The sequence below is a fragment of the Sparus aurata genome, chromosome 11 (assembly GCF_900880675.1).
Source record: "Sparus aurata chromosome 11, fSpaAur1.1, whole genome shotgun sequence".
Lineage (NCBI taxonomy): Eukaryota > Metazoa > Chordata > Actinopteri > Spariformes > Sparidae > Sparus > Sparus aurata.
In genome coordinates, this window is record NC_044197.1 from 20,964,482 (window position 1) to 21,036,570 (window position 72,089).

The 72,089-nt window shown below is 41.4% G+C and overlaps 1 protein-coding gene and 1 long non-coding RNA gene across 2 annotated transcripts; one reads left to right on the forward strand and one right to left on the reverse strand.

Annotated features, from left to right (window-relative positions):
- Positions 1-26,939: 26,939 nt before the first annotated feature.
- LOC115591006 (uncharacterized) lies at positions 26,940-28,745 on the forward strand. Its single transcript, XR_003985878.1, has 3 exons — positions 26,940-27,287; positions 28,391-28,520; positions 28,686-28,745. It is a non-coding gene; the product is annotated as an uncharacterized LOC115591006 (long non-coding RNA).
- A 57-nt stretch (positions 28,746-28,802) lies between these two features.
- LOC115591005 (P2X purinoceptor 7-like) lies at positions 28,803-30,152 on the reverse strand. The gene is made up of 2 exons (XM_030432566.1): positions 29,907-30,152; positions 28,803-29,276 (listed from the first exon to the last, which is right to left on the reverse strand). Exons 1-2 carry the CDS (start codon positions 29,922-29,924, stop codon positions 28,965-28,967), a joined length of 330 nt encoding a protein of 109 aa, XP_030288426.1. The 5' UTR covers positions 29,925-30,152; the 3' UTR covers positions 28,803-28,964.
- Between the last annotated feature and the right edge of the window lie 41,937 nt (positions 30,153-72,089).

Below are 72,089 nucleotides of genomic sequence, written 5' to 3' on the forward strand. Positions count from 1 at the left end.
CCCTTTGTGTTTTAATGGAGTGAGACATCTGATCCAAATGTGGAATTAACTGGGCTTTTAACATAGTTATCCTATTTCATGAGCTTCTAATGCATTGATAGTGAGCTTTCAATACATTTCTCTGTCAGTGACAGAGTTTACCACCAGCAAGCGGCTGTTTAATGTTTGGCCCATGGCGACGATGGAACAGGATCTTTGATGGGCACAACCACTGCTGTTGAGATAAAACCTGCAATTTACACAGCAAATAACCTGTGATGTCCACTATGTCTGATCCTTTGTCCAAATCAAGTGGACCATATTGTGAGTTCAGAAATGTTAAATTGTTAATATCCATGGACAGCACCCTGATTACAAGCTCTTCAGTGTATTGAGGTCAGCCCACCCCCCGGGGTGACTGTCTTGGTGGGTTCTGTTAAATATTCCACCCTCAGGGAAGACATAACACAAGCCCCGCATTTGACCAATATTAGCTTTGTGCATTACCAAGTGTGCTAATGTAATCCATCATTATTTCATGGCACCATCAGTATGTATTTGCATCAGTCGAAGCATAAAGTCAAGGGGTGCTCACTTCAGCCTCAAGTTATTATGGAGAGAAGAAAAACAACCTCTTTTTTCAAAGATGTATTTGCCCCTTCGTGACTGACAGTTTAAAGTCAAGAGTGACAGTTATCATGTGGAGAGAGAGAAAAGGGTCAACACGCGACATACGATCCCTGGGCAGATACAAACTGGTAATGGCAACACAGCATATATCTCATGCTGCTGTGCTACCATGATGCCCTATAGGTTCATAGATTTGATCCTTACTAAAACCCTCAATACATTTCCGAAATAAAAACCTAATGCAATAACATTATATGTCCCAGACATATAATTATTTCAATACACTAAAATGACAGATTTCATAAAGGGGCCACACAGCAGACAGCTTTTCAAGTTTTTTTTCTTTCTTTTTTATTTTATCTTAGTAACCCAATCGATCCCTTTGGGGTCTCAGAGTCTCAGAGAATGTCAATTTGGTTTTCTTATATTGCTAAGTTTACCAGTTTAAAATCACTCAAAACATAAGCATTGTCACAAATTATGTATCTTCGTTGTCTTTGAATTACTTTTATGGCAAACAAAAATGTAAACATATTTGTTCATCCCTCCATCCATGTTTTTATGCAGTGTGATTACAATAGCTTATGGTCATTACTAGATTTTGTTGCCTTTGGCAAATGTGCCATTTGACAAAAAGAAGGGTTACTGCGCAAATGCTTAAAAAATAATATCTTTATAGTTTATAGAACATCTTAAATAACTATTTATTATTATGCATACATGCAGCAGTCAGGTATTCCTAAACAAAATAAAATCAAAACCATAGCCAACAATAGTGCTGTTCCATCTTTCTAGTATTGCAATCACGTCACAACACTGCTGTTGTTTGTTGTTCATCTGCCCCCTCTAGTGGTTGCCAGTTTGTCGAACTAGCTTACACTGCTATCGCTAGCTGGCAAATGTTAATGTCACTAACACTAGCTGACCTTAATGTTGCCAAATATAGCTAGCAATAGGGCTTTACAGTATGCTAGGCGCATAGCCTACTGTAGAACTCTTTGTTTTCTTTCCAAAAACTGGCAACTACCATGACTCTTGATGCTGATGAAACACGGATACCAGGTGATTCCAACCGCTTTACACTATAGGCTCAGAAACCTTGATAGCAGCAAGATCCAGCTGTCAGAATTCTTTAACAGAGATAAACAAAACAATTATTTTGGAGCCGACATTAACTCACAATCATAATAATGGTTTGCAGGAATAGAGATACTTTAATTTTTCACCTTTCCTCTTTACCTATATTTTATTTGTCTCTATAAAAATGCTATCAATAAGACCTGTAAAATACCAATGTGACCCACTACTGGGACCACATGAAGCATATTTTGCTGTATGCTCTGTTTTATTTAAAACATAAACCGATTTAGACGGATGTTATTAAATTTGTCTTTTCATCTGGCAGCGGCATGATTTGGCAACCGTCATTTAACAGGACAGGTTATACTTGCTCTTGTCTAATGGTTTTCACTGTAATGCATGGGGAACGAAACAGTGGGTGTCGAGCTACTAATGCAGGATGGAAGGATTTTTACAATGGCTACTGTTGTAAAACAAATAGGGAGCATGGGCAAAATAGCCCCCCTTCCAGCTTTGATAGATTGAAAGGCATTACACAGTGCTAAGCTCTGCATATATGCCTGTGGAGACATAAAAAGAAAAAACAAATCCAGTAGCCTGTTCAATAACTCAGCCAGCCAGCACAGGGCAAAACCTGGACTGAGACGGCACCTGTGGGGACAACCTCATACTCACAATCCACAAGGCAGCCACAGAGGCCCCAGGATCACACGACTCCAAACAATATAGCAACCCCTTTGTTGTTGACTGATTACTGTTGAAATTTGCCTTCCTATTCTGGTTCAGCTGGCAGTGTGGCTGATGGAGGGAATACATGAGGACAAGCTGGAAGACTCACTGACAGCCTCCTCGGACCTGAAAGAAAAAAAAAAACAAACACTTTGTCCCTTTGCTTTCACACTCGCCAGCAGTGATGGAGGTATCAGCCCAGCTCGTGCTTCACTTCAGAGACCTTTGGGTTCAGATAACACTTGTAATTTAGTCCCAGCTCTGTGGCATTTGCATTGCGAGTGGGGACAACAGTGATGTTGCAATGCAGAGGGTGGAGACAGAAAAATACAAGCGTCCTTAGCCGGAAGGAACACAGTGACACCCAGTCTTCAATAATGCATTGCGGTGTGGGGGGTGGGCTGCATGTGTGTATGTGCATGTGCGAATGACAGAGTGCGGAACATCATTTACCGACTGCTTATGTATAGGCACGCCCTGGCAGCACTGGGTTAAATTGTATGGAAAATATTGATGAAGTGTACCCAGAGGGGCAGTAGTCCTGTCATGTCCCAATCAATAATTTAACCATCTTTTATTATTCTCTTTTCTACCTCACCCAGCTCTGTGTTTAGGAATGTAGGCTCCTATGGACGTTTAATCGTTTAAAAGTCCGCACCGCCATCAAAACAATAAATTAGAGTCGAGCAAACATAACATCTTCTGCGATTTCTAGGAAGGATTGAATTCCAATCCAATAAACACAAAGATTGCTTTTGAAAGGAAAGGAAAAAGAAAAACATAAAAAAAGGATGGGCCAAATGATTGTTTATTGCACTTTCTTGGCAATGTTTGGGTGATTTTGTATTTTTTTTATTTCACACACTTTGGGTTTCCAGACATCTCCCAGCTGACAACAACATAGCCATTATGGTTTTAATCTTCTGACGTGGAAAATGAGGGGAAAATAAAATTTCCATTACATGCTGAGATGAGAGACACAAGGCAGTGGTTAAACAAAACACAGAACCATACAGCTCAAATATATGGGGAACAAATTGCTATTTCGAAGGTTCAACTCAAGCACATCCCCTTCTGCAAAGTCCTCCTGCTTTATTCTCTCAGCTGGAATTGACTCCTAATTGCTAGTTGATCCTGCGAGTGCCGGATAATAGAAGCAAATTAACCCTTTGCTGTAAAATCGATTTGAAGTCTTCAGTCTTCAAAAAAAAAAAAATCACTTCATCCTTACGAATCACATCATTCTAATCCCTCGTTTTATCAATGGTATATTTGATCAGATATGCGCAGGAAACAGTCTTGATAACATTCTTTGTCTGATATTTGGAAGATCACTATTAAGGATTTAGTGGGAGCTTTATTTTCATCTAAACTTCCTGTTTTTAAGATGTTAAAACCACACTAATAAATGTTCTTTCTGTATACTAATGATGATATGACTGGTATGTGTACTGTCAGAGTAAATATTTACTTTTTTGCTCAACCTCCAGTCTTTATTTCCCCATGTACCTTCCACGGTTCCATGTTGTGTGCTACATAATCTTTCCATGGCAAAAATATTTGATTGTTTATCCTTCTCATGTTTTATCAAGCCTGTCTCACTGTCCCTAGTGGAGCAGAAAACAACAATGACAGGGTTAGAGTTAACAAACTGGCCTGTTACCTTGTAACTCAAGTTATCATATACACATCATATAACTAATAACGTAGTCATGGTTATGCATGTTATAATGTTCACCACTGAAGGCAAATCGTGCCAAAATCGTAATTACAATTATATTATTATGGTGTCATAAAATCCTATTCTCAAGTGGCCTTGCTTGCAATTATGAATATTGATGTAAGAGCACAACAGCCTAAATTGTGAGTCTGTGCTGCTTCATTGACTGATCCTGACCCACAATGGAGGTGTAGCTTATGTGATGAAAATAAAAATGATTCATTAAAATTGAAATATCCCCTTAAGTTGACGTCGGTCACACCTTCATGTGAAGATGATCAAAGAATATCACCATGTAGCAAATCAACTGTCAACTGCGTGTCTTTAAATTGCAGCAGTTAATGACATCCCATCCACCTCTTTCTGTCACTGAGTGCAGATCTCAAAGACCTCTTAATGATCAGAGTGATACGAGCATGTGGATATGAATGACATCCTGGGTCACAGCACCTTATTCCAAGCTTTTTCCCTATAAGATCAGATACGAGTAAGCACACGCATGTCAAAACAACCTCAGATCTGCAACCAGAGATTATGTCAGAGCTGAATGAACCCACGAGACTTCTTGAAGTCACCCACGCAATTATGACAAAAAATCAGAAGAGAAAGGAAAAGTGAAACAAAGAGATAAATAAGATGATGATGTGAGAAGGGAATTCGAGATGGCAGGCGCGAGGAGGTGGTGGTGGTGGGGGTTAGTGCAAGCATCCTCCTCATTAACCTCATGTAGAACTGGATTCCAGACAGACTAAAGTAAGGTTTAAATCTATTGCTTCCTTCTAATCTCCTCGAAATTGCATTGTTTGATTATGCAGTCGTGTCTGACATTGACATCAGTGGGGAGATTCACTGTCAATGTGCATCAAATAACCTCACACCGCTTATTTGAATGACTGTCTCTTTTATTCTAGGAAAGGGAGTGACGTCAGCCCGTTCAAGGAGAATGCTGAAGCTGTGTGTGTGTGTAAATGTTAGGATTTTGATCGCTGCAGGCGAAGAGGGACCCCTGCTACAACATGGCAGCCCATCACGACTGTTAAGGGATGCCTCTCAAATTCTCCCCTCCAGCCTTTCCACACAGTATGCCAAGCTTGATGACCTTGAGGCCGGTGAGGGACCAGGGTGCCAGGTGACGAGGCTGGTTTGCCAGGTTTTAAACATGCCCCCTTCACAGCAGTGCCTGGCAGACGGGTGGCACTCAGCCCTCACCAGTGCCACACACACACACACACACACACACACACACACACACACTCTGATAGTCATTACCTGAATTTAAACCAAACTGGAGGGTGTGCGATGGTCTCAGCCCCCTACAAAAATGCCAACTAATTAGTCCCCTTACGATTTTGGAGCATGCTGAGCATGTGCCAGAACCCTGTCATCATCATAAATAAATAAAAAGATGAATAGATAAAAGAGTCATTATGCCATACTGACAGGAAACCTTGCACTGTGGCTGACATGATGACAGACCCAGAAAGGATAAGAAAAAGTCACAGCGCTGGAACATAACAGGTCCTTGGAAGGTCATTCTAAAGGGAAAAGGGGTCGTTTCATTATAAACAAAAAACTGCACATCTTTTAATTCATTTTGGAATCAGCAGGTGAGGGACAGCATTCAACATATCTATAATTCACCTTGTAAAAGCACTCTTATTATATATGAAATGTCAGTCCAATCAATCCAGAAGCACCTAATAAATTACCATTAACATTAAGTTAAACCACTTATTCACACACTTAAATGTCATTACATAGAAAATGTTGAAAATACAAATAGTAAATGAAAAGTGATCTTATCGTGACATAGAAAATATATCAAGCAGATCTTAAGTAACAACAAAAAAACAAAAAACACTCAAACGGAAAAGGGGTGCCTTACATCAAAATTACTTTAAAAAACAAGGTTTTCCTTGTCGAAGAGAAGCTCTTTCCTCATTTAAGTATTTTCTGGCAACCCAGTCACCGGGATATAACGTAAGCAGTTAATGTTTCTGCAAACCACACATAAGTCTGGCATGTACATTTGTAGCAGAGGTTGACATTATATCAGTATCAGGACTATCAGAGGAGAAGGTGGAGGGAAGGGAGGTGGCGATTTTACAAGGTTGACTGTCTTTGGACTGATGTTTACTTGAACCTTACTAAGTGGTCTGGTGCCTAAATCTATTATATTAAATGCTGTGCATGAGAAGTCTAAATGGACCTCCTGGCAAAAAGACATACAGGTGTCACATGACCAACATAGTGGTGGATGTTTCTGTAAGGTTTAAAGCTTTCCAACTGGAACGTACTATGTTATGTTGTTCTCTGTTTTGGAAGTGGTGGCCATTGCTTTGACTGTGACATTAATCCTTGCTGAAATGCTGGGTGATGTGCAAAGCTTGGGGCAATAGGGTTCAGTGGCTTTCCACCCTGAGTAGGTAAGCTGTTAGGGTTGAGAGGCATTGAGGGTAAACAGGTCATGGCACAGAAACACTGATCTGGTTAGAAGTGGTGAGGGGAGAGGATGAGGTTGTGCATGCTGCATTTGTACGGGGAGGACAAAGGCCACAGAAAAATGGAAGCTTGGGGGTTTAAGTGAGCAAACGGGGACGAGAAAATAACAGTGGAGATATCCAAAGGCAGCCTGATGTGGTTTGAAGAGTGTAAGAGAGAGTTTGTACATGTGGCTACTTTCTTCTGGGATTAAAACAACAAAAACTGGTAATTAAACATATTTTATATAAGCAAATTATTACTGCACTTAATGCTGTGAAACTGTAGCAGTTGGGTTAGTTTAGCCACCAAAGCTTTTTGGTTAACTATTTGGCAACCAGGCTTCATTCAGCCTGCCTCTGCTCCACCCATGTCGTCCCCCCCCCCCTGCCCATTTTTGTACTTCACAAAGGCTCATCAGATCCCATGGGTGACTTTACAAAGACTTTTTTCCCTGTTTTATACAGCCTATGATAAAAACACAAGTTTAACAGGTGACTGAAAAGACAAAGCCAATATCAATTTACACCCTGAGAAGTAATATAATGCACGTTTGGGTTCTTCAGTTTTCACTTTAAAGTTTGTAGTTTCTATGTTTTCTTGACTGAGGTGTATTTTCTTTGCCAGTTGCACTACTACTGTTTCGTCATAGTGAGTGTTGGCAGTTCTTCCAATTTGTCCTCAATGGGCAGCCGTAATGATATGCCATCTTGTTAATGGGCCCAACCAGCTATTGTTCATAATATGATGTGATTGGTCTAAATGCTCTCAGATCCAGATTTATTGGCCCGTATGCCTGCCTGTGCCCTTGACTTTAGGCCCAAATTACCCGACTTTCCCTCTGCTTCCATCTGTATTCCTTTTTTTGCTTATTAGACTAAGCAGAAAGTAATTATTTCTCTGTCATTCCATTTGCTTGGCAGTGGGAGGCAGACCACTTCTGCAGACTAATCAGCTCAGAGCAGAGGTGGCTGGTGCGACAAACAACTGCGTGTGACTGTCCGGGATTCAACTTGCCAAAACAGCATGCATCTCAGAAGGCTTTGAGAACCAGTGGGTCATTTCGAAAAGCCATCTTTAGAGCAACCTTTTGTCAAGCACCCCCTTCACTGACTCCTGCTTCTCTTTACTTCACTGTTTCCCCTCTCATTATTTCTTTAGCCTTTCTTCTTGTCGGCCTGATTGTTTCAGCTTCGTGCCTACTTTTTCGGCACTCCCTCGCAATCCTGTGCTAATTTGCTCTCACCCTCTTCTCAATCTTTTTCTCCCCTTTTCAATCATACTCTTTTTTCCACTTTTCCTACCCTCGGTTCTCCCTCTCCCTAACTCATTTCTACTCCTTCCATTCTCCCCAGCCCTCCCTCCCTGTCCTCTGTAATAGCCTTGCGTCTCTACTGGCTCCATCTGTCATGACCATGAAGGGCACGATGCCCGCTGCTCAGCCCAAACCTCAGAGCTGCCACTCTGGCCGCTGGACTGAACACACTGGCATATGTGTTGCTCAGAAGAATGGCGCTACACGACTGTGACGCACACACAAAACACTCATTCACACAGCCAGGTGGTGGTGTCATGCATATGCATACACAAGCATGTGTGTGCATGTGTGCATGTGTCTGTCCATGGAAAGCACACACACACACATGCACACCAACACACACATACACCAGGCTCCAAATCCAGTTCTGGGACAGCAACATATTTTCAGGCACTCCTTATTATCACATCCTGGCACCCTCACAGTTCATGCACCCATCGAGCTTCCCTGCATCACTCCTTAGTAGAATGCCTTCAAGCGAAAGGCAGAATCCACTGTGAGAGGGTCATGCACAACTTCACCCTTCATGCCACAGTCTACCGACACAGGCGGCACTTTCATGTGCCACAGCTCTGACGGGCCATTCAGTACAGTCTGAACACTTGTTTGTTACCCAACCCCACCCCCTGGTGAGGACAGTGAAGCAGTGTGTGTCAGTTGCTCTTCCAAGTACTAAGTCTCTGACACTGATAGAGCTACTGCTGCTACCTGCGCTGAAGAGCGAGCATAATGTTATGTTTATAGGTGTCGGGCATTTGATGTTTTCATACGGCGAAGAAACAGTATATTAATCTCCTAATAAATGATGGCACACGTGGAGAAAAAGTGCAAAAAAAACTGCAACTGCTCTTTATAATTGTGGCACTGAATCTTTGAAAGTCAGCGGCTAACATTCCTACAAACCACTGATGTGTTCACATCTGCACGTGTCATATCACATTCACTTTACATGTTTATGACATGTTTATGACAAGCCAGTGACGACAGTTCGGAACTCTGTTATAACATTTGTAAGTGTGAAACCCCTGGATATTTTCAAGGAGACCTCCAGACAATTTCTAGCTGCATTTGTTGGGACAAAAAAACAATATTTTTGACAAGAAGTCAGGAAATCTAATGCCGTGTTTGTACTGCAAAAAAGGGCGTTTTGAGCAGATCTTCGGACATCTTTAGCCATGTTTGTTACAACCAAAGCAGTTATTTTAAGCCAAAGCATGATCTTTTTGGTTATTGTACCTAAACTAAGCACATGATTAGCATAGGAGTACAAGTAACCTAAAGTTGCAAGATATCCATGGTCTGCAGAACGCACTTTCCCAACATTTACTCTGATTTACGATTTTGTTGATTGTAGCAGCAGGTGACACATATGATTGTCTTCACCCATCTGAAGCCAACCGGAAAAATTGTCGGGGTCCAACAAAGCATTGACACAAATGTTATACAAATATCTAACAATTTTGGGGTAGAAACTAAGACTTTTAATGTTCAGGCATGATACGTTTGGTTACAAAGTAAGTTAATGGTAGGGAAATGCTGATGCTATTTTTTTGCTTTGTGACTATGTCTAAACACAATGTGGTCAGAGCTCAGAATGTGTTTGAAATGATCACTGAGTACTGTAGCAATGGGTTTAAATAGATGGAATTACATAACATGCGCATCCCCTGAAAAAGGTTGTATAATACCAAAATGTACATTTATCTAACAGTATTGGTAAAGTGAAAAAAATCCAATAATGCTTACAATATAAAACTTTGTATTTAGAGCAACATCATTCACAAATTCCTGAGGGCTTGGAGACTGTCTGCAGGTGAGTGTATGTATGTAGCACACACACACACACACACACACACACACACACAACCCCTCCCCTGTGTATGTGTGACGGTTTAGTTTCCTGTCCTAATCGATGATCTGGCATTCTTAATTGAGCACTCTCCCTGCTTTAACCTGAAACCCAATAGGCACAAGTGGGTGTGACCCGAGCTCAGCTACACTGCACCGTTATGTGTGTTCAGATTTGCAACAAGCGGACACATGCATCCTAATAGGTGGACGCGCACGTTGACAGATGTAAGACAATCCTGATCTGTGACAGCGACAGAAGTGCCAGACCGCCAATTGGGTGACCTTGGCCTGTTTGAAACGTGGGGGACATGCTTAACATTGTGCATGGGTGCGTGTGATGGAATAAATTGGGTGTTGGGAAAATTGTACCCAAGAATTAAAGAAAAAAACAGAAAGTGTTTTTCTGTTCTGAAAGCTCGACACAATAATTCTCAAACTGATTAGTATTTGGAAAGATTAGTTCCTTGTGGCTTCTCACTGCAGAGAGAACAGAAACTAAACTTCTGTTTATAGAAAAGAGTGTCCACACACAGTGCCCACTTTTCACAATCTAATTGCACAGCATCAACCGTGCCAAGCAGTATTTATTCAACCAGACAAGGCATTATACTTTACCAAGTTTTTTTTGCATCATCACTTTAAGATAAGGGAGCATAGAGGCTTTATTTCTAGAGTGACACATAGTGAATTCATTATAGTTTAATGCACTGAAAAATAGCTGTCATTGTTATGTCGATGTATACATTTTGCATTTCTGTAATACGCGTGCACGCTGTTAGATGAGGTGGTGCTTTTGGGTTATAAAACAGGATTTAGAGAATAGGATTTCTGTTTCTGCACGTGTTTTTGTGCAGCTGCGTGTGTGACTTTACATTGAGGATAATTTGAGTGTGTTTGTGTGCATGCGCAATAGGATAAGTCCCAATTGGATGCATGCATTTTTCTTTGATGTGTCACTTTTTTTTTGATAGCTCCATCCACCTCGACACCATAGCCACTCACTTCAAAGCGGAGCCTTTTTCTCAGTCGGTTTGCCAGCGGATTCCATATCTCTTCACTTTATACTGTCGCATACATCAGCATAATTTCATTATTTTTGCAACGGCACTCAAATTACAACGTGAAATAAAACTGCTGAATGTATCATATCGGCAAACCATTACCAGCGGTTCAGTTAATCCTGTCCAATAATAAAGTAAACAGAAGATAAGAGAGATCAAGACAGATAGATCAGAGAAGAGATGAAAGATGTGAATCATAGAGTGTGTAGATCTGCAAAAAAAAAAAAAAATAAAAAAACCTTCTATATTGGAATAATACTAGAAAGAGCTGAAGGAAGAAAACACACAAGCCATAGGTTCAAGTGGGTCTGTTAGACTCCTGAGAAGACTCAAGGTGCCCTGAGGGACTGCTGGGATAAATGTTTGGATTTTAGAACCACTTTTATAAAAAGGAAACACAATAGCAGCCAGAGGAAAATCAGATTAATAGGATCACTATGCAAATGCGTACTTGAGCGAGGCGCTCATATCCTTGCCATCTTTTTGTAGAGGAGGCTTGGAGAGTGAGAAGTAACACTTCCTGCAAGGCATCTGTATCGCTCAGCCGACACGCTAATATTAGCACTGGCATCTTAAATACGTGCCGTTTCCCTGGTAAACAGCTCGTGCTGTATATAATGTATGACGTGTGATACCATGGGAGGCGTCACGTCAGTACATGTGTGGGGATGGGGAGTAAATGGCGTCCACTCACAGATGTGAAGCAATCTTTATTTTACACTGAAACGCTTCAGAACACATATACGAGTGCAAAAAAAAGACATGAATGAGACAGAGATATACTGTACTTTTGCATTGGCTCTTCTGTCCATATGCGGGACTTTGATGTGATAACTCTCCTACAACATCACAGAACTCCTACCAGTGCATGTAGGGCTTCTCTTCATAGCCCACGGACGCTGCTGGGCTGAGAAACATGGGCTCAAGGCAAACATGTAAGTGACAGGCTCATTCTGAGCAAGACTTTCATTTCTCCTGCCCCCTGCTGTGTTAACACTCGCTCAGAACAGTGTTCTCACATGGCGACTTCACAGTTTTGTGAGCATGATGAATACAATCATTGACGAGTCTTTGTAGTGTTTAATGGTGACCTGGGTTTTCTTCCACCAGAGACTGTTTGTGTTTAAGGCATTTGTAATTGTAGCCAACTGAGGTAATAATGTCGGCAATTTAGAAAAAGAGGAATCCTGTGGCTTCAGTGATGTTAGGACCTGACGTTATTTGACAGCTAGTAGCCATTTGCTATTAGATGGACTAACTTTTGAAAGAGGGCCGTGAACTTGTGACGGTTTTCTAGTCTTCAGTCCTATTCCCAACTCGTCAAATATCAATGCTTTGGGTTGCAAAGCACAACAGGCTACAACACAAAACATGGCATATAATCACTGCCCATAGTGTGTCAGCAAACAGTGGTTTATTTTAGACACCAAGCAGATTAAGTGTAACATACAGCCCCTTTAGCTCCTGACATATGCATGGCTTTAACGGATGGAGGGCCACTATAGATATGGTGTCATTTTGTGGTAGCACACAGATGGGTTAAAGTGAGCTCCTCCATTTGGGTGCTCAAGACTACTTGCTCCTGTGTTGATCTCTTGAGGTAAGCCTGTTCAATTTGAGTTGTCTCTGTATGACCCACTGCCCCTGAGGTCCCCCGCAAAACCATACGACAAAATTCTTAGTCACCACTTAGAGTGTGTGGCTGATCTGTCAGTAAACTACACACTCCAGGTGTATTTACCTTAAAGTAGTAGGCTACAGCTGTTTAGCTATGGCTAGCATGTCCTTTCTTGCCAGGAAGTCAGCTGTATAACTGTCTTTCAATTAATTATAAAAACTAATTTCATTATAATAAATGTATTGGCATTGCTTGATTGCACTCTGAATTAATTATGTTCGCAAGCTTTAGCTGTCTTGGGGTCTGCTTTTCAAAAATTAGCAAAGGTCAACATACTGCAAACAGTGGATATCAGAAACTGGCTGTTTTAGGAGCAGAGACCCCTTGGTACTATGACATACCAACCGACATCAAACCCAGGTTACAAGAATTTTTTAGTTTTTAGTTTTCTGAGAAAAATTTCAGCATCAGTTTTCCAGCAAAAAAACCCAAACAACATTTTTTTTTACATTTTTTTATTTTTCATGATCAAGTGACAAAGAACTTTGGACTTTGACATGGATGACTGCTGTTCACTTCAGTTTCCTAGCAACATTGGTTTCTTTTAACCATGAATCCTTCTTTTAAATCTGACACAAGGTCTCCTAACAAGGTGTTTGTAGTTTTTGTGTACAATCCAAGCCAATCTTAGAACCCTCAGTTCTGAAAGAGCAGAAAAAGCTTTTATTTTGTATTCCTTTTGGAAGGCACTGGCAAATGGGGTCCTGCTAATAGATTCTATTTTGTTGTTTAAACTGAATAATTTGTTGCATTAAAAGGTTCCGGAAAAAAATCCTTTTTAATGGAACTTTCCGTTGCTGTTGGCCACTGCCTCTCTCTCTCGCATGATTCAACAGCGATCCCTGTTTGTTATTTGAGGTTGTGGGGAGTGACATTGTGACACAATTATATGGTGTGGTACTCATCTACACTTTTCTTCCCATACGCACAATACCACAAACTTAAAATTCTCTTGAGGCCAACTTTATCTTTATAGACACCTCCCTGTAGAACAAATGTAATTACTGCACAAACAGAATGTTATAGGAAATCAAACATGAGATTTTACATGTGGGGAGAAACTTAACTTCAAAACCGCCTGTCAACATGTACGCTAGAATGAACTAACAACAAGTTGTCAATATGTCTTTGCAGCCGGGTCACCGTGACACATTTCTCAGTACATTCATCGCAGTTAATACTCCTGCCTATTTCATATGCGCTCAGTACCCTTACATTTTATACGTGCTTGGCACTTTGATTTCTTACTGTCAGCTGTCAGCGCAACCTCACATGAACCCAGCTGTCTCCATCGATACCTGATAACTCTCTGTTTTACTGTAGGATGGGGCATCTCCATCTACATGCCCCAGTGTCTAATAAGTTGAGAGATAATAGACACAAGTGTGAACAAATGAAACTGCCTCATTATAGGCTATTGTTAATGAGCTTGCGACCCAACAGCCCCACCATCCCACCCCTCTTCTGTTCCTTCATCCATCCTCTGTGTCACCCTCAGGTGCTGACTTTGACATGTGGAATGAAAAGGAATAATGGTGTGCTCATACCCTCCCATACACACACACACAAACACACACACACACACACACACAGGCAAACAAGAACGGTTTTCATGGGCTTACTATGATGCTTCACACATTGTCAGTCTTGAGCACACACACCTCCATTTAAGTTCAGGGGCAGTCAATCTCTATCATTTGCTGCCCTGGGGATATGCTGTTACCACTGACATTAAGGCTTTTTCCTCCCTCTTTTCTCCATATCAGCAACTGCAAAGAGGCAAATTCATTCAAAGGTCCCTGGGCACGTATAAAAAATATATTTGGATTCAATTTATTCTGTTTGTAGGAGTGTTACGGGTACAACATATTCCACAGTAGGGTTTTAAAATCAAAGTGAATAGAAGTTTGCTGGTTACAGGTCCCTGGAGCATTTAAGTTTCATAGCTGATCATTATTGAATTTTTGTAATACCAAAAATATTACTGATGGAGCAAATATTCTCAACCAAAGTCAAATATAGACATTGAAACAGGCAATCTGTAGCATAGATTGAGGAAAAGAGAGGAGCAAAACATTAAAGATCACAATGATATCTGGAGTTTTATTTCAGAAAGACCTCATGTAACCTACAAGTGTTGTGTGTTTAAGGTGCCCGCTATTCTTGGGTAAAGAACGAGATCATGAAGAACAGTGCAGAAAACTCATATTGCAATATATAAGTTGGTAACTATACATTGATATACAGGATACTACGTTTTGCAGGATTTTATACGAATAAAGAAAAAGTTTAAAAGAAAAAAAAAATGTTATATCTGTGTCATATGAAATCATCAAAACACACACTTTTTGCCAAGGACCCACATACCCTATAGTATAACATATAGTGCACAGAGATGCAACAAAGTCTATGTAACAAAAAGCCTGGAAAAGAAAAAAGAAAAGAAAAAAAGAGTGCAAAAACTGAGGACAAAGACTGGAGAGCCATATGGAACAAATAAGGAAAGACAAGGAACACATGAGGACCAGGGTAGAGACACAGGAGACACTGGCAGCAAACATAGGTAAAACAAGATGGGAAGACAGGACAGAGAAGCACAGGTGAACTAATAAAGTGTGAGGGTAAAACACAGGCTTAAATACATGGGATTGAACGGAATGCAGGTGAGCAGGGAAAAAAGGGCAGGAAAGTAGAAAAAGACAGGAAGTGGAAAGTAAAACATTCTACAAAATAAAACAGGAAATTACCAATCGACAACTCGAACCGTGACAACTAAGAGTTAAGCCTGAAAAACTGTCGCCTACAAATCCCATAATGTAGTTCTACGGTGTCCAACACGACACATTCCCTGCCTGTCAAATAAGTTACGATGATGTGATCGAGTCTGATCACTGAGGACTTTTCACATTATCATCTTTACTGTCAATAAAAAAAAAACTTGTTCACTCATATTAAGTTTGAAATAACTTCATATGTCAGACATGTTCGCTGTGATTTTGCCGGGTGACGCACCAAACGCAAGTCTTGTTACACAGAGCAGGACTACTTTTTAATTTTTTAAATATATTTAATTAGAATATATAGAAGTATAATTACATTTTATTGATGCCTTTGAGATGGCTGATGCATAATGTTCTGGGCTGATGTCTGACCTTTCTGCACTCTCGATTTTCAAATGAGGCAGAAATGCTAAAAAGAGCCAAACTAAATCAAATCAGTTTATTTGTGCTGAAACCCAACATAGAGGAAAAACCCCTCCAATTATCCTACCATGGAGAGTTAAAGTCCGTGTAAAGCAGAAATAAATTTGTGTTATGAGTTTTTCACACCACAGAAACATGTGTCATTGACCACTGAGCCAAATTTGAAAGATTAAAAAAATTGCCAAGTATATAAAATTAGGTCTCAAAATCATGGAAAAACAAGCACTTCTCTCTGCTGTGTAACGTGTCAGATAGAGGCGCTGGAACCACGCCCACGCCCGGGAGGGGAGCCTCCTCCGTGTACTGTACAAGGACGTAACCTACAGTAACAATGGAAGCTAGCAGCATCATCGGAGGGACCCAGCCCGACCTGTTTGAGCCATCAGAGCCAGAAACTGACTCTGAGTCAGACACTGATAGTGCTCAGCCTCGTTCCTCACAGTCCATGTTTTACATTACACACAAACGTAAAACCCCAGTCTACATATAATTACTTGTCGTAGCTATATTGGTGCACATAAAATATTACCTGTAGATTATCATTGTGCTGTCAGATGGACTCAGGGAATGAGGCCAAATCATGTCATGATAAATGCAATAACATTTGCTAACATTACATGGGCATGACAGGATGCATGATGTAAAATCACTTTCAGGATTTGCACCTTCAGCAAAATGCATTTAATTGCCCAAATGTGCAATATAAGCACACACTTACACTTAAAGCTGAGATCTGGCCCAAAAAAAATCAAGCCCGACCCAACCCGACCCGAGCCCGTGCAGTGATGCCGGCAACACGTTGCTCTAGTCTGACCACTTATTTCAGTGAGGAGTAACCTAAAGCGGTAATATTTCCAAACCACTAATCAGATTAGAGTTACTTATTTAAATCACTGTGCGTTACTATTATTTTTTTCATTTTCCTTAGTAAAAATATATATTTTTGCTTTCTTCTTGCATCTCGGGGAGTGACGTCACATGCGCGAGAAGTCACGTTTTCAGCACGAGGACACTCACTCACGTGTAAAACCACGCAGCGGCACAAACAACATGGAGGGAGGAGAAAGATGTGCCTTTTGTAGCTGGAAATACAGTCATTATTTTGAATTATTAAAAAAAAAACACACACACACAAATGCTTGATCAAGGTCCGGCCCGACCCGGCCTGAGGATATTGCCGGTCGGGTCAGGGTCGGGCTCGGGCAGAGAATCTAAACTCTACTTACACTCTCTGGCGGGCACATAATGCCGGCGGCGTAGATAAGAGCATGCGCTGTCGGCGGGATGGGAGGATGCAAGCCGGGGACGGAGAGGGTCGGTTCAGCCCCACTGACCAGCGTCAATGGACTCTTCAGATATCCAGACTTTACCTGGTGACAGTTGCTGTAACTATCAGGGGTAAAGTGGACACAGCAGAGACGGGTGATGGTGGTGATTTTAAACTCTCCACAGTAGCTCCTCTTGACAAAATCGATCCACCGTTTCCTCACGTTGTCCTCCTTAGGAAACTTAAATAAGCTAACAGCGCTGTTACCCTGCACACTGTGGCATCCAGGAAAGATGCACGGGCGATGTGGAGGAGACATGACTGTTTAGCTGGTTAGCTAGCTGCAAACTATTCTAAGAGAGGCTATCCAAGACTCGAGAGCGGGCGGAAAAATCCCCGAAGCTAATGCGCTGAATGTATTTATACCGCTTCTGCAGCAGGGCCGGGTTTATGCAAATCATCATCGTAACGCGGCCATGATTTCTGACCTGCCCATTAAATCCTGAACACAGAAATTTTGAAACACAGTTTGTGAGCCTAGCTCCAAAATTAAATTCTAAATGGTTGAATGGCTTTTTACATGTTTTAAGGAAATACATGTATGACCTTTTTAATGTAGTGTTCAGAAGAAAATGGCTGAATTTGCTTTACACAGACTTTAAAAACGCACTTGAACAAGAAGAGACTTGAGGACAAGCAATGTGAGTGGTCATGATGAAGGTGAAAATATCAAGTGAGTATTAAAGAAGTGAATGAGAGAGCACTGATACTCCCTGCGTGAGGCTTCTCACCTGCCCCCTGCCTGTCCCGGTCATCTGCTGCCATACGCTTGACATGACGCTAACAGAGAGATGAAGACATCATATTGGCATCCTGCCTCAGTGTCTCCCAGCAGCACTCCCTTCTGTCTGACTCCATCAGTGTCTCATTTCCTCTCTCTCTCCCTTCCTCACACTCTCTCAACCACACTCCCTTTCTTGTTTCCTCCTTTGTCTCTTTTTTTGTTTGATCGTTCGCTGTTTTGCTGCTAACTGCCCTCATTTTCTGCTTCTGCACACATCTCCCATTTGTTATCTGCCACACCTTCCTCCCTCTTGCCCTAATTTACAAGTTTTTTTATTGGTAGTTGGACCTAAAACTCTCTTCTTGATGTGCTTCCCCTCTCACCTCCTTCCTCCTCCTCCTCCTCTTCTTCTTTATTACATTTCTGACTTTTCCTCTTTTCAAAACCACATTTCATCATGCGCCGTCTCACATGTGCTTTTTCTGAATATTTCTGACTTTTTCCGGTCTCGAGCTTATAATCCATATTTTCAATTTCAAAACTTTGTTCTGACAACTTCTTTTGCAATATGATGGCACAGACATTTGAAATAAATTGGAAAGCTTTATATAATGGTAGAGCTATTCTTGCTTGACAAAATAACACATCTATGGGGGGTTTTTCTAGGTAACCTAAAATCACATAGCTGGGCTAAGGAACAACACATTTCACCTTCATTCATTCGAGCCAAATGCGTTAATTTACCCAAGTAGTGTTCAGAAATGCAATTTTAACCTTGGATATAATCAGTTATCAACTACTGAACAATAGTTAAAGTGAAACTCTCGCCAAAATGGCGACTGTACCTGAGTCAAACCTTCGTGTAGAAGCATAATTACGACGAAAAGCCACTTTTAAGATTTACCGTATTTTCGTTTTCGAGTCAAACTCATTTTCAATGGGAGTGTTACAGGCACTTTTATGCTAGCATCAAAATTGCTATTTTTAAAACACTAAGAAGGTTCGACACAACATGAAACTTGGCTCGTAGTATCACCAGGGTCTCTACACATGAACACGAGCATTGAGAACATTGTTTATCCACAGAGAGTTTACTAAAAAGAATGTTTTTGAACTACTCACATTAGCAGATGTTTCCTCTGCTCGCCGCCGTCCTGCTAGTCAGAAGTATCGATCTCCAAATGCGACTTAACATGGATGAGAGTTGAGGTGGACCACTCCTAAAGCTTAGTTCCATATAAATGCACGGATAATTAGTTGTTTTGTCGTTATCGAAAAACAGTATTGACCATTAAGTTAAAAAAGGAGCCTCATACAAGAAACAATACTAAAATAAAAAGCCAGAAAAGTCACGTGAGATATCGCATAGCGTTGTTCCTGGAAGACAGTGGCGTTCCACACAACTCTCCTCCAAGTTACGTCGCAATCGGGTTGATACTTCTGGCTTGCAGGATGGCGGCTACCGGAACAAGCAACTGCTAATGTGAGTTGTTCAAAAACTTTCTTTTTAGTAAACTCTGCATACACAAACAATGTTCTCAATGCTCATGTTCATGTGTAGAGATCCTGGTGATACTACAAGCAAAGTTTCATGTTGTGTCGAGCCTTCTTAGTGTTTTAAAAATAGCTATTTTGATGCTTTCGATAAAGTGCCCTTAGCACTCCCATTGAAAATGAGTTTGACCCGAAAACGAAATACGGTAAAAAAAAGCGCCTCTTTTGTCGTAATTATGGTTTTATACGAAGGTTTGATGGGGGGATATTCACTTAAAAAAGCCTAGGTTGCATTTTGGCGAGAGTTTCGCTTTATAGACCAGATACAGACCTCTGAGCATCTTCCAGCAGTGTGAGGCCAGATCAGGTGCTTCGCAGTGCGAGGACAGTCCACCTTCAAGGGATAAAAAGTGGCCAGCGACATAGCAATTTTTGCAAGAAAAAGATTAAAAAAAGATTCAGACATTTGGGCATTAAGATTTTCAACCTCTTGCTTTCATACGGAATAAGTAACAGTAACTGTTTACACCAGAAACATATCTTTTTTTTAATTACAGTGCATCAAAGATTACCCACAATAGATGGAAACAGCTAGGTGTCTTTAGTCTCAAGAGTTAGTCAAATCACTCTCATAATTAAGGCTATGGGAATAAATATCCATACAATCTTTGGGCACTTCCACAGTGTTTGTTTTGCACCTGCTGTTTCTGTCTGACTGGGTCACATTGCTTGCCTGAGCGGCACGTGATGGCTGCATTGCTGACAGAAAAACTGTTGTAAAACATTGATATGACAATAATTTGACTATCCAAAGATCGTTTTCTCAGGTCTGTTTCTGCGGAGAGGAAAAATAGACGAGTCCCAGAACCTTTAGATGGCGGATTAGTGCAACTCATGCGCCGCTGCATCCTGCATGAGGCGCGCATGTGCCGCACTAATCCACGGGTTGTGTGGCTTTTCTAACCTGTTAACATGAGTGCCAAAATGAAAAGGGCACAACATGTCGCTCACACAGAGTATGTGGCCTGGGCGTCAGAGCTCTGACTGGACCCTGACTGGTTTGCAGCTCTGATTGCTCTGACTAGTTAGAAATACTTCCACCTTTTTCAATGTCCATGCAAGCACACTGGAAAGGTAGTATCCATGTAGCATGATTACTGTTTGTACCATTTTGGGTCCTTAATGGGTCCTTTTTCAATCATACATCATTAACACCTCTCCACATAAAGGAGGTATTTATCACTTTGTACTTGACTGAAGTAAATATGAACATGACCATGCAACACCAATGGAGGTGTTTTCAGTTTTGTTCAGCTCTCTTCTACCGAAACCTTTACAGATATATACTTGTCCATTTCACTAACTTTCCTGTTCGTGTTGATGTGGCTGGTGGAGCTGGCCGAACTACACTTTTTTATGAGTCTGAATATGAAGCTTGGTGACCTCTGCAAACACCCAGAAAAGTTCAACCAAACTCAGAAGAAGTCTCATCAGCAAGTAGGGAACACCAGCGTGGGCGTGCAGAGCCTCACAGAATCCAGTTAGTTAACTATCAGGTGATCAGTTGAGGCTGGAGCGCCCCCAAACTTTTTAGTGCAAACTCCAGACTTTTTTTTTTTATCCTCCTTAATAATTACTCTGAAAGGTAACAGATTTGAGCATCACAAGCATAAGCACATAAAAAGACTACAGTCTTGTTTTAGCATTGCACACTGTAGAAGGAGAAGTACCACAGCAAGGAACTGAAGTGTAGATCAGCAGATTATTCCCAACTGTGAGCGGATGGAGTGTAATAAATGCACACAGGGTTTATTCCTACGATCCTAAGTACCAGAAACCACTTAATCTTCACGACAATCCCAATACTCGAAATAATGCTAATATGTACTGAATACATCTATACATCTATTAACAGCATGTTAAGTCCTTTCAGTTAGTCCTAAGTAAATCCCCTCTGAACTCCTGAGAGAGGTGCTTGAATGTATTATCAGTCTGAACTACCACAACCACAATCTCCGAACCAATTATCTTCTGATGACGAGTTATTCTCTTGGCACTGTGGCCAGTGTTTCAGAGCGGCCAGCTTGGGTTTCTTCCTTGTGCCTGTTTAAAGTGCTATAAGCAGTTATGGAAAACATTGGCTATAATTAAAAAATGCCAATAAAAAGCTTAATCGTCAAACAGACCACGTGTTCCGATATTGCATCTCTCGCTTCTCTGCCAATGCATAGCCCACTCATATGTGATCGTTTTGTCAATATACTCAGACTATTAACAGAAACCAGAATGTATTTGATTCTTATGTACAACGGAATTTTACTCCAAGCTGGGATTTTTGCTTGTAAACTCGGGACACATTCTTCCACCCCAACTGACCTGACGTCATACAATGGGCAGCAACGATGGGGAGGAGGTAGGGTGTCCTTCAAGATCACAATATTTGTGTTAGTTTAGTGAATGACATGTTTAGATATGTTTAAAAGTATAAAACTGCCCCCAAATTAAATGTATTGTGGGGTTGGTTCCCTCCACACCATTCATAATGCGAGGTGGCTGTGCTGCTGAGGGTTTGATTGTGTACACACATGCCAGCGAGATATAATTTTGAAGTGTTGCACTTGGAATGCCTTCAAGTCAAAGGAAATTCTGATCTCTGACGTTGTCTGGAACGCAGCATGATATCTTGTCTCTTGCCCAAAAAAATCTACCTTTGCATGCAGATTTCTGTAAAAAAGATGCAGGTCATCAGCATCAGGGTCCGTATTTATGCACTTGTCATAAATAGTCATATTGAAATTGAAGTTGAAAACCTGACTGCTGAACTCAGCCTCTCGCTCCCCTCCCCCCTCTTCCCTCCCTTCACCCTTGCCAGGCTTTCAAACTTGTCTAGTGGGAGACCGGAGTGCTCTTTGGTGGCGCCTCATTTCCATTTTGATTTCTCTTTGCCTTTGTAGTGGTTCATCATCTCCCGTCTCGCGGCCTCACCGCCCCTCGACCCCTCTCTCTTGACTCCTGCGGCTTTCATCTCTCCCTTCCTTCATCCTGTCCTCATGGCTTGTTTGTCTATTGGCTTGTTTGTACAGATGGCCGCTGACCCATTAACCGCGCGGAGCCACATCTTGTCTCATCTCTGTCAAGATTAGAGAACACAGCTCAGATGTCCATAAAGACTGATATACATGTGAGTTTGCTTGCCTCCCCGTATCTCATCTCATCTCATATGATGTCGTGTTTACGCGGTGGCTCGGCTTACTGGGATTGTAGAGTGATGTGAATTAAATGCAGCCACTTAGTTTAGCGCCATACTTTTCACACACATATATATAAGATGATGAAAGGAACTGATGGGAAGAAAAGAAGGTGCAATGCCTTGGTGGATACTGAGTGGAACTGATTGATGTATTTGCTATCAAGAAACTATAAATCATGCATTCCTGAGATAGGTCTAATCTTAAAATCGGATACTAGGTGTTGGATGCAGAAATAAGATGCATCTATGCTGCCATGTCAGACAGCAGAGAAAGAAGCCACAAATAAAGAGTGAAAAAGAGTCGCTACAACGCAACAGAGGGGATAGTGGAAAGTGAAAGCAGCGGTCTATACTGTAGGGAATAATGGCATCAGACAGACAGGGTTAGGACAGACATGACACTGAGAAAATAATCCTCAGTGACCGCACTTGCTCCTCCTTGTGCAAACTACACTTCCTCTATCCTTGGAAGATGAAACTCTCAGTGGGCTTATAGAGTTGTCACACATCAGATATCACTCGAGGTGGCTAGATTGGGGGTGTTGATTGGACTAGTTCTCGGTATCTTGTCAGGGTTGTGGGGTTTGGTCCGCCCACTCTTGGTAATTTAGCTCCAATTTGTCGGAGAACAAAGCCTTAACCCTGAGATGCTTGAGTGATCGGACCCTGCACTGTTCCATAAGTGGGTAAAAAATTACCCGTATTAGAATCAATGTGCTTTTATACCATTTTTGTCACTTATGTTAAACATAATAATTAATTTTTCGTTTTTGTATTTTGGTCTGCACAAGAGTTATTTAATTTTTTTGTTCTTTTTATTTTTTGGACTTTTTAACATTTAGAATATTTTGAAAATTACATGATAATAACACATACTGTTTCACACAACAGTCGTCAAAGACACACGCACACAGACACAGACACACAGAGTAGGGTAATGTTAGCTAACTATAAAGTAGACTTATTTGTGCAAGTATGTTGTTACAACATATCAAATATTTTCTGAAATATAATGATATTACGACAAATATACAAATTGTCATTGGAGGATTGCATTTAAATTCATACTTATGGATATCTTTATGTAGTTTTAGTATTGGAAGGGAGCAAGCACAAAGTACTTGGATCAAAGCCTGTGTTCTTGTTGTTGACATGCTCCCACTGTGCTCCACCTTCAAAGCCACAGTTTCTGTCCTTTATGTGTTTCAGCGCAACTGATGTGGTTGTGTATGTGTGTGTGTGTGTGTGTGTGTGTGTGTGTGTGATTTGAGAGTTCTCCTTCAGCTGGAAAGGTTCAAGTGTCTGGCTGGCTAAAGTGGCCTTCAACAAGTCCTGAGTCCAGCTCTCACTGTGGGAGGCTATGCTACAAAGGTTCAGTATCACAACGTAATGTCTTCTAAAACCACTTTTTCTTTATGGGCTGAAGATCAGCTTTCACACTGATATGTGCTGCTGCTCATGGCTGAATCTCTGTGGCTGCAAATCATGGGGCATCAGGCTCAAGTCAGGCCTGTGCAGAATTGATCCCTGGTGATCAGCGCATGTTGATTACTGGTTTGATTTCTGTTTGACTTGCTCTGGATTTCTGGACTTTTCCTTTACGCGAGGAAGGTCAGGCTCTTTAAAACTCCCCCTCTCCGCCCCATAAGGCACATATCAAATGAGACTGTACATCAGAGAAAAGGGATTTGGCTTTGAAACCACATCAGATATTTTTGGAGGGCTAATTATGTATTTCCTGCTAAAGTCTCTGTTGTAGGTTACTATTTGATGATCTTGATTTTCCTTGTTGAAGCTGGAACATTTTTTTTATTCAAGGCAATGCCTACTAAAGAATGACCACCGAGGTCAGGTGCCTTTGATGGACCAAAACAATAGTTTTGTATTCATATCCTATAGTGGAAAAGTGCTTATTATAAAGCAGGCTAAATTTGCTGAAAGAATCATGCACATTCAATTCAATTTATGTCGTCATGGCAATGAAAAAGAATCGTCGCTCCAAAATGAATACTTCTACTAGTACTATGATAAGTGATGAGTTCAGATCTGATTAGTGATTTGAAGCGAAAATATTTTTTTTATCAAGGCTAGTACTCGAATGAAAGAATGAATGTATTTAAAAAATGGCATTGAGTTTCACCAGTTTATGAATATATATAATTAGCTTATTATGTTTGCACAGACTTTAATAACGTTAGCCTGAACACCTGAACTGCAGTTACTGGGGCCTATTCTTGGCCGGGACCCATTAACCATCCAAGTTTTGTGAAAATCCATGTTATAGTTTTTGTCTTATCATTCTGACAAGCCAGCCAACCAACACACAGACGTGGGTGAAAGAATAACCTGTTGGTGGAGGTTATAACATATTTAGAAGAAACAATGTGGTGGAAGTAAATGTCCATAACCATACCATTTTTAATGACTCTCCCTGAAAAATCCACCCAATAACATTTGTCTACCATATGAATCAGACTGGTAATGACGAAAGGACACTAGTACCAAATCAAGTTCAAACCACTCAAACTGTTTCTGAAAGTGTCTCTGATCTCTGTCTCTACTGCACCTTTTTTTTAAAAGCCATTAATCGTGCTGGTAGAATGATTACAACTTACTGTAGATGAGCCATGACCCTCACCTGCTGCACCCTGTCTTCAATCCCTGATTTTATTTTGAGCTGTTAAATATAATTGAGGATGAAGCACACAGCCCACAAACTGTAGAGCTCATTGGAGCGAACGAGATAGGATGAGAAATGATTCAGTGCATCAGTCATGTGTGTCGTAGAGATGAAGCGCTGCACGTTTGGGAGTATCTCTCATTTTCTCAAACCTATAGAAGAGCCAGGGACTGAAAACAGAACTGAAACCGTCCTTCCACCAGCTACTCTCTTCCCTCTCCTACCCCTTTTCTCTTCTATCCTGTTCCCTCTCCCTGTCTTGCTCTCTGCCTCTATTTCTTAACTTCACTCCCCACAACCTGAATATATTGCAGCTCAGGATTCAAGTCTAGAGACACCGTTTACAGCACAACAAAGAGTCGCGTTTTGGAAGGATAAAATGATAAAAGAATATGGCTGCTACCCCTAGAATGGATTCATTCTGGAGTCGTATACATGACACTCCAGTCTCATGAGAGGCCAAGAGAGAGTAGATGAAGGAGGAGGAAAGGGGCTGTGGTATAGAGGGAGGCGGAAGAGGTAGAGGGTGGACTGCAAATGGCCTGGAAAAGAATGTGTTAGCCTCCTAGTCCTGGAGGTGCTTTGACAATGGATAAGAAAACATTAGCTGCCGCGGTGATACATCTTTAATGGCACTTTATGGGCCCTGTCTTCAGCTAAAACAATTGAGCCATTTTTATTTTTTTTTGCAGGGACTGGGTAATATACCAAGAAAAAAAAAGAGGAAGAAGAAGATGAAAGCCAGTGCGTGTGTGGCGACAGCGGAGAAGAAGGCTGAAGAAAGCGGAGAGGAGAGGGGAAAAACAACTTGGCACCAGAGAGAGATGATTTAGCACAGACGTTAACTTGATTAAAAAGTTGTTTCGGTTGCAGGAAGAGTGTCGTTATGCAGCCATCCATAACTGAAGAACACCAACAGATTGCTTGGCTCCGAGCTCACGCAATTGTTCCAGGGCTTGGATGAAAAAAAAAGACATAGTAGTTCCATCCAAGGAATGACATAAATAGGATTCAGAATATGACGTGTACTATGAATTAATGAACAAATGGTCTTTTACAGTCTTCTCTTTTGGTTTGTTTTCCAACCCTGATGCTGAAAGAATAAAAATCAAGTACAGTAGTATTGGTGTACCTCGACTTGGTCATGTCCTTTTTGGTAAATCTGAAGGTATGACACAGTACTGATGGGTCAAATCATACTCAGTGGTTCACAAAAAATAAGCAAAGGATGACGAACAATAGAGAACATTTTGGTATGTGTAGAAAAAACTCTTGTACAGTGTACAGTGTGTCACCTCAGCACATTTGTTGGAGTTCCAAGTTATCAGGGCCCAGTCCAGACTCCCAGGAATGCATGTTAGAGCAAGGCCAATCTACTAGAAGAAAGCATGTAACTGTGAACAGGAAGTGGATGTTGAATTTGCATATGTGTGATGCTGACCTGACTTTTCATAGGACTTTTTGCTTTCTTTTCAGGGTTTGAATTTCATGTGAATCTAGTCAAATCTAGTCTAGGAAACATTAATCTTTGCCTAAACATTACAGAGCAGTGGTGATTGCTTTAAAGGAACTTAGGGCAGGATTTGTAAAAAATTAACATTCATTATAAGTATTTTAATGCTAATGGGTGATGAAGCGTTCAAAACCAAAAAGAATGAGCCCACACACATATCTCCCCATTGCCTTGAACAGGCTGTGTGCTGCATGATGTACTGCGATTCGGGGTCCGAATTTCCCGCGCAGCCCTGCGGACGTGACGTTATTTGACGCTGAATGCGCGTCCTCGACGGCTTGGAGACCGGAAGAAGACAAGCGCGGTGGACCGGAAATACTGTTTGTGTTGTTATGGACTCTGCTACGGCCGGAAAACGACCCACCACCACACAAAGTCCACTAAAAAGTAATACGAAGAAGAAAACGAAGGTTTTTATCAGTAGCAAGTCGTGAGTCTAAAAGAAGTTATGACTAAAGCCGGGCTGGCACGCGAATATACATTGGATATGCCTTCGACTCATGGAGGCAGCTTCAGCTTGAACTGGGACTGAAAACGGATGCTGACATGGCTAATTTCCTTGTAACCAGGTAAGAATACATTACAGGTCATTTATAGAGCTTGATTTGAAAATCTTATGAGATCACAGAGGACTCGGAGTGAGCTAAAGTGCAAAGTAGCGTCCGCTTCTAACGTAGCGTTAGTGGCTAACGTAGCGCTAGCCGCTAACATGTAACTTAGTCCACTGCTTGTAACAGTGAGAAGTTACAGACTGCGCATTTTCCAGGGTCCTTCAGTCTGAAACCAAATAGTTAGAAATATGCCCTTTTAGATATGGGACCGAAAGCCCAACTTGTATCTGGGAGGTGACGTTAGCAGCTGGCTGTAGCAACAGGCTAACGGTTTGTTTGGGTCTGTGTAGTCATATTAGCCGCTGGCTACACACAGCGAGCCGGTTTCCCGGCTGCTTCGTGAGTGTAGGGGATACAGCTATCAAATCAATTTTATTTATATAGCCCAAAATCACAATCACATTGCCTCAGTGGGCTTTACAATCTGTACAGTGAAATATATCATACACACAGCACCGGCCCCCTTCTCGTTCCTGTCCCTGGTAAATACAGTATTTGGGGTGTACAGTAGCGGTATTTACAGGCTATGGCTTGGGGGCTATTGTGTTGACGAGTTGATGATACTGTTGTGATGTAGCTGAATAAAAAGCAGTTTAGAGTTAACCGTGAAGTGCACAATGTAAACGAGCTCAGGTGGTGCTATATAATAATTTATATTGTGCGTGTCTACAGGTCTGATAAAGTTATTATTATTGTTATTATTACGACCTTGCTTGTGAAGCACGTCTGTGTGGTTGAGTCTTTTGGGGTGGGTGGGCTAAAGGAGTGGTCTCAATTCATCAATAGAGCTTTTAGCCTTTATTTTTCTTGTGTTGTACCATACACACAAGATTGCTCCAGACATTATACATTACGTTGTAAGTAAAGCAGGAGAAATTGTTTGTAAAAGTGAAACACACAATAGTACTGACTGAGGCATGTATTTTGATATTATTATTGTTACAGGCAAACATTGCATGGCCATAGTTGTTCTGACCAAAGAGAAAAGACACCAAGGTAGCAAAGTCACAGCCAGCTTGCTGACTGAGACTCTAACTTTTTAAAATATTGCTGTTTTCCAGCTATCAGAAGAAGCAGACTCCTGAAGCTGCTACTCGGGGAAGTAAGGAGATGAGAACATCAACACCCAGCAAGCGAATAGCTGCTAAACTCTTCTCATCGATTATCACCAATTGAACCAGTGTCTGAGGGGTTAGTATGTTTTCACTTTCTAAGTTTTGGTCATTAGGAATTTCAATCTTTTCAGAATATAGACAAAACATTGTAAAATGTTATAATATAACATAATAATTACCAGATTTGATTATGGAGCATTGGTATGTGTTCTAATGCTACTGTTCTCTTCTCTCCATAAAGGCCTCAGCTACATGATCCAGAGACGTGAGCAAGAAAAGAGAGAAGACAAGACTGTCTTGTTTACCACACATTTATTTTATAATAAACATGTAAAAAAAATACAAAATAAAACTTTGTACATACTGCAAATTTGAAAAATACTGTAAACTTTGAAAATAAATATAAAAATACATAATGTACATAAATAGTTTTTATTTTTGGATGAAAGTGTAATCTTTGGCTAAGAAATGGGGTTTTTTTAGGTATTGTGGTCACAGGGACACAAAACAGGAGAAAATATCAGTCAGGCACCCTAAATGGAGCTTCTTTGTAACCTGTGTAGTTTGCAAAGGGGTCAGGGAAGTTTAACCAGATACGAAGAACACAGCAGCTTGGTATCGGCCTACAGTTCCCTCTTCTCTGATGCCCATCCTGCCAGATCGTAAATCGCCGGTAGGAAGCAAACCGAAACTCTCGGTTATCACTGCCCACATCTTGGCTGTCCTCCAGAGCAAAGATGTTGTTCCACGTCATCCTAACCAGACGCAGCGTACCCTCATCCAGGCAGTACATCTCCATGTGTGCCACTCCTTCCAGAGTCAATTCCAAATCCTGAAACAAAAAACATTGAGAACAATACTAATAAGAATAACTTTAGTAATCCTCAAAGTGATGTTTTGATTTTATTTGATGTTATTTTTATTCTGATTCAACTTAGTATAATACCAGTTATGACATAATGACATTTGTGTTTTCCTTGTGTTTACTTTGATATGGCGCAGTGCTATTCATACCATTTATATTGTCTTATAATGGAAATGATTTCACAAATGATCTCACTGGCACTGGCACATAACACGTGGCTTGAGATATTGAATCATACTATTGCTGTTACATGATAATGACTGCACACTAATGTCAGCTTGTTAGCAAGCTTTATCCAATGTTATAAATATTAGCTATGTTGGTAATACCACAGTCAGAAATTAGCTGCAGCCACAAGCCAAATGCTCGTCAAACACCATAACATTGTTAGCAGTCACATTAGCTTCAATCACAAAGCAATGGTTATCGCTAGCTTGTTATTCACCGTGGCTGGTGAAATTTGAACTTTAGTAACCATTTGGCCAGTATAAGGTAAGCGTACTTTACATTACAACTGTCGTTTTGCTGAATTGATGCGCTAATGTTGTCAAAGAAACATACTAAAGCTGCACTAAGATAAACACTTAGTTTACTTACTTCGTCTCTTGACATCATGCTGTTCGCTGATGTAGGCTACCAAGGTAGTTCCGCGGAGGTATGCGAGGAAGTCTTGCAGTAAACGGTCGCGTGAACAGCGAGCAAACAATAACCGTGTCACAGCATCAGCTGCACTGCTGTGAAGAGTTCATGCGCGCTCCCGCGCCGGCTTGGCTGATGGCTGCAGTTACCCAAACGGCCGTCGTGTCGCTATTGAGTCTTATTTCGTGATCCTGCCCTAAGTTCCTTTAAGGAATACGTTGTTTTTACCAAACTATGGTCTTTTCCTAAATCTAACCAAGCAGTTTTGGTGCCTTTATTTTGCAAGTTGACCATGGAGTGAGAGGTCTTCACTGCGGAAACCCCAATAATATTTCTTTTGGGGGGGGTTATAATGACATGAAGAGGAATTTACATTCTCACAGATATCACAGATATTATGCATGTTGATTTCATTATGCTGATTATCATTATGTATGCCTACATATAAATTATAAATTGTATTTATTTATTTTACAGAATCCACTAAAACATCTGGCGTAGGATGAAATTGAAAATAGTATGACAGAAAATAAAATAGAACAATGAATGAATAAACATCCAATGAAAAGATATTTGATTATAATAATTCCCCATGGTATATGTTTAGACTTAAGAACTTATTGCATACACAGTTGTACAATATTTTTCTCTCTACTCTCTGAAACAAGGTGAAAAAGATTCCTCCCAAAACTTTGATTTTTTTTTTTTTCTACAATCATTGCAATTGAGAATAACCACTTCAACAAAGCAGCATTTTATTCACAATTCGTTGTAGAAATGCAGCAAAACTGTAGCTTTAAAGAGCCAGCATGCGTTCAAAGTAGGACAGCTACACCAGTAAATCTTCTTCTAGGAGGAGGTCAAGAGGTGGAGGGGATCAATACCATTGAATCAACCCAGAGCATGAGAGGAAGGGAGGATTGAGATAAAGAGATAGAGCAGGGAGGCTGGCAGCGTTGTCGATTGGGAGAGGAGGGTAGCTGGGTCACCATTAACCAACGGGACAAGAAGGCCACTGGGGCCTTCGATTAACCCCAGCAGCGGTCAATAGTCGATGGAGCTCTCTGAGGGAGTGACAGTGAGCGGTATTTGTAGGGCGAGACGAAGAGATGTCAGGGAGTTTTTATGTGTGTGTGGTGGGTAAGGCTACGAAAACAATCCGCAGGTATCGAGAAAGACACGGAAAAGTCACAGAAGTCAAGGAGTCACAAAGGACACACAGAATCTCCATTAGAACCATTAAAATGTTTCTGTATTTTTCAGATTATTAAGACATGCAGCAAAAGTAAGGTCTCATACTGTTTACGCCTCCTCATCCTAAAGTTATTGGGCCTCATTCACCAATATCTTCTTAAGAATCTTCTTAGATTCTTTCTTAAGTTGTTCTTAAGAGGTTCCTTAAGAAAACCCTACGTCAGATTCACCAACTCGTTCATAAGCCTCAGAATTGTTCGCAGCTGTGTTCTTACATTGATGAAAGCCACAGGAGCAATATATATGCCATTGTTTTGCGGGCCTTGGATGGAGAAATGCCATGTATAAATAGGGTGGGGGGGTTACTAATTGATGGCATGTTTCCAATTTACTTGATTTATCTTAAATCATTGGCACATTTAATCGATTTTAGAATTTAAATTCTTTGTAAATTACCAAAAATATGAAATGAATAAATAAATGAATAAATATGACAGAATTATCACTGTAATATTGCATTTTAGTATCTACGGAGTCTAGTAGTCTAGGGTCTGTGTGTGTGTGTGTTTGTTCTGCATCACTGCAACTGCAATACTTTTTAAACAAATATTTCCCAAAAACATTTGAACTCTGGGTATATTTCAATTTATTTAGGATGACCCCTTGAGATGCAGCATCTCGTTTTGAGGGGGTCCCTCGAAAGTTTGTAACACTTTACAAAAACCATCATAAATAACCGTTGGATTTATAGTTAATTACACTTTTACTGTTAAGAAGCATCGAAAATCTAATAAACTATTTGAGTAATAGGGTTTATAATCATCAGGTCAGCGTGGTCATCCAAATAGTGTTTATAGATGAAGTACATTATTAACCATTAACATCAGGTGAAACGTCACAATAAACACTGATAAACATTATATTGTTGACAGTTGACATCAAACAGTGAACTGTTTTAGGAAAGTGAGAATTTCTATTGATGTGTCTTTCAAGGGTTATGGGGATATCATAGTGTGTTTTCCTCTGTTTTGATTAAATTACAGAATACATGTTTACTGTTGACTATCAATACTAAAATAAATCCATTAATTTCTGTAAAAATCATCATGTTGATGTTTAGGAGACAGATCTTTGAGTTTTATTGTGTATCAGCTTTACTAAATTAAATGGTCAAAATTGTTGGAGACCAGCATTTACATGGAGAATTGCTCCCGGGGCGTGCTTCATTTGCCAGCTTGGTCGTGAACATTTCACACACACACACATATTCATACACTGTATTTTGCGATTCACTTTCCGCTCTTCCTCCTTCCCTCCGTCCTTCACCAATCACACACCATTCCACACAAGACACACAAATCTCAGCCCATCTGTCGCCAGCAAAGCCAGAAAAGGAGAGATGAAAAAGTTGCATAAGTAGGTCCCAGCAGCATGTGTATGTGTGCGTGTGTGTTTATGTGTGAAAGAGCGCTTAAACCAGTTTCCCCAGAAAGTGAGAACAATTTGACGTGAGTGTTTTGGTTTTGTGACACAATGTGATATCTGCAGTGACCCAAATATTGTCTGTGGTGCAAACAGCAGGGGAAGGGGAAACAGACAGTCGACAAAAGAGCGAGACAGAAGCAGACAGGGAGGGGGACACGGAAGGAAGACAGAGGTGATGTTGTGGATACACTAAATGTTTACCTGACAGCAGGACTACTGCGGCTCAATCTCTTCTCCCCCTTGCGCCTCTGCTCCTCTCCCTGCCTCCTCTGTCCTCTCTCTGCTCCCTCGGGTCATACAAGCTGGCACCACGCTGCTGGGTCTCCTCCCTGAGAAGTCCAGGGAAGGAGGGAGGAAAGGGGACACAGATGGAGGGAAAGGTCACAGCAGCAGTGACAGTAAGACAGCAACATCTTAAAAGGGAATTGTTGCGATCCTTGGATTCGGGGCAATCTTGAAGATGGAGATGAAGATGGCCGCTACTAATGAAATTCCACTCCGACATTTTCCGACCGGGATCACAGGAGAGAGAGAGAGAATTCTGTGTGTTGTATCAATTTTGAGTCATGTTATATTTTCAATAATTTGGGTTCATATTTTTTGTAAGGCAGATTAAAAAAAAATGGTGCTTTCAATGCGCTGTTGGCCAGGGTATTCTGTGTCATTTAATGCTATGTTGTGATCGCTGGATTTGAATCTCATAGCCATATCAGCAATTGTTGGAAATGTCTCACATTGCAACTTGGGAGCTGGAAACGTTGCCAGAAAAAACATTTTTTTACAATGGTAAGGCAGACCTGGTTGGTTTTTCTCTCCACAGGACCACCGCCCTGTTTAGTCCAAAACGCACTTTTCGGAGGTGTTTTTAAAGCAATAGCACCTGTAGCGACGAGTCTCTGTGTGATTAGGCCCTAAGAAGGTTTGTTAAACCTCAACAGGTCTGTGCTGAAAGCTTCATGGTCAGTAAAGTGATAATTTATACAATTATATGGGTTAACACCACAGTTGTATAGTTAAAGATATAAAATGTAACATTTTCTGCACTTAAATATGTGAAAACAACTAGAGCTTTGTCATGTTTCCTGAGTTAACTCATAACATTCAAAATGTTTAAACCAAGAGAAATATGTAATTTTATCCGAGGCCTACAATGACTTCTAGGGAAACATCACGTGGTACCTTCCAGTTTTGATACAGAGAGCCCAATTAAGGAGCTTATTATAGCCAAATAATTCTAAACACATTGAAAAAGTTACATTTTGCATCCGCTGTCGGTGAATGATGAAACTTAAAAACTCAACTAAAATCACACCATCACTACAGAACACTTTATATCAACAATAAGAAGAGCCTTAATGGGTGGTGAGTAAAATAAAGTCAAAGAGGTGCTGAAACCAAAAGGAGCTCAGTGATAAAGTGGAGGGAACATCAAAGAAAGCATCGGAAGATAACTGAAAGACCACCTACTGTCACACAGTCCAGTGAATTGACATCGTCATTGGCCGTAGATATAATTAGCCCTAATACCATATCTGGGCATCAGCGTGTGTTGTAGAAGCGGCTGAGGTGCAAAAAAACAGCCTGTGTGAAAGAAGAATTACTCCTACACCACTGAGATGAAACAAGGCCTGTCACTGCGACAGTCAAGTTCACAGCGCCTTGCCGAAATTAATAAAAATCCTGATGTGTGTCACAATGAAATTAACATCGATCGGTTAATGATAAGAATCGATAAGGAAAAAGTTACAATCATGTCTGAGCAAGATCACTTTCAGGATGAATACAATTGGGGTATTTCTAAGAGATCGGAACAAAAGATGACAGCCGTTTTAAATATTGATTGATGTACATGCAGCTCTATTTTACTCGGTGGGAGTTGAAGGCCTGGTCTTGTATGCACTTAGATATACAAGAAGGAGTTGGAGGAGCTGGAAATGGTTCCCTAATGGAGAAGTCCAGTCAGCTCTCATCCTACTCAAGCCTGATCAATGTCAATATTACACCCACATACTTTTATGCTGCCAATAATACCCCAAACTGTGCTTTAATTTAATCCAATAACCCATCTATCCATCTTCCTGCCTACATACATCTCTACCCTACAGAGAACTGTCCATTTACCATGCATGAGTGTTAAATGCAGTATTCAGAATTATGTAACATATTGAAATGCCCAGATGGATCTTACTACTAGAAATGCCTCCAACTAGAAATAAAAGTTACTTAACATATCACTCAGCCTTATTTTCTTCGTGTGAGCTGTTCCAATGCAAATCAGATAGGTTCATCTGGTTTCATTCACTTGAATCGTGAGTCACCAGCTTTATAAGAGCGCAGTATAACTCAAGTCCTTTTCTTCACTCCATGAAGTTGCAGTTACTGATTCCAGAATGTTGTATTGAGTCAAATGAAACTGCAAACTGAAACAATATTGGACAGATTTGGTTTTTGATAGGAGGAAAGATAAGAAACTCAAAGCTCTGTGAGATTAGTTGTTGTGTGCAGCAGATGCTCCGTAGCTTGTGGAGGCAGATATAGTACAATATGCAGCGCCACTTCCTCCACATCAAGAGTGTATTGTCTTTTCAGTGTTTGCGTGATCTACATCTTGTTTAGGGCGAGTAGACAGATGAGTATGATCTATGAATATGTAAACATTGCATTTACATACAGTACATTTGCTGTTTTTTCACGTTATTTACATGTATTATTCATTGTAAACAAATGCTGACAACGAATATGTTTAAAAATATGTCACAGCTAGACAACTTGATTTTCTAAAATTGTACGTTTAAGATGCAAAGGTGTCATTATCTAATTAAATATGTATTAACTTCCAGAGCAGTAACCTGAAAATTGGAAATTAGGAATATTACCATGAAACCTCCCCGGTTGATGACCTACATTTGTAAGATTATGTTTCGTATTACTAGTTTTCCAATATTTATTAATTAATCATTTAATAGACCCCATTTCCTTTTGGTGTAGATCCGGATAAAACAACAGATCTGGGATTTTGTTTTTATTATTGAAAGATATTTCATCAACAATATTTCATCATTCAACCTTGCAGAAAAAACAAAAATCTGGCATATTCAGGTGTAAAGTATAAGTGAGGTAAATTATAGGAGGTTTGCACTGAGCTCTGCCGAATTCTAGGTAAATATGTGCTGGGATGTATTTGAAATAAATGTAAAGAACAAAAAAGGTGTATCTTTACACTGGTGTGAAAGAAGCAGCATGAGGGTGATTCAACCTGTAGTATCTCCGCTGGCAGAGTTTTGTGTACTTTAATTTATGTTTTCTTTTAGTGCTTTCTAAAAAAAATTTGTGGTGGTAAGATGCTCAAATATGAAGATATTGTAGCAAAAGTGTTCAGTGTTACTGATACCACTTGGGCTTGAATGTCCTTACACTTTGCAATGCACATTTGGGCAACAAAGAGTAATAAACCCGAAAGATCTGAAACAGGACAACGCTTACGAACCAGTTACTGAGAAAAAAGAAAACAAAGACACAACTGAACCACCAGCAGGTGCATTACAGCCACCGGTCAAATGGAGATAAATAAGTCAGCTCTGGATGAGGAGTCACTTCAGGTTCACTTGAAGTTCAAGTCTAAAAACATGAACTGAAGTAATTTCCACAGCACTTGAGGGGGCATAACAGGTTCACCATACAATATGGATGCCCTAGGCTGAGATGGAGCAGCCTATGGATGCTCTTTTTGTCAAAGCTATGTTGGAACTGTCAGTTTGTACAATCTATGTTCCCATGAGCATAAAATACCACTGAACAACAGAAAGTATGTGCAACACACACCAGTCGGCTGCCTTTTGTCAAGGTAAAGAAAGTGTATTAGAATAAAATCCTCTAGTTGTGAGCTGATGAAGTCAGTGATTACAGATGTACTTGAATCCATAAAAACCTCTCTACACTTGGCCCGGGGGCTGTTTATATGAAACAACACCAATATATGTCTTTTATGGAAATTGAATAATTCACATACACACAGGCAGCGGGACACACCTATACATCAGCGCTGCCCTTGTCCAAATGATCTCCCCAACAGGACTCTGATATTAGTGCCAGTTTCATCTGCATACTGAGCAGGACTATTACAAATACAAACACAAACACATTGGCTTGTACACAAACACTCACACTTTTAAGTTTGCGCAAGTGCACGCATACACACTCAGGGGTCATCACAGTCCCTTAGGACTAACAAGGAAACGATCTTTTTGTATAGGCAGATGTAATTTCCTTTCCCATTTCCTCTGCACGGACAGCAATTACTGATCCTCAGCCAGGCGGTGATAGAAGCTAATATTGCACCGATATGATAATGATAATCATTGGCTTATTGGACAGCACATTAGAAGAGGGTTTGGACATCAAGGCAGAAGGGACAGATGGGGGAAGTATGAACAGGACACACACAAGGAACTGCACGCATATGAGCACACACACCCGCACACACACACACACAAACACATACATGCTTTCATGTACATACATCAGGACACACATACCTCTCGCTCTGTTACACTGTCCCCTTCATCTCTTTTCTTCTCTTTCACAACCCTGTGCATGCTATAGCCAGAGAGTACACTGCACACATTAGAGTAAACAGAGCTATAGGTCTCACTCACTCCTGCTTTCCATATAAGTTACTCGTGAAACTGAAAAGACGACATAGATAAAGATGAGCAAGGATGTGAGAGCACTGAGATGGAACAGATAGAGGAGACAAAGAGGAGGAAGGTGGAGAGATGAAATCGGGGAGAAAAATCGAGAGACGAGACATCAGCAGATAAAGAGCGCAGACGAATACGATGATTGTGTTTTACAAAGGTATTGTAATCTTGTCTCTGAGACGGTTTGTGTGTGTGAGTACATATACATTACAGATGGTTTCACATGGAAAGATACACGTGACCGCATGTACAAAACCTGTGTATTCCACAATGTGCTTCATTAGGGGTTGTGTATATATACATATATATATATATATATACGAGAGCAAGATGGTGCGAAATGAAAGGGCCTTAACAAGTTCAGTGTGTATACTGTCACACTCGCGTTGTTAGTGGAAGGTTTTTATTCTCATCAGGAGCTCAGCAGGGAGCACTGAACAGCTGCCTTAAGGAGCTAACAATCTTATTTGAGACCGCTCTCAACACTTGTGATGCCAAATCGTGTGAGCCAGAGCCCCTGCTCCCTCTGCTGAAGGCCACATTTAACAAGTACTGCTGATTTTATTTAGTTTTCTTTCTAAGGGGACCTCTGTCAGTGACCAGTATTGCAGTAACAGTTAACTGACTGTGTTACAGCTAAACAATAACTGAGGACATTTTCAGAGAAAAAATGGAAAAGTTGACTAAGTAGCGCAAGTTAGCGTTATTTATCAAGAGTTATCATGAAAAAAAAGCTTTAAACAACTTTTTGTGGAACTGGTTCTGTTCCAGTAGCTGCACCTAATTTTGAACTGTTCAGAGTATTTCTATTAAAGTTCCCAGTTGGAACCAAAAGATGGTAGGTTTTCTTTGACGTGTGAACCAAAGTGGGTGTGATAAATTGGACAGTGTGTTGTCTATTGTGCAATGCCCTCCATTGGTAGCGTGTCCTTGTTTACTATGTTTCTGCTCAAAAGTGGTGGATTCCAATCTTGAACATAACCGGTTTGCGTCTTTATATTCAAAGCAGAAATGTAACATAGCCATACCTCTAATAAATGTCAATATCAAATTGAACTTTGCACCTTAATATAAATGATATATCCCAATGTTTTTATCATTTTACAAAATCAGTTTTTAGGGCCATCCAGGTTATGTCAAACTGCGTTTTTTCATTTTTGATACATTTTTTTCATATAGGCTTGGAAAGTAACCGTGTATAACATGAACATTTCTTATTTTCCTTGTTTTTCTTTCTTACTTCATCGACGGTGATATGTTGTGGTTTCTTACTTGTGATAAATATACTTATTTTAAGTCACTTTGGACAAAAGTGTCTGCTAATTGCCCGAAATGTAAAGTAAATGTTTCACTTTTATTTCAGGTTTCAGATACCTCACTGAGCATTATCTATTTTATATAAAACATGCTGTTCAAGCTGTTATTCAGGTCAGGAAATATTTCAGGGTATATTTAAATGCTGGTGGAAATGCCTCAGCATGTTCCAAATGGCCATAAATTCTATCAACATTAAAAGTAGCTCTAAATATATGTTGTTTTTTCACTTTCACAGTATGTTTTGTTGCAAGATTTATGCAGTCATTGTCTTTCTTTGGACTTGAATAGCCTTCATTACTTAGAAGTACAAATAAAACATTTAAAACAAAATCCTAGACCCAGCAGTATTATTCAATGCTTGATATTGAGAAATTTAGAGCTAACGAATGCAAGAGCCAGATTTCATCTCTATCCCCTCTATGGTGGCTGAAAGACTTAGATGGTAAAACATGAATGTACTCTGTGTGTAGTTTTATAATGACTGAAAACTGGAGTTCATTCTTGAGAGCCTCCTTTTCCTGTATCGCTCTGCATGTGTGCACGCACTCCTGGTGCAGTTTGACATTCAGCAAGTCTGCTTGGCTGAATAAGGGTTTAATTGAGAACCCTTAAAGTATTTGCTCTGCAACTGTCAACTATTAACCTCAGTAATTAGAGTTTATGATGCTAATGTTCTCTTGCTGCTTCGCAACCACAGCGCCCACCAGGCTGCTGAGTGACACTTGAGGGGGCAGGAGTGAGTGACAGCAGAGGAGAGGAGCAGACAGGCTGACCAGATGGCTGGAGCTGTAGTGCCTGCAGTGCTGTGGCTTAATACCACAGGAGAATGTTCAAGGAAGAAGGGATGACGATGATACACAGCAAAGCATCATTCAGGACAAACTCTGTGTGTTCAGGTTATGTAGTGTGCACACAAGGACAATTTGTTAGCTCTACATTGCGACTCATCTATCTTGTTTTACACCACAGAGATGGAAGGATCCAAAACTGTGACTCAAACATGCAATCCTACATGCAAAGAGTAATGATAGCTAAAATATGTCATGCACACTTTTGTAGCTCCACTTGTGTTTGGCTAACCTGAGCCACTTGGGAGTTGACTACATTTGAGGATCTCTCTAACTATCACTCAAAACTATTGAGAGTTAAAGGGAGGTTTCATCACCACTAGCCTCATATCCATAGGAATGTTACCCATATCAGATGATTCTTGAACTCATGATTTAGGGCAGTAGATCATCACGTACACTGACTGTAAATAAGAAGAAACTGGCTTACATCTTGTCACAGACTTGCAATTAAAATCTTGAAAACCTCCTCCTCTGGTTTAAAAAAACATTATGTCAAGCGCATGCCAAAGCAATTATGCACAGATGGATGACATGGGCTTGATCAAATCCCTGCTGTCACGTGTTTTAAGACAGGCTGGGTGAGTTGCCGACATCACAGCTGACCCTTGATGCCTTTTATGAGGGCCTGTCCCTGTCCTGGAGACTTAACACGGTTGGTGCACACTGAGGAAAGTCAAGACATGTGAGGGGGCCCAGGAAGGGGAGACAGGGTACAGCGGGCATCGAGTCCAGGGCCCCAGGAATCATCAAGGTCTGGGCAGGGGGTCGCTGTTAAGACCACGGCCTGAGCTTCAAGCCACCTTCCCCCCAGGCCGACCTAGAGTTTGTCGCCGTGCGCCAAACACTGCTGTAGAGGAAATGTGCCCAGTGGGAGCCAGCTAGTACCAGCAGGGGCGTCCCGCGAGAAGATTGCACCCACACCTTACCTCAAACAAAGGAGACAAACTGAGCTTTTGGAAAACACCTGCCAGGGTGAAGATATTTAGTTTATGTGTAGACAGGAAACCAGAGTTTTTTGGCTTGTCTCCTTTGTTTGATCATTGCTTTATGTTGCAACTTTATGTTTCAGCTTTCTGTTGTGACAGCATGGTGCTACGGTCTGGTTAGGTTTCAAGACAGAAACTGCTTGGTTAGGGTCGGTAAAAGATCATCCTTTGGCTTAAAATACCAGCTTTGTTCACTACAAACATACCTAGATGTTGACGTACCCTCAAAAATATCCAATAGTGTCATGTGTGCAAATGCAGACGCTGTGGTCCCTCATCAGAAATATCCACTGGTTTCACACTTCGGTGAAAATGCAGCCTTGCACTGTATTCTCTGGCTTGGCAGCTTTCTTGTCTGTAACTCCCCCACCATCATCTCCACCGCCAATACAACAGTCAATCAAGGCTGGACTGGGACAAAAAAACAGCCCCCCTAAATCGCTTGAACGCCACCCACCAGTACACCATTTTTGTGGTCCCCTTAAAGATATTAGTACTACTCTCCCAAACCACCACAAGGCAGAGTAGTAAGCGCTCTGGACAGGTGAACCAGGCAATTTACTCCCTCTCTGCTGTCGCCCTGGTGATCAGAGGCGGCTGAACAAAGATAAACCAGAAGTGACAGGATCCAGAAAGATGGGAGAGGGAGAGACAGACTTTATACATGATTAAATGACAGATTCAGATGATCAGATATTCTGGAAAAAGAGGAGATTTGCATAGATTATATCCTCACTATGTCATAATGTCACCTGTGAACTCCACAGCAGATGACAGATCTCCTCAAACAAGGCAACCCTTAAAAGAGTGAGGTGGAGACAGAGAGAGAAATGCGAGACTGATAGTTGATTGAGTTAGATGATCACAGTACTAGTTTCTTTAATCAAGAAAAATGTGGAGATATAGTTGCATTATGTATTTTATACATTACTTAGGGGAAAAGTCTGTGCGAGGGCATCATGTGTCTAGGAGAAGAGAAGAGACATGACACTGTATATATCAAGAGTCAAAGCTGACAGGGTTGTACAGATTGTATACTTACTCAAAATAACAATAATAATAATAATAACTTTATTTATATAGCACTTTTCAACAACTAGTTACAAAGTGCTTTACAATAAAAAACATGACATAATGAGTTAAAAAGGCTGTATGGCCCTTTGAACCTCCTGAACAATGAACAACAGGAAATCACCCATACAGCCTAATAAACAAATGAAGAAAAAAAAAACTTCAACTAGTAATGATATTCTTTCAATAAAACAATAGAGCCTTATTTAGCTCACCAGGGAAAACACTAGAGATCTAGCAAATGGCTACTACTTAAGCCTTAAGTCTTAAGCCAGTGCTGTTAGCTAGCAAGGCCACTGTGGCCTGGCTCTGCACACCATACACCGAAGTTATAATGTACCTGGCAAACATGCTGTGTTAAGCTATCCAAATAATGTTATCAACATAACTTCATCATATTTTAACCGGCACAGCCCCATTCATAGCCCTCTTACCGCAAGTTCAACTCACACATACATTGTCATTTTAAGTAATCGTTCAATATTGATGTACTTGCCTCCTGCTATGGTTTCCAAGGCAGTCTTGACATCAACTTAAATTAACTTGTTGATCTTGGTTCAGAAGACATGGAGAGGCAAAGAAACAATTAGAAAAACTCTTATTAGTAACAATGTAGATAAAGTCATTCACAAATGTTCAATAATCCATATATCACACTTTCTCTGTTTAAGGCTCTTCAACCCAATCATGACCATCATCTTTGGACATATGCTCAGATACGTCATATTTACTCAGTGTCTTGCTCAAGGGCACCTCACTGCCAGTTGTTGCCCCAACTTCATGTCTAGACATGAAGCACCAGCAGCTGTATGGTCACAAGCTTATTTCCCGAACACTTATCCTGTCATTGCCTTGATAAAGATTTTGTAGGCCTGGGAGTAGCATAGTTTCATCTCACAATTTTAATTTCAAGACAGCTTGATAGGATCAAGAAAGCTGCTCTCTAACCATTAAGGTACTGTCACCCTATTGGTTCAGAGATGAGAGACTGACTGCAACAGTTTGGTGTTTCAAGAACTGCAGACAGGGACAATTTCTTATAAGTTGCATTTATGCTCGGTGGCTTTGTCAGGAAATACTTAAAAGTGAAGTTTAGTTTGCCAATCACAGGTTTTACTCCTACCCAGTGACCTAATGGTGGCTGAGTGTTGAGGAAACAGCATTAATTTTGTTCGGTGTTAAATCCTTTTGAAGCGTGTTCTCCTGTGATAGTACATATACTGAGTTCAGGAGGAAATTTTAGGGTTAGGGTTAGGGTTAGGGTTAGAGGGTAGAGGTATTGAGAGCAAGAAAAGAGAAAAAACAGAGAAGAAAGGTAGATTGAGGAAACAAGAGAGTTAAAGAGAAAGAGATCATTTCTGAGCTGTTACAAGTTCATTACATTATTCATTGCATATCCCCCACCTTGTTTGGGCTTTTATGGGTTTCCTTTCTCTTGTGATTATTCTTTCTCCTATTTGCCTTCTGTTCTTTATCTTATCAGCACTATGCAGGTGTTCCATGGCACCCTAGGAAACTTAATTTGATTATCAAGTATTCAAATCCATGGTATTTTCTCTCTACTCTTTGCTTCTTACCAATTCCCAGCAGACCCTTTTTGTAGAACAATGCCATGACTGCTGGGGCTACAGACCAGTAAAAAATCAATTCCCTCCACCATGGTTGATGGTTTGAAGTAGCTTTCATAAATTGCTGTGTTGGATTTTTACAGGCAAGCCACTGAGAAGAGTGTTTTTTAGTCAAAGCAGGTAGATGAGAAAGGTGACATTTGAGAGTTTAAAGAGATTATAACAGAAATATCAAGGTCACTCATTTTGAAGCTAAGGGAGCAATGGCATCATGTTCAGACTGTTCTCGAAAGGATGGGTCACAGTAGCCTGGTAATCTAGCCCGCCCTCATCAGAAAAGCAACCATACGAGTCAACTTTGAAAGCAGCTTATTACAAATCATTGACGCTTCTTAAGGAAGGAGGTCAGGTGCGGATGGTGAGGGTAAATGAGCACGGGTCTGTCATTGAGGAGACCGCCATCGATGTCCATTGTCAATGGTGAGTTATTTTTAACTCGCATAGTGAAGTTACATCGCATACATTATGCAATGGAAGTTAATTAAGTAACAGTGGTAATGTAATTATAATAATTATTTTTAACTAAACCTAACAAAGTAACTTTCCTGCTTAAACCTAACCAAACTGCGAGCGTACAAGAAAGGCTCAATATGCTTGCCACTAGTATGCTGCAATTGTTCATGTTGTTATGGGAACTAAAGATGGCTCGTTTGCAAACGAATCAGCTCGAAGGAACAACTCTTTAATGTGAACGAACTGACCTGATTCGTTTCAGTTCTCTCTCGTTCGTTCTTTCATTCTCACAGACTAGTTTAGTTATCTGAGTGGTGAAGAGGACTGAGAGCCAGCCAATCGTATGCTGAGTCTAGGACACTGTCGTCGAATTTTAGCCAATGAGAAACAAGAAAGCATAGCAACCGTTTCCATGAAAAAAAAAAACATTTCATTTCGTTCATAGCTCATTGTTCTCATTCAGTCAGTCAGTCACCCTTGGCTTAGTGAGTGAGCATGAATATACACATTATCCATTGTTGTGTTGTCTAAAAGTACACATAATCATGAAGTTGCAGCTATGTATTTGCATTGAACTACAGTGTTATGTTGACCATTAGCACGATCGCTTGAGAACGAGGAGCTGAGAACTGTGCATACATGATTCACCACTAAACAACATTGTACCGTAAATTCGACTGAACGAACGAACAAACGAATCATATAAACAATTCTTCCTGCCGAACTGACCGACGGGAATTGAATCTTGACATCGAACGATGAAATCCACCTCTAATGGGAACGGTGATATTTGTCATTTCAGAGTATGATGGGAGTGAAGTGGTGTGTTAGCTAATCAGTTCTGCCACTAGAGAAATCACATCTGGGAACTGACCACTTACATTTCCTTTAACTAGACAGTTAATGCTGTAGTCTGTGACTATTTTTTGGTTATATTTCCTAAAATTGTCATTATGATTTGACAGTAGAATAAGAAACAGGTCAGCTGTGTAAAAATCCACTGTCTGTGGCGCCACCTAGTGGCTGTAATTTGATTCGCGAGTATCCACTGCTCCCGGCTACATGCAACCAATCAGAGCCAAGGGGAGTGTCTGAGAAGTGTCAATCACTCTCTTGTATACCCTGCTGGCAGCCCCCCTCCCTCACACTGGTACTCGGCAGTGCCCTTCCCCCGCACAGGCACAGTGCCTGCTCTTACCTGGTCAGATACTTCAAGCCCAAACCATAAACAATGGTGGGGAACAGACAACTACAACAGAGCCGAAAAATGCCCAACCATTGCCCACATCAAAGAGAAGAAATAAGAAGACTGGAAAAAAAAAAAAACGAGCTACGTAGCTTGTTGCTAAATCTAGCTTGTTAGCTTGTATGCTAACCCCAATGTTTAGCTCTGTCTGTATGGCTTCTGGTTAGCAAAAGTGTCTTTCAAGTGACTGGGCAGTTATAATAACGTTAGTTGCGTTCAGGACGCTCTGAAGTGGTTGAATTGGTTGAGAGAAATAACATTACTCATGCTTCAGAGAAAAAATGTTGCGCCAGGTAATGATTAGCTGGTAACTTCCTCTACAGCCATGTGAGGAATAGGCTAGTGTTTGTTGCACAGGATATATGCAGTGATCGGCATGAGGCACTTGTCTTTGTAATTTAGTTGTATTGGTCAGAAATAGAACAATCAGGGCTTATGTTGTTGTTCTTATTTTGAATGTGCCTTCTTAGTTATATGGCTTCTTCTGTTACAGTGTTACAAGCCTGCTTGTGCAAAGCAGGCTCCTCTGTGGAGGATATGGCGTCATTTCAGTGCCAATATCCACGCGCATAAAACCATAATCAGCGCACATAAAGACCACTCTCTGAGCGCTCAAATGCTTTGCAAAATGTATATGCGCTTGTGTTAATTGCTTTGAACTCCGTTAAGTTTACTAAACCTGTACAGTCGTTGACAGCAATAAAATCGTACTATATTCTGTTTAGTTTTTTACTTTCAGACTTGAGTGAGGCTAACAGGTGACTGACAAGTCTGGACTCACAGCAGCATTATGATGATAACTGTATTCTAATAGGAAATCCATGGCAAATAATTAAAATTTTGATTTGAATTCACTGCAAAGAAATGGAATTCTATCACTATTTGTTAACTATTCTTACTTATCCCAAACATACTCTACTCATTGATGCATAATAAATCACACAGTCTTGATTTTCCCAATGCATTTAATACCACAATGAATTCCTTAAAAACAGTATCTAAAGAAGTCAAACAGATCAGCGCGTCAAGCTGTTTGTGTCCTTTCTGCTGTGTTGTCCTTGAATACAGTCTTCACCAGGTGTGCTGTGCTGCATGGGGATACTCTGATCGCTAGGAGAAAGGCGTGTGCATGTATGGCTTCCCCAAAGACAGAGACAGGAGGAAAGCATGGGTGACTAAATTGGGATCAATAAAGTAATTCTGTTCTATTCTATTCTATTCTATTCTAAATTCAGAAGGAGCAATTTAACCACCTACAAAGATTTTGATAACAAAAAAATATGTGAGGTAATCATATTCAAACAATACATTTGCACTTTCAAATACCACACCAATGGGAAGTTTAAGATTTTTTTAATTAAAACCAGAGAACACAGAACAGGAAAAACAATGCAAAAACCAAGAGAAGTCAACCCCACCCCTCCCAAGAAGCCTATGATATCATTCAACACATCGAGGAACTGTTTACGACAAAGACTGGTTCCTCCCTCATAGAGATTCCAAATGCAGAGGGTGAAGCTCTGGCACTCTCCAGCAGGCTTCCATCATCCTGTGGAGTAAAAGAAAAGATCATCAGGAGATTTATTAGGTTGAGGTTGCGGATTGAATAAAAAAAATAAAAAAATAAAAAAATGACAGGAAAAAACAACACTTAAAAGATGGCCATCTTGGAAGCAAGAGCCAAACCAACAAGGTGAAAAAGAACAGTGGCCTAGGTTCAACATCAAGCAACCCCAGAAGAGCTGAAAGTGTTTCAGGACAAAGCCAGCATCACTGCCCCTCCACCTACCTGTATCCAGCAAACATCACTGTTCCAGCAACTACCAGAACCCGGCTACCATCATTAACAAGAGACATGTAACATCCTCCTGAGCTATAAGATCTTTGGTCCTTACTCCTTAGCTCTCCTGATGTGCAGCATGCAGCATCAATTCTTACTTAAATTACTTAAAATTAATTAATTAACTATATATTCATTACAGTTACTAATATACATATCATACTAATATACAGACTCATCACCCATGTCATAAGGCGCACTTGTGCAATCTAAGACAATCCAGTTCAACTGCTCTGCCATACATTCTTACATTTATAAAACTTACATATTTCTAGTTTTAGCTGACATTGTCAAAAAGTGTCTGCTGTGCTGGGGTGCATTATATTCATCATTGTTCCTGATATTTTGCCCTCTCCATTAAAATACTTGAAGGGAAATTATAAGCAACAATTGTTGAGATAATGCAGTCCAGCACAGCACCACCACCCACTATGACCTGAACAAATAACATAAAGTAGAATGAACACCTTTCTGATAATGTCAACAAAAACTGAACATGTATAAGATTTATAAAAGCAGAATTTGTGGCACAGCTGTTGTACTGCATTGCATGATGTTGCACAGGTGTATCAAATGATATGACAAATAGCAATAGTTATATTTAATATGATTCCTTTAATAATATTGCAAGGTAATACCCATTTAGTATGATTTATTATGCCTGACCCACCTTACTATGTTTTCAGTCTCACTGTGGCCCACTCAGTACTCCTGGCCTGCAGCATCACTGACGCTCCACAACAAAATGCTCCTACTGTAGGTTCCCAAATATACACAAGATGATATCACCTGTTAGGGACATTTGTTTAGTATGACTGCTTGAAAAACATTGCATTCATTATGTCTTTTCAGTCTTACCATTGTCTACTCAGCACTCCTGGCCAGCATCATGCAAAATAAAGTTGTGAAGTGGCATCACTGCACCTATATTCGAATATCAAATGAAAACTGACAACCCTAATGTAGTTGGCTATTGTATAATTGTATGGGCTGCAATATTTCATAAAATAGCTCTCTTTCTAGCTTATATATTTATATATATAAATATATATAAATATAAACTGACGACATTATGAGTTTGCATTCCAGAATCAATGTCCTCATATCGTAAGCTTCCCCCTTCATTCTGCAGCCTCAATGATATTAAATTGATGTTTAACTACAATCACACTACCTACACATTAACCTCTCTACTAGTATAAATTGACAGCGTTGGATTAAGTTATATTTAGAGAACAGAATTTACATTTATCGGCCTGTTGCATGTGTTGCTATTGTTATCCAGTGTGCTAGTTAACCTGTTCATATTCTCTAAATCTTCTAATCTAGACGGGGACAATCCACCAACATACTTACTTACTCATGTCAATTTAAAGGTTGAATATGTAATATGCTTATTAAAAGCTATATTTTTTCAAAAATAATACATCCACGGGGTGTTTAGAGGGGCAGATTAAAAGTAATGCGTTTCCTTGAAAAATTATATTTAGTCTGAAATAAATAATTTAAGAAATTTTGACGGGTTCGACAATGACTTCCTGTTTACATCGTACCAGCCAAATAGCAGCCGGCATTGTGGGTTGCCAATTTCACAACCTCGGCAATGCTCGGCAAAGCTCGGCACAGCTAGGCTGACACTGGGAAAAATGGCTGAGTCTGCAAGCTCTTCAGAGCCCCAGCGAACGGTGCGTTATCTGTCCCAGCAGCTGAGTGACCGGAGAAGAGCAAAAACCAGAGTAAATATCGGTGAAGCATACGCTCGATGGACTCAGGTAAAGGATTTCCACGGCATCAAAACACACGCGGAAATGGCGAACTTTCTCCTGGATCGATATGAGAATACTGATCGTGACCCATCGACCTCCACACCCAGTAAACGGAGGAAACGGAGGCGGCTCAATCCTCCTGCCCTGTCCAAACCTGGCAACCTGACCGCTGGAATTACTTTTTTGTTGTCGCAACTACGATCTTGAGACACTAGATGGCGGCATTCAGCTCATATTCCATATTGCACCTTTGATTCCGATACACTACTGATATGAAAATGTCATTCTTTAAACATTTTTACCTTGAACAAGTGTTGCTCCAACCATCTGCTCCATAGGAATTACATTGAGTAGCAGTTAGCTTGTGCTAACTTCCGGAACTTTTGAGGGGCTCCATGCTCTCTCTCTTAAGGCACTCTAGACAGTAGGCCCCCAGAGTGCCAAAACTCAGCAGAGTCGAGCGAGCAGGAGGCAAAGAGGGAGACAGTGAGCATGTACACGGAGACCGCGAGCGTGTAGAGAGTGGCCGTGAGCGTGGAGACAGTGACCGCGAGTGCGCAGACAGTGGTCGGAGCGCACAGAGAGTGGTCTTTATGCGCGCTGATTATGGTTTTATGCGTGCGGATATTGGCACTGAAATGACGCCATAGGAGGGGCTTTGAAGGCAGGGCTGCAGCGCAGCAGAGATGAAGGAGGATGGACCTGGGAGCTGTATCATTCAAATCTTCTGGCTAAATCCACCTTTTTCTCAAAACTCTAGACTGCAGCTTTAAGCGACCTGCAGTAGCTATGTAGCAAGATGTCATGGTTGTCACTAAACTCATATGCAAAGCTCTGATTGGCTGACTGGGTTGCAAAAATGTGAGCTTTTCAATATTACAGTGAATTTTCATACCACGCTTGAACCGTATTACTGATTGTATATCAACCATCAACTGGCAAAGTACTGGTTCAGTTGAATCATTAACTAAACCAGAGATACAGGCCCTGATTAAGAGGTCTCAACCCAGGTGACAGTTGCAGAACTATTTTCTGTATGAATAGCAGCACGTCAGTAAAACCCCATGTGACTTTTGAGCGCTCATCCGTTGCCTATGCTTGCTAGGCAGTGACTTGGGTTAACATCCAGTTCCAACTAAACTGATGTATTCAGTGTCAAATTCCAAAAATGTTGGTCCAGAAAGTGTTTAGGCCATTTGGAGTTGACTGGTACCTATTTGTGGTGGCACTTTTTTGTATCACACATATTTGGACTGGCTTAGGGTAAGAGGCAGTAACAACAGAAATTCCACTTCCTGATGTCTTACACTATCATAGGTTCAACTTTGGTTACAATTCACTGTAGCAATGTGGAGAAATCACACCTCAAAATCACCTTGAAAATGAATAAACTGTATTTACAGTATTTTGACCTTTGACCTAAGATATACGTGAGAAATAGAAATTCCAACAAAATCCAATAAAAATAGGTGTGTCTCATTCAACTAGTAACGAAAGACATTGTGGCATTGATTTTGAGTTAATTGGTCAAATCACCTGGAAGCTATTGAATAAGACGTGTCCCTATGCAAAGTGAATGGGATGGATCAGAGGTGAAATTTGACAAGTGTCAAATGGTCAATTTCCAAAAAGTGTGAAGTGTTTAGGAGCATGTTTCGGGCTGTTTGGAGTCCATTGGTACCTATTTGTAGTGACACTTTTTGGAAAGTTTCAAATAGATGCACTGAGGCTTAGAGGCAGTAACCTGACCTCAGTCAATGACTGAGGGTTAGACCCAAGATATTCATGAAAAAAAAAATTCCAACAAAATCCAATAAAAACAGGTGTGTCTCATTCAAGTAGTACCCAAAGACATTGTGACATTGGTTTTGAGTCCATGGGTCAAATCCCCTAGAAGCTGTTGAATAAGACGTGTCCCTATGCAAAGTGAATGGGATGAATCAAAGGAGAAATTTTACAGTGTCAAAATCTATTTATATTATTCCAACCTTTGACCTTGTGTGAAATCAATTCCTTCATAGGAAGTTAGCTCATCTTTGTCTTTGCATCTTCTTCCTGATGTCTGAAGTTTCAAATGTACTTTTTTTGGATCACAAATAGTTGGACCACTGATATATTATGTAATTACATTCTTGTGATTTACCAGACTATGTTGATTGCACTGTGAAAATCCAGACAACATACGATATGTGATGGTCAAATAATCGCTAGCTTTTATTCTTCCTTTCTACACCTTATTAAAAACATTGCCTTGTGTTGTAAAAAAAGGGATACAGGTTGGTGACAAATGTTGATAGGAACACTGTGTGTATGGGTTCAGTATGAACATGAATAGTCAGCATTATCTCGATGATGTTGTGTGTCCACCAAACGTAATGTTGCAAGTGCAGAATACAGCTCTTGCATGTGAATGAAACTCTTGAGAGAAATTGTTGAATCACCCCTTTGTAGTCTGTGTCTTGTAGCATTTCTTCAATATCATGATATTTAATCTAAATAAAACAATGATGTTGCCACAGTAATCATCCAACACATATCACCTGTGACATAGAGGATTGTTCCTTAAAGTGATGGACCCCCCTCTGTTGTTTCAGCAGAAGCTTTCTGGAACTGCTTATCACTTGAATCATTGTTGTTAGAGAACAACAAGACAGACCTTTACTTGGAAGGAAAAAGCTGTGGGTTACTATGTTAAAATACCCCCTTCTGATACTTCTGAGGACATTTCACAAACAGTATGGTCCTTGCACACGAAGCGTTTTTTTTAAAAAGCAGTGAATCCATGAGCCTTGTATAAAGACTCTCCATCTCAATCTGTTCCTTTGACAGACCAAGAGAGGGAGAGAAATAGAAGCCCTTCTTTCTGAAAAAGACAACAGATGGTGGCAGAGATAGCCAGTAACAGCTGACAAAACAAGCTGCCATTAATTTCCATTCAATAATACATCATACAAAGTCCTCAGTGCCCTTTATATTCCCTCAAACATCAAATCTAATTGGACTCCAGCAGAAAACTACTTATAATTCAGTTAATAGTGATGATTTTAATGGAAATATGCATAAAAGTGTGTTTGACTCTTACAGATAGTGAACGAGCGTGCTGCGCTAAAGTCAGCTGAGTAGTGATGTGTGCAGGGTTTTGTCGAATGTTTCCCATGATGTGAGCAATATAATTTGCTCACATCAAAAGAGACCCTTTTTTTCCAGATGCAATGTTCTGCTGGGTTTTCACAGAAGTCCGCATGTTGTTCTCAACCGTCAGACTTCACTAGTGATTGTTAACTGGACTATACTTGTCATACACTATTGTAGGAGTTTTAATATTATTTGGAAGCCAGTAATCCTGTGTGGTGAGTTTGACCTTTGAAAATATAATCTAGCCAAAGAGAAGACAAATGTTAGTTCACGCATTCCCTTAAGTACAGGACTGGTCAGCAAGAGGTCTGACTGTCTCCCACGCTGACAATTGCTGTGTCTCAATTCAGGGTCTGCATCCTTAATGTATGTGATGCATTCTTGCTAGATACTTGCTTCAGTTACCACAGTTGCATGCAAAAGTCTTGCTGTACTGGTGGCAATGAGCTTTGTCTGCACTGACTCGAATGAAGTTCCCCCACCCCCTTGCATATTGCACAGATGACAGGCTTGTGAGAAAGAGATATCTCTCCCCTGGATTGAGTTTGGCAAAAATGTCTGTGCATTCCTTCCCATTTCCACACTGCAGAGTCATACAAACTTTATTTTGCTGCTACTGCTGCCAGTAGGAAGTTTCATTTTCTTACAGCTCAGGAGTTTGTGACACAAATCTGTTTTACTTTAAGTGGGGTTAGAAATTTGCATTTCACTGATTGGAACACAATTTAACTTCCAAAACCAAACGGTGAAAGATTGAGAAAGATAAGAGATTTGAAAATGTTCTGCGGTTCAGATTCATCCAACTGCAAACATGCTGACCAGGTAGCACAAAACCATGTGCCTGTCGTCACTTGTCCTGCTGGGGACAGAGAGGAAACTGAAATTGAATCAGGGAGATGCTGTAATTAATAAACGCTCCAAGGAACAGAGGCCATATAGGACTGAAAGACAATTACAGGACCGTGGTGCTCAAAAGTCTGCTGCTTGCAGTCTCGTGGCATTAGGGAGACAATTATTATTGTAATGCCTGAGTCACTGTCACCTCCAAACAGAAAAACATGTCTGGAGAAAAAAACATTCAAATGAAAGGTAAAATTACAGTCAGGGAGAAAAACAATGTGCACACTCTAGACTGTAATGCAAATAACCTTTTGAATTATTGGATTATTTCCTAAAGAACTGGTTGTGTAATCTCCTCATTTTGAAGAGGATTTAGGACTCTTTGAATTGTCCATACTCATGTGTTCACTGGTTCACTTGAAATTCGATGTGAATACTAAACCAAATGCAGCAATGAAAATATTTCCATCCACCACATATCTGACTAAAGAAGTCTCACAGTTCAGTAAGTGTTGATTTGGCCTGTAGACAACATGTATTGAACCTTTTTCATCAGTGCAGCTTTTGGGTGCTGCTGTGACACCCCAGAAGAGCATGACCGATTGAGGAGGCTTACATACATACATACATACATACATACACACATACATACATACATATAGTTGGATGAATGTGCACGTCATGCTTGAGGATCCTTCTGACACCATCAGTCAAAATCTAAAAACATGTGAGCATATGGTCAGTGAAGCCACACAACAATCCCCGAATCCACTTTCACCCAATAACATAATGCATGACTTCACTGCTATTGTGAGAGAACAGATCTTCGCACCACTTGCTGTGCAAACATTGCAGTGAAACACTGTGTTTGAATTTTGAAACACAAGCATGTGTATGGGTTTGCATTTTCCTCCCTGTTTGTGAACACATTTTTCTGGACTGTGAAGCAAATTTTTGCTCCCACATCAAAAATCATAAAAGAGATGTTGAGTGATAAAATGGTGCCTGTCCACCCTTCAAACTGAGCCTTTTCATTGTATTTCTTTGATGATTCAGAGGCGAGCAAGATGATTGTCACTGTAACAGATGATTAATCAAACTATGGCATTAGGAGGAAGTTGAATGCTGACGCCACAGCTATGTTCAGTTCCCCCATTCACCAAAAACACAGTGCATTCAGTGAACACACACAACACTGAACATGACTGTAACGCAAGCAATTTCCACTCAGGGATCAGGTATTCAAGTATTTCTGATTCTGATTCTGACACACCTGCTCTTCATTTTTTCTCTTAAGTGTCCCGACACATTCTGGCCCTGCTGTGAGTAATTCTTTTCTTTCCTTTGTAGGTTGTGCAACAAAAAAAATTGTGAGTCTTACTTTCCAACCCATCCCAGTACATTTAGTGACTGTTAGTGATTACATAATTGAAGACCTAATTTGTCCAATGATGCAGTCAAGAATCAACTGCCAGGCATTTTCTCTGGCATTGTCGAGATAACATCAAAATTATTGACCTTAATGTCATACTGCATTGTTAGCCACTGTATTGGTGCCAGTGACGTGCGCAGACTTTTTGAAGAGCAGGGGCGAAAAGAAGGGCACTCTAGCACGCGTTTTCGCTCCCAAGAGGACGCTTTAGTGCGCGTTTTGGCTCCCAAGAGGGCGCTTTAGTGTGCGTTTTGGCTCCCAAGAGGGCGCTTTAGTGTGCGTTTTGGCTCCCAAGAGGGCGCATTAGCGTGTACATTAATTTACTCAATCGGTTGTCAAATCTTAAACATGCAGAAATCCTTGGGCTGAGTTAATAAAACTAACTTGAGAAGTCTCAATTAATGTTGCCAAACCAATCGAAGCCAGAGTGTGACATGTCCAATGCTTTATTTATCATTATTGACCAGTTCCTGGTATTTTATGGTCTCCTTAATAAAACACCCGTCAGGTATTAGTACTTTACCTTGACGCTGCAATCATGAAGTGACCTTCCTTCAGGATGGGAAATAAATGGAACAAAACACTCAACTATCAGTCTTGTTTTTGCCTGTGTACCTGGTGAAGCCAAATGGTACTCTGTTTCCTGATAAATGTTCTTTCATGCATTATCCACCCACAAAAATCTCTCTCACGCGCTATGTATATATATATATATATATATATATATATATATATATATATATATATATATATATATATATATATATATATATATATGTATATGAAGATAGATATAATGATAGATATATATAGATATATCTAGAGAGAGAGAGAGATATCTATATAGAGATATAGATATATATATCTATATCTATATCTATATCTCTATATAGATATCTCTCTCTCTCTCTCTCTCTCTCTCTCTCTCTCTCTCTATATATATATATATATATATATATATATATATATATATATATATATATATATATATATATATACAGAGAGAGAGAGAGAGAGAGAGAGGGAGAGAGAGATGTAGAGAGAGAGAGATATCTATATATATCTTTGCATGTAGCCTTAAAGATGAACTTTTAAGATATAGCAACCTGTTAAACACCTGTTCCAAAACTATAGGGCGCAGCATAACTGCCTCTGGTGCTCACAATACTCCTTGCTGTAGCTATCTATCTATCTAGAGTATAACTTTGTGTCTGGACCACTATCTTGTATCATGAGGAACTCACGAATGAGCTCAGCTCAACCAGGCTCCGCAGCCTCCCAGTTAACTCAGCCAGACACCAAACTGGAACCAGGCACAGCCTCCGAGACTGACAGATACCAGTTTGAAAACAGATACAGAACAGAGATGGTTTACTGTGGCGATGGGCATTATCACATTTTACACTGTGAATTAAGGAGTTCAAATTAAGTATCAAAAAAGGAAAAAATCAAAGGCACCTAGCACAATGTTTGAAAAGCCTTTAAAAACATGGCTATTTCATAAATGTAGCAAACTTGCCGCTTGCATATTTCTCCCGCTGAAACTACAGGGGCTATGTGACCATAACCTCTTGGGGTACAAAGCCAGGGCCGGCTGACCACTAGACATCTATACAACACAAAACATCAGCATCTTTGACTTAGTGTCCAACACAAAACACTTGTTTCTTGACACATGTTGATAATGTTAGCTAGTTTTTGGTTGTTTCAAAGTATAATTCTGGCCATATCTTATTGCCCCATTGAGTCAGTCAGTATATTGTTGTGAGTTGGGAGAAGATGTATAGTTTTAACAGAGGTGTAGTCTGTAAAAGTCAGTGTGATTGAATCTACAGACTGGGAAGCAAAAAGCTGACAGCAGATAAAAGTTGCACAAAGACATAAAATGGGGCGTTAATCCAAACCGGATCAACAGCAATCCTTTCCCATTCATTTTCTCTGTCTACTAGTTAATCTACCTTCCTTGCTGCTGCAACCCAGGAAGTAATGAGACTGTTAATCTCTTAATCAGAGATTGCCCTGGCTAACATGGCCCCAGAGTGCCACTTCAGACTTCTCTGAACCAATCCAATCACCATTAATTGTTTTCCGCTCCCTCAAAAATGACCAAAAGCAACAATTAAAACAATTGAAAAGGTCAGGGATGTTTTCTGCTCCTTTCTCTCACTTCCATCTGCAGCTGAAGTTTTACAAAAAAAATTTTTTACTATGACTCTCGGAACTTGAACCATATTTTTCACTGTTTTTTGTCTGTTCATTGTCTGTTCAAAGAGTGTAGATTGGCAAGTATAAAGTTGCATTAAACCATATAAGTAAAGTACAAGCATCCTGAATTTAAGCTGTATTTAAATAAATCCACTAATAACATAAATTGCCATCCTTTCCCATACTCCATATTCTCCTGTCTGTATCTTCTGGATATGTGCAGCTCCATATTATTATCATCCTTTTTTTCTGGCTGACATTATTTACAAGAAGGCCTTCTGTGGTGAGGGGTAGTGGCTGTGGAACAGCACTGGTGGCATTTGAAATAGAAAAAAGAAAAAGCTCCCATTCAGACTTAATTACTGAAGCTTTATTAATGTGTATACAACTTTCTTTTCATGCATACTCTACAATAAAACAAAGTGGAGATAAAAAGAGCCTGTTTCTATAATTGGCCTATCAACAAAGTTCTTCTTCATCCCTCTGAACTGAGTCTTGACAAGAGGCCAAAAAGTGGAAATGGCAACATGGTGAGGCAGCTTAACTATTTGGTTTTTTACCATCAGTTTGTTGTCATAATTAGTCACACATGAATGAATTTAATTGACTTTCTAGGCCAAATACGAACTTCTTAGCTTCGGCTTTTTCGGTTGCCAGACTCCAAGAGGCCTCCTGCTACTCTTTAAAAGGAACAAAAGAGCAAGGGAAGAGAGCATCTTCCCTGACAGCTGTCCTGTCATATGGCATTTTTTGCTCTGTTTCACCCCCCCCCCCCCAAATGCCTCATTGAAACTAGGACTGACATGTCATTCCAACCAACTCTGCTCACAGTAATATGTAAAGCTTTTTATTGTTCAGGAGATTTAATGAGAAATCAATAAATAAACACAGTATTTGCACCAATGTATTAATTTGGCACCAAGCTGTAGGTCATGACACCTCACCTGAATGATCGGACTCTTTTAAATCCATTTAGGGTAATGGACAAGGCTCTCTCTTTGATGCCATGTTCAGTTTTTTTGTCTATGGGATTTTTCTTATGAGTGTAATATCTTACTGCAGTTTAATGTCCCTCAGTGTGTTGACAGAAGAAGTGACACTATCTCTTCACAGATTGAATGCAAGATGAAACTCCATTCCCGAAACCCACTTAAGACCCATGCTAGAAATCAAATAAAAGTGCCACAGTGAGAGTGCTCAGCTTGATAAATATTAAGGGCTGATAAGTTCCAGTTACAAAAATGTTCAAACAAAAAGACAAATTATGTATTGATTTGTACTTTGCACAGTTATCTTGGTGTAAGTTTTTCGGAGGCATTTGCTTTTTAAGAGGAACAGTTTTATGTGTTTAAAGAGCACACTGCTTAGACCTTTTTGCACTGAAGAAGATTTGTTTAATTAAGGTTATGTGCATCTTAAATGAGGAGAAAAAGAAAAAAAAAAGCACCTCATGTCTTAACTTTGCTCTTGACTAAGTTACAAAACTCTCCCTCTTCTGGGTAGGCAGTCAAACACTGCTTTTCTCACCAAATCTGAGGCATGATGAAGATCACTTCAGTGGCTGACAACCCACTTAAACACATCAAGATGGCATCTGTCTGTCGGAAAGCCGGCAAACACCACAGTCTGCATATGGGACAGAACAGCTCTGCAGGCAAGCTGGCTCTTTCTATTTCATGCGATTGGGTGTCCTTTGAACACTCGGCACCATATGGGACTGATAGTTCCATTCTGAACATCTTGGTTCAGCAGACAGACTTTTTTTTTTTCCTTTTGACTTAACAAAGCAGCCGGAAGGGAGGAAGCAGACAGGACATCATTGCTCATCTCACTATGTTTCCATTTGAAGCAGTGGAAGAAATAAATAAATATGCAATAATGGAGCAGCATTATGCTAACAAGGCTAAGTGGCAGCACTTCAAAAGCCTTTTCAGGAGGCCCTGCAATCAACTATGTGCATCTGGAGAGGGGGATATCAATCAGTATCAGTGACTCTGATATTGTAAGACCAGGTAGTGAGATATTTCACTTTCATAACTGGCTGTCAGGGATGTACTGTTAAGGAACACAATCAGAGCAAAAATATGCTTTCATGTAAAGCAGTGGTCCCCAACCACCGGGGACCACTGCTTTACATGAAAGCATGAAAGCAAACCGGTCCGTGGGTCGTTTGGTACCGGGCCACAGAGAAAGAATAAATACGTTATTTTATTTCCATTATACTGATGATCACACTCTGTAAGTTCTTTTCTTTTGAAAAATGGATTCTCTTTTTTATAACATCTGTCTGTTCCTCTTGGCACGCTTGACACGTTCCTGTTTTAGTCATGTTATACCCAAAAAATAAGCCCTCAAGCTAGCTAAAATGAGTGGAAAACAAAAGTCTTCGGAGAGCTACTTTGCAAAGGAAAAGGAGAAGGCCCAATGATTAGTTAAGAAGAGCCTATGACTGCCGAGAAAAAGGAGGCTACATGAAGTAAGATGGACAACTGTCTTTAAGTTGGCTGATACATTGGCTGAACTGTAGCTGTGGGGAAGGCGAGTGGACAACTGCTTGAGACTGCAATTGACGATGGCCTTAAAGTATGTTACCTTAGCAAGGGACAGAATAGACTGGACATAAGGAACGCAAATCGGGTAGCAATGGGCTCTTTGCATGTCAGCTTCTGCGTTCATGTAATACGGCTCACTCACTTCCGGTTGCCAAGAGATGGCGCTCTTCTACAGTTGATGCCTGACAAACCGGCCAAAGATGACGATTAACGATGTCCATCGCATTTGTAAAGTGTCAGCGAAAGCCCCGAAGAGCAAGCTGGAGAAGGGATTTAGCATGTACGTGAATTCTTATGTGTTTGAATATGAAGGTGAGTCTCCTATACTTGTGTCTTTGTGGTTGGGATAGCTGGAAGCTATGGTGCTAGGCTAGTTATCGGTAACAGTTACAACAGTAAACATTGAGCCTACTCGTGGACAATGACATATGACAGTACAGCACATAACTGAATTATTGTTGTAAACTTGCTTGAGTACATTTTGCTTTAATCTGTGTTTGCCATTGTAAGTGTCAAATGAAAATTAGTCTCATATACTTGTGTCTTTGTGGTTGGGATAGCAAGAAGCTATGGTGCTAGCTAGGCTGGTTGCAACAGTAAACATTGAGCCTACTCGCGGAGAATGACATACCATAAAAAACCAAATAATAACTGGGCCGTTTATTTGTTTCAATCACTTAACAGACCAGGCGGCAATTGGGGACAGGCGTTATTATTATTTGGTATTTTACAGTATGTCATTCTCCGCGAGTAGGCTCAATGTTTACTGTTGCAACCAGCCTAGCTAGCACCATAGCTTCCAGCTATCCCAACCACAAAGACTCACCTTCATATTCAAACACATAAGAATTTGCATACATGCTAAATCCCTTCTCCAGCTTGCTCTTCGGGGCTTTCGCTGATGCTTTACAAATGCAATGGACATCATTAATCGTTATCTTTGGCCAGTCTGTCAGGCATCGACTGTAGAAGAGCACCATCTCTAGGCAACCGGAAGTGAGTGAGCCGTATTACATGAACGCAGAAGCTGATGTGCAAAGAGCCCATTATTCGTTGTGTGATTGTATTTTACTGGCTTGTAATCCATAAAACAAGGTATGCTTAAAGCATACCTTGTTGTATTGTCTGTTTTCTCTTTATTGTCTATTTGACTTTATTTTGCCCTAAAGTTTAGGGCATGGTCACCTGGTGCAGCCCAGTTGCCAGAGTAAAATGTTGGCAGTAAAAGATTCTGCAAAATATGTCACAGTCACATTACATTACCGAAATCCTGACTGATATCCACTCTATTCTCCCGTCCAAATATGGTGACCTTGTCAGGTCGGGGTTTTAAAGGGAAGACTAAGGAAAGGGGAAGGTGGACCCAAATGCAGTTATACACGAGAGGCAAGGCTGGGGGAAACAAAAAGCGAGCTTTATTGTAAGGCTGATCATGAAAAACAGGAGCAGACAAAACGGGGGCAAGAGACAAAGTATCAAAAGAAAGCAAGGCGAAGTAGCAACAAAAACTGGGCAAAGTACAAATGAAAACCAAAGTTCAAATCAAAAAATGCAAAATGCAAAACTCAAATCCAGAACACATACCGTGGGGAACAAGGAACTGACAGGAGCAGGCACATGGACGGGAACATGGACAAGACAGAGGCTGACAATTACAATGACCAGACAGGGAGTGAAGGGAAACACACAGACTAAGTACACAGACACTGATGACGAGACGAGGAACAGGTGAGGTGGACCAACAGGTGAGGTAACGAAGGGGAGGAGCACACAAGGACATGAGGGGAACAAAACAATAGACAGAGGGAGCCAGAGGGAACATAGGAAAAGACACAGGAGAACTTAAAGGACACATGAGGGCATGGAAAAACAAAAGACACAAGACAAGATACAAAGACATGGAAAACAAATACAAGAACCCACAAGACAAAACCAGACAACACAACAAACAGATTTACAGTCATGACAGTACCCCCCCCTCAAGGGACAGCTCCCAGATGTCCCTCAATACTTAAGTTCATGTGAAGCTGGGAGGGTGGAGGGGGGTCAGGAGGAGGGCCAAGGTCCAAAACAGGAGGGTGGGGGCAAGGACTGGAACCCACTAGAGGCCGGGGACGTGGACTGGGACCCACTAGAGGCCGGCGATGAAGGCAAAGGCGTTCTGGAGGCCGGCGACGAAGATGAAGACGAAGGCGTTCTGGAGGCCGGCGACGAAGATGAAGACGAAGGCGTTCTGGAGGCCGGCGACGAAGGCGAAGACGAAGGCGTTCTGGAGGCCGGCGACGAAGGCGAAGACGAAGGCGTGGGCTGGGACCCACTGGTGGCCGGCGACGAAGGCGAAGGCGTGGGCTGAGACCCACTGGAGGCCGGCGGCGAAGGCGAAGGCGTGGGCTGAGACCCACTGGAGGCCGGCGGCGAAGGCGAAGGCGTGGGCTGAGACCCACTGGAGGCCGGCGGCGAAGGCGAAGGCGTGGGCTGAGACCCACTGGAGGCCGGCGGCGAAGGCGTGGGCTGAGACCCACTGGAGGCCGGCGGCGAAGACGTGGGCTGGGACCCACTGGAGGCCGGCGGCGAAGACGTGGGCTGGGACCCACTGGAGGCCGGCGGCGAAGACGTGGGCTGGGACCCACTGGAGGCTGGCGGCGAAGACGTGGGCTGGGACCCACTGGAGGCCGGCGGCGAAGACGTGGGCTGGGACCCACTGGAGGCCGGCGGCGAAGACGTGGGCTGGGACCCACTGGAGGCCGGCGGCGGAGGCGAAGGCTGAAGCCCTCTTGAGGCCGGATCGCTGACTGGGAAACCCTCCTGGGCCTTGGCCGGACCACCAACAGAGGTTCGCAGGGAGCTGGTGGCCTGTGAGCCAATAAAGGGTCGCTGGCGGCAGATGACCTCGGCTTGGCCTCCGACCAAGGAGCTGGCACTAGACTTGGTACTGGCCTCGGCCGGTCCTCCGACCGAGGAGCAGACACAGGACTTGGCGTGGGACTCGGCCGGGCCTCCGACCGAGGAGCAGGCGCTGGACTTGGCGTGGGACCCGGCCGGGCCTCCGACCGAGGAGCAGGCGCTGGACTTGACGTGGGACTCGGCCGGGCCTCCGACCGAGGAGCAGGCGCTGGACTTGGCGTGGAACTCGGCCGGGCCTCCGACCGAGGTGCAGGAACGGGCCTCGGCCGGGCCTCCGACCGAGGTGCAGGGTCTGGCCTTGGCATGGGACTCGGCCGGGCCTCCGACCGAGGAGCAGGGACGGGCCTCGGCCGGGCCTCCGACCGAGGTGCAGGGTCTAAACTTGGCATGGGCCTCGGCCGGTCCTCCGACCGAGGTGCAGGAACGGGCCTCGGCCGGGCCTCCGACCGAGGTGCAGGAACGGGCCTCGGCCGGGCCTCCGACCGAGGTGCAGGAACGGGCCTCGGCCGGGCCTCCGACCGAGGTGCAGGAACGGGCCTCGGCCGGGCCTCCGACCGAGGTGCAGGAACGGGCCTCGGCCGGGCCTCCGACCGAGGTGCAGGAACGGGCCTCGGCCGGTCCTCCGACCGAGGACTTGGCACTGGACTCGGAGCAGGAGCAGGCCTCGGCCGGTCCTCCGACCGAGGTGCTGGGACAGGCCTCGGCCGAGGTGCTGGGACAGGACTTGGCATGGGCCTCGGCCGGTCCTCCGACCGAGGAGCAGGGACAGGACTTGGCATGGGCCTCGGCCGGTCCTCCGACCGAGGAGCAGGGACAGGACTTGGCATGGGCCTCGGCCGGTCCTCCGACCGAGGAGCAGGGACAGGACTTGGCATGGGCCTCGGCCGGTCCTCCGACCGAGGAGCAGGGACGGGCCTCGGCCGGGCCTCCGACCGAGGTGCAGGGACGGGCGCCATCGGGTCCGCCGACTGAAGGCCACAGGCGGGAACAGGCGCCATCGGGTCCGCCGACTGAAGGCCACAGGCGGGAACAGGCGCCATTGGGTCCGCCGACTGAAGGCCACTGGCGGGAACAGGCGCCATCGGGGCCGCCGACTGAAGGCCACTGGCAGGTGTCGACCGGGCCGCCGACTGAAGGCCACTGGCAGGTGTCGACCGGGCCGCCGACTGAAGGCCACTGGCAGGTGTCGACCGGGCCGCCGACTGAAGGCCACTGGCAGGTGTCGACCGGGCCGCCGACTGAAGGCCACTGGCAGGTGTCGACCGGGCCGCCGACTGAAGGCCACTGGCAGGTGTCGACCGGGCCGCCGACTGAAGGCCACTGGCAGGTGTCGACCGGGCCGCCGACTGAGGGCCAGCTGGAACCATTGTCAGCCATGCCGTCAAAGGGGATGACCCAACTGGCATCGGCTGGGCAGCCAACATAGGAGCTGGGTATCGAGCTGAGGCATGGGCTGGTAGCTGTGCTGTGGCTGAGGCGTGGTCTGTGGCCGGAGCTGAGGCGTGGTCTGTGGCCGGAGCCGAGGCGTGGTCTGTGGCCGGAGCCGAGGCATGATTTTGGGCTGGGACCCCAGAGCCTGACTTCAGGGAGCCAGGACGTGGACGGGCTCGTCGCTTTCTCGGTGGGGCCTTGTAGGCCAGCCGGGTTCCACAAAAAGGAGACACTTCAGCTGAGACTGAAGTTGAGGCATGGGCTGAGGCATGGGCTGAGGCCAAGGCATGGGCTGGGGATGGAGCTGAGGCATAGGCTGGGGCTGAGACTGAGGCGCCGGTTTGGGCTGGAAAGCTGGGAGCTAACTGGGAGTTGCGGCTGTTTAGTTGGGCAACCAGAGTTCTTCTGAGGTCAGCCACTTCAGTTATTAGCTCCACAGCGTATGGAACCGCCCACAACCAAGGCCTGTCAAATATGTCCCTGTTGAACTCAGCTAAAACCTGTAGCATTTCTTTTACATTTGTTTTAGTGTCAAGATTTCCCCATAGTTTCTCCTCAATGACCATGATCTGTTTGCTGAAATCTGCTGGGTCCATTTTACGTGGTCTGGTCATTCTGTCAGGTCGGGGTTTTAAAGGGAAGACTAAGGAAAGGGGAAGGTGGACCCAAATGCAGTTATACACGAGAGGCAAGGCTGGGGGAAACAAAAAGCGAGCTTTATTGTAAGGCTGATCATGAAAAACAGGAGCAGACAAAACGGGGGCAAGAGACAAAGTATCAAAAGAAAGCAAGGCGAAGTAGCAACAAAAACTGGGCAAAGTACAAATGAAAACCAAAGTTCAAATCAAAAAATGCAAAATGCAAAACTCAAATCCAGAACACATACCGTGGGGAACAAGGAACTGACAGGAGCAGGCACATGGACGGGAACATGGACAAGACAGAGGCTGACAATTACAATGACCAGACAGGGAGTGAAGGGAAACACACAGACTAAGTACACAGACACTGATGACGAGACGAGGAACAGGTGAGGTGGACCAACAGGTGAGGTAACGAAGGGGAGGAGCACACAAGGACATGAGGGGAACAAAACAATAGACAGAGGGAGCCAGAGGGAACATAGGAAAAGACACAGGAGAACTTAAAGGACACATGAGGGCATGGAAAAACAAAAGACACAAGACAAGATACAAAGACATGGAAAACAAATACAAGAACCCACAAGACAAAACCAGACAACACAACAAACAGATTTACAGTCATGACAGACCTCAGGCTCCAAAAGCCCACGATGGTGACTGCTTCAGTGCCAAATTCGATACATCAAAACTGCAGTTTACAAAACAGTTGAGGACATCCTGGTGGGTTTACACCTGGTTAAATCATACAACAACTCTAAAAGATGTCTTCATGCTTTGCACATACAACAGAACAAGCCAGAAGACAAGCTAGTCACTACCAATTGCCTAATGGGTGTAACACTGGTAGTCTGTCCCCTGCTCAAGGACATATGGACAAGAACCATGGTTCTGGATGGACACATTAGCTGTTAGAAGGATTTGATCTCCTGATCTCTCAGTTACTGGACAGTGTCACCATCTGCCAGGACAACCTCCCCATTTAATTAAGTTTATCTCATCCCATTTACATCCCATGACATTACAATATATTATTGGCATTATAAATTGTTATCCTATCTTGGTGCATTTTATATGATAGGACTGCTATATTAACACCCACATAAATTATATGGGGATATCAGTTAATGGGTGAATCACTTAACAAAATGCTTTATAGGACATCTCAATGTGCATCAAAGACAGGAAATGAGCTGACTGTTTCCTGGTTTATAGGATGAACAATATGTTAACTTCACAGTGTATCTATGTTACACTAGACCATTTAACCAGTGTCTAACTATTGTAGTATGTTGTCATTATGTCTGCAAATAACACAGGACAACAGTGATTTGGCTCGGTTGCATTCAGTGTGTTCCTGCAGTGAGTTGTGTTGTCTTGTCCAGTGTGATACATCTTTGTTATTAGCAAAGGAAATAGCTTTGCAGGCCGCAATTAACGTGAAATATCCTTTTTAATAATAATAATAATAATAATAATAATAACTTGGCCCAAATATTCCTGACTGGTACAAAGAAAATTATAATTCTGATCAAATCAGATGAACCCTAAACAACCCACTGTTATACCCAATTTCAAAGATATTTACGTCTTTCTACTGCACAGACAGCCCATCTTTCCAGCAATGAAATACTCATTTAATGACATGGAGCTCTAATGTTAGTTTAAAAACAACAACATTAAACCATCATCTCCGTACAGAACAGCGCGGCTCCCCACTGCTGCGCTGGAAGCTAAACGTGCTAATTGATTGATGTCATCTTATAATTTTCTTCATGATACACCAGGCATTTAAACATGTAACATATTCCATCATTCAGCATCTTGCGTGTTAATTCTTGACTTCATTCAGTCTTCACATTTTACCCTATGTGCAAGATGGCTTTTTAATTGGGCGGGAAAGCTGCTTGAATGCAGCAACTATGCTAGTTAATTTTATTTACAATAATAAAGTATAGTGCACAGAGAAGGAGTGTGGTTGTGTCCAAATTAATATATATTTTTCTTTTTGTAGCAAAAATCCTCAGTATTGTTCAGAGGGATTTTACTTCTAAAAATCTGCTACCACTGATCATGATCCTGCAATGTAATAAGCAGTATTTTACAGGTGAGAGAACCACGCAAAACACAAATGATGATGATTAAGGAGTGTCTGCAAGTCGAACCAGTTTAATGTACACTCTTAGAAAGGATGTGTTAAAAAGTGACACAAAAATGTGTTGTTACACGTATAACACATTTTGTGTGGATTTCAACACAAGATGTGTAAATAAGCTTAAAAAGCTTAACACACTTCATGTGTTTGACAATTTAACACAATTTGTGTGTTATTTTACGTGGCGGGAGGGGGGCGCCCTTTTTTCATGTTCACTGTTCGCGCTAGAGACAAAGACAAAGGAAAGCAAGATGGATGCTGCATCTCCGGTTTGCTCGGTGTGCTCCCTGACCCTTCAGTAAGTATCCATTACTAGTTTATATAAATGTATCTCACCAGACTGTAATGCATTAGGGTAAATTCGGCATGTATATAATCCACCAACTAAATTATATTTCTTCTTATAAGAAAATTCATGATGAACATCGCTTCTTATTCAGCAGGGCTGCCTAGCTAACTGCCAGCTAACGTTAACCAAAGGTTAGCTAACTTCCATTGTGATTTTGAAGTTTATTTCTTGTTTATTTATGTCTACCTAACTACCGAAATTACACAACATCAAATTCAGCTAGGACAGTATGTAAACAGTCGCTTATTTCGGTGAAATCGCCATGAAAGGTGAACAAATAAGGTTAGCTAACTAGGCTTTAAGTCAAAACAACAGCAATTCATTAACATTAACACTGGCATTTTATAGCAGGTGAACCGCGGACTTTGGGTTTGAAAGGCAGAGACCGTTGTGCGGCTAAACTCATACCGTAAGCCACATTGCATTTCTGACGGACATTTTTCTTATAACCATGACCAAATAACTACCAACATTTGGGACTAGAGCCGTTTGCCCATTGTGTTTGTACCTTACACTGACACAGCCATGGTTGCTGTGTGTTAACCGTAACGTCAGACTGAAAAAAAAAAAAACAATCGTGTGTCTGCGCTGGAAACCACCAGTTTCGGATGGGGTTAGACAGTCGTGAGTCTACTGATGATGTGTTGTTTCAATAGTATCACTCCATTGAGCTTGCAAGCACAGGTCAATGTGTTTTTTATGGTGCTTTTTGATTGTTGCTCGTTATCTTTGCTTCACAATAGGTGAAATTTACTGCTCACTGCGGAGTGAACTACTTAGTGTCTATCAAAACAGAGGCAGTGACTGAGTGAATGAAAGAGAGATTTGGAGCACAGCGCCTGTGAGTGTGTGCATGTGAAAATGAGCATAAGACCACCAGACAACTTCTCAGCTTCCCTCACTAATATTCTGATTCCTATGTTTTTTTTATTTCAATTTCAAGCGCACAGGCTTTATCACCTTTTGTCAAGTGGCAGCCATTACCATATGATTTGCTTCATACATAGAGATACCCAAACTGGCTGAAAAATGTCTTTAATAATTACACAGTGTTATGTTAATCCATCAAAGTCAACAGAGAGATTGGATTGTAGTAGTTAAGAAAAGTCTTTTTTTTCTTGGAAGAGCAGCATTTGATAACGTGACGAGCTCCAAGTATTAACCTGAATTGAGGAATGAATTAATCCCGAAATGCTCGGCGAAGACAACACCAATGAGGATTTAGGTTTGTAATGCTCCATCACACAGATGGTTTACCCCAGGATGATTAATTCCATACTGTTTGACTTTGGTGTGCAACTCCACATTCATGGTTATCCTTCATGGCTGCCTTTAGTGAGCAGTGTGCTGCCGCCATGGGGAAATTCAATGTTTTACGTCTGTCACTTGAATAATAGTGCATAATTGTATCCCACGCTATTCTAACAAACTGACTAAGGAATAACATGTGCGTATACATACACACATGCACACACAGTCTGTGACTGACCACATCGTTCTTGGAGGAGAGAGAATAATCTTACCATTCTGAGAAGAAGAAAAAAAAGTATCTAGCCAATAATTGCTCTTCCTGGCACAAACAAGATAGCTGTTGAAAAATGCTAATAATTCACATTGTGCATTCCATTACAGGAGAAGTGACAGCTCTTTAATATTATGATAACAGTGGGAAAAAAAAGGCTTTTCATTCAACAAATCGAGTAGCGCCAGCAATTGCAGAGAAAGCAATTTGCATGCTGAATTTCCCTGTGAAATGCCTGCAGTGTTTTTAATCACTCGACATTAACAAATCTTTTAATTACCATTTGTCAACAACTGTGTTCAGAATAATGTCTGCTGCTTAATGTTGGGGGTTTAAGGATGGGGAGACTTAACTGTAATTTCTATTAGCACTCTTATTTTTCTTTTGAGGTGGTGAAGAGGCATCCTCTCGATAAATTATTCTCACCGAAAATGGAAGATGATTTTGAGAAAGGGAAATGGGGCTGGGCCAAAGAAAAAAAAAAAAAACACTAGACACACACAGCACTGAGTAACTAAACTGCCAGTAAACTATGACTTCCATCATTATAGGACCAGCAGCTACTAACACTATATACTGTATTACTAAAATAGAACAAGAGCAGGATGCAATTAAGATCTGCAGAAAAGATCACTGGCAGTGACCTCTCCATCCTCCTACATCTCCTTATTCAGAAAGCATCGCACTGGGACACAACATGTTTTAACATAATTTAACATATGATTACCTCTAGATTTTTTTCACTATGTATTGCCAGCATTGATTTTTCATACAGTTAACACAATCCAGCACCACAAAGTTTCAATTAATTTTTCTGGGCTTGAAAATCTTAAAGGTAAAATGTGTAATTCTGAGGTATTTAGCGGCATCTAGCTATGAGGCTCTAGATTGCAACACTCCCTCGCTCATCCCTCCCTTTTTTCCGAAGACTTTGGGGGAAACTCCAGAAGCTACAGTGGCCCTCAAGGACAAGAGACTAATTTTCTAAAAATGAACAGTATTTGTACTCAATACTTTATTCAAGTGATGAGGTAAAGACGTATGTAGTTATTTATTATATAAAGATATGTGTTATAACAAAACAAAAGAAAATAGGATCATAGAAAGAAATTATCGATAAGGATTTCTCCTCAGTTTATCTATCAAACTAAGTCATTACTTTGACTGACTTCTGTTGTTATCTTAGTTACTCATTGCTCCATGTGTTGTCTTACTGCAACAAACAAGAATTTATCTAAATGCATCTTGCTAACATTACTACCAGCTCTCTGAGAGGCACAAACAGAAGCTACAGTGTGCTAATATTTAACGTTTTATGTGAAGGCATTTATTTTCAGTGAAACGTATGTACTGCGAATAAACCTTTTACATCATCTAGGTTTTGTACCATTAGCAGCAGGGTGAAATATATGTATATATTACTCTTACCTGTCCAGCAGAAAGCAGGACACTACGGCATCAGTCTGCAAACATTTCCATCCGGGGAAGGAAACTCCGATGTTTATTGTTGTTTTATGCCGTCGCTTGTCCGGATCTTATTTAGCCCCACAGAATTTTCGTTTCTAGGACATCGATTCACGCTCCCGTGTTTTTTCCTTGTACAAAATAAGTGTGATCATCCATCCTTTATCAGGAATAGCAGCCACTTGCTCCTTCTTCTTCCAACTCGGACATTTCAGGTGGCCACAAGAAATGCAAAAGGCTGTCACAAGTGCCATGTTTGTCCGTTCTGGGCTACTGTAGAAACATACCGGTGAAACATGGCGATGCAACATGGCCACCCCCTGTGGGTGGGTTCCTGGCTCCCTATTTAGACATAAATTGGTTTAACTTCTTGGGTAATGAAAACACAATGACTCTTATTTTGGCGTGATTATACACTAAATAAAACATACTTATGAACATTACATTACAATTTTTGCCAAGTCTGTTCTGCTAGAAGGCATTACATATTACACAAAATAATACCTTTAAATCCTATGACTGAATTTTGTATCGCACAGTATGTTGTCCTTCACTGGTTCAATCACTTAATAGCTATTCAGTGTCTGCCTTTTAAGACATTAGTCCTTGCTTTCATATGCATAAACTTGCCATCTGTAATGGTGGAAGCACATCTTGGATTCATTAGACATGCTGGTTCTCTCCTCAGAGCAAAGTGAGTGAGAATGCTAAGAGAGAAAGTGATACAGACAGAGAGAGGAAGAAAAAAAAGAGGAGGGGGGCAGCTCTTAGGGAAAATATGCCATAAGTCGAGCCTCTCTACCATTCCTCGCTGCTGGAATGCAGCAGAACGGGCGTGGTGGAGTGCAGGGAAGCTACATACTACCTCAGTGGGAGTGAGAGCCGAAGGGCAAGGAGGCTCATGCTGTCAAAGGAAAGTAAAGACTACAACTGAATATTGGTTTAGACATGCAGATATATGTGCATATAGTATGTGCTGCATGTATTGCCGCAGGCTCACCTATGACAGTGATGAGGGTGCAAATGTGTTATAAATGCACGGCAAGTGAGAATAACGTCAAGTGGTTAAAAAGAAAATGTAACACTATGATTTGAACAGAAAGAGGACCGTTAATCCTGAAGGAAAATTGGTAACACGTCGGAACAGCAAGGAATGTGAGGAAGAGCATCTAGAGAACAGAAATAAAAAAACAACAACAACATAACAGGTAAGTTAAGTAAGGAACTAAGTATTCAAAGATGGAATTGGTGAGAAACAGCCAGTTCGCACCAGAAAAAATAAGCATATAGGTCATCGGTGCAAGCAGCTTTAGTAATTATGACAAGACTAAAGGAGGATAAACGTGATGCAAGATCAACTAAGTGCATCTATAAGAGGATGGAGGGATGAAGCCAAAAGTCACAGTTGACTTATTTGAATGTCCTTTATATACTTAACACATAGTCAAATATGGACAGTTAAGTCAATACACAAGTGACGTAGTTATTCAAACCCAGACAATAACCTTCACACAAACCACACCAAATAGTTTTTGGTGCATAAGCCGAACCAATCTGCGACCATTTCACAGTTTTCACCACAACATTTTGCTGTCACTCAACTTTTCATAACATAATTGGAGGGGATGGTAGTTAGTTAAGCAAAATGGCTGCCTAGCCAGTGACTGTGTTTCAACATTTTTAAGCACACTAGATACTTTTGATGCGAGACCACATCATTTCAACATCTGTAAGTGGTTCAACTGGATATTTTCTAAGGAGACAATGAGACATCTCCAGTCATGTTTGTGTCGACCAAAACAAATATTTTAAGCCAAAACATGATCTACTCCTAACCCTAACCAAGTGGTTTTCGTGCCTAAACCTAACCAGCTCACAAGCCCACATAACAAATGTTAAGTTACAACATAACAGAATGTAACATTTCGAAACAAACTGAAATTAGCACATTGCCTTAGCACAACACAGGATAAGCCTCTTTCTTTTGCCTGAGACCCATTAAACATTTATTGCTGCCACCGTGTACCATGAACACTTCTTGGAGTTCATGATATTTCTCATTGTTTCACTGTTGTGTCTGTGGTAAAAACAAATTAGAAAAACACCATGTGACTTACTTTTTCTCCTTTTTTCACAAATTGAAATTAAAAAAAAGGTAAGTTTATGAATAAAGAACTGAACGCTCCTTCACCCGTTAGGGGGACACCTCATATAAAACAGCGGCACTCGAGCATTCACAGGGCCGGAAAAAGAGCAATTTAACTTGGGGCTGAGATAAGACAGGCTGAATACTCCCTTGAATACACGTTAATCATCACATGGAATTCACTAACAGCCGACACTGACACAGCTCTTCAATGTTGGAGTCAAAGGCAGAGCGATGAGGAGAGTTAAAAAGCATTCTTGGATTCATGCTGCTTCATGAGGCCACAGAAAAGTGAAGGTTGCCACAAAGTAACAATTAAATTTTTTCAAAGAGGGATATTCAAAAGAGAGTCTTGTGTTACAACACGAATGCTGGACTGAAAGTGGAGGATATGTGCCCATGTGATATGTTTTTAGCAATTTTAAGTTTTCTGCTTTAAAATAAATCTCTCTGTGAAGGTACTAATATCTTTATTCATTATGAAAATACATTATGTCATTAGTCAATAATTTATGATTTTTTTTGTTTTAGAAGTACTGCATGAAGCAAAAATTGTAAGAAAGAAAGACAATTTTATTTGTGTATTGCTGGAAACCTTGGCCTATATACAGTATATGTTTAATTGTAATTATTTTTAGTAGACAAGTTGCTCATTTCTGTGTGACTTATTGGACAATTCTTAGCAAATTATTCAGAAATGACCCATTCGTTAAAAAGTAAATTAAAAAAATCCTTCAACTACTTGAAATCTCTTTTTGTTTGGATAAAATGTAAGTAAACATTATCTGTATGAGGTATGCTCATCATATCTTATGGAGGGAATCCCTG